The sequence below is a fragment of the Bufo bufo genome, chromosome 10, assembly GCF_905171765.1.
Source record: "Bufo bufo chromosome 10, aBufBuf1.1, whole genome shotgun sequence".
In the NCBI taxonomy this organism is placed as follows: Eukaryota; Metazoa; Chordata; class Amphibia; order Anura; family Bufonidae; genus Bufo; species Bufo bufo.
The window spans coordinates 139502050-139563675 of record NC_053398.1 but is presented as its reverse complement, the minus strand read 5'-3'; the positions used below and the strand labels follow the sequence as shown (position 1 = coordinate 139563675).

Genomic DNA, 61626 nt, shown 5'->3' with positions numbered 1-61626 from the left:
GTCTGTTTCTAAGGATATTTTGTACCACTCGTTTTCAGCTTTTCAGTCCCAGAATACAGTGCCCCCCCCTTCCTTCTCTTCAGTCCTTTGCACTTAATCTTTCCCATATTTTATCAGAATAAATATGGTCTTATTAATGGATAGACGTATATATTTGTACTGAACAGACGTCTCAAAAGTGCCAACGATGTTCCACAGGCTACACATATATATATATTTTTTTTACTTGTATTTTGAAGTCTTCTAAATTTAAAGGTGGTGATCCACAGGGAAAAAACAAAACTAAAATGGGATCCGAGACCATTTTTCTATATGTTGATGCTTTGACCATGTAGGTGCTATGTTTTTTGGCTTCCAAATTTTTTCTGGACACTGGTCACCGAACCCTCAAGCAAAAAAAATAAAATAAAAATGGGGCGGGGGTTAAACCCATTCCCTCTGAGCACGTCGAGTCTCAGCCGAGAGGGTTTGGCGCTGTGCGAGTGTAAACCCCCCTCCCACCCCAATTATTATTGCTTTTTTTTTTTTGTTTTTTTGTTCCAGCGAACTCCTGAACTGGAAATGTACAGTTTGTATTTTACTTCTGAAGCTTCTGTAAGTAAAATGACTTATTTGCTTTATTAAAGATACATTTAATAGTGTGACCTTATTGCTCGTCTGATTTGGTAGATGCGGCAGTTTTCCAAACCTTGTTAGGGCTCGTGCACACGACCGTATGTATTTTGAATATGGATGACGTCCGTGTACATTCCGTATTTTGCAGAACAGCCGGCCCCTCATAGAACAGTCCTATCCTTGTCCGTAATGTGGACAATAATAGGACCTATTCTATTTATTATTTTTTGCAGAATGGACATACGGACATGGTATGCACATGGAGTAACCATTTTTTTTGCGGACCCGTTTAAATGAATGGTTCCGCATATGATCCGCTAAAAAAAAAAAAAGTTTGTGTGCAGTAAGTGAAGAGTAGGCCGTCTGCATTGCTGATCACATGGAGCGGTGTACACTCTGCACTAGAATGTATAGAGTGGGAAGTAATCCTACGGACCGTGTCCACCTGTAGGATGGCACCCGCTGCCACTCAGCCCCATAGGAGTGAATGGGGCTGAGCTGCAATACCAAGCACAGCCACTAAACAAGGTACGGCGCTGTGTTTGAGCCCTGTCACGGCTGATCGGTGGAAGTGCTGGGACTCTGACCCCGCCAATGTGATAATGATGACCTACCCCGAGGATAGGTCATCATTATACATTCCTGGATAACTCCTTTTTTTTTAAGGAGGTTTCGCAAAGCATTTCCCAAAAAAACACCATTGTTTTTGTGGCAGGTTTTCATGCTTTTTATGAGCCAAAGTGGTTATAAAAAGGAAGGACTTCTTCTGGCTGGTTTTTACAAAGACCGCTGCGTGCAAAACCACCTGTCACCTCTCCAGACAAGTCTGCTTTAGTAACTGCTTGCATTCCTCAAATAACTGTGTTGTGCCGTTCCTCTATTATTCCTGCCAGAAGTTTAAGAATAGAGGTACTGGTGAGTGTTACCAGTTGGGGGATGTGTCCCTGCACCGTCTGCCACTGATTGGATAGTGTCAGACTCTGCAGGGACACACTCGCAACTAGTAATGCCCAGATGGACTTCTATTCATAAACTATATACTTAAAGGGTTTCCGTCATCAGAAATGACGTTATGTAGCTGACTGACATTAGTGATGGGCTAATAGTACATAACAGTGGGCTTTAGAAGTCTCTGCCTGCCACCGTTTTCTTAAAATAAACACTTCTAGGTGCTGCTATGAGGGCGTTGCTTCAGCACCTAGCGGCTCGGTCCACTCACCCTTTGGCACGCCCAGGTCCCGTTGATGGACTGGCGAGTTCTCCTCCTCGTCCAGTAAATCCTGCGCCTGCACCGTCCTGTTTACTATTTGGCGCAGGCTTCACTCACTGCGCCGAATACTTAGCGGGCCGGCTCCTGCGCAGCGAGTGAGGCCAGCAGCAGGAGCGCGTCCTTCACTCACTGCGCAGGTGCAGGATTTACTGGACGAAGAGGAGAACTCTCCAAAGGGTGAGTGGACTGAGCCTCTAGGTGCTGAAGCAACGCCCTCATAGCACCTAGAGGATCATTAGCATATTAATAAAACGGCGGCAGGCAGACACTTATAAAGCCCGCGGTTATGTACTATTAGCCCATCGCTAATGTCAGTCAGCTACATAATGTAATTTCTGATGACGGAAACCCATTAAAACTGGCAAAGTTGTTGTGAAATCTACTTTGAAGCAAGTTATGGTTTTTAAAGTATTTTATTAAAAAAAAAAAACATTTGGACACAAAACAGAATCTCACTGTAACGTCTAATTGGTACAATATTAGGTCCGCACTACAAAGCGGACTGGGCCGTGTGCAGAACATGCTGGGATGGGATCTAGCACCACCCAGTGAGTAAAGCTGGAACTGCGCTTCTGTATCCTGCTATGGAAGCAGCACATCCTTGGGTGCGATATCAATATCTTGACGTCAGCAAAGGTCGCATGTAGAGTCACGTGGTCTGTTTTTCAGGTTGTGAGGGGGTGGAATCTGCAATTGTAGCCAAGTAGATAAGATTTCGGTGGAGAATCTGCTGGTACCTGGGTAATGAAAGGAGAACATATTTATATATACTTTTTTTTTTTTTTATTACTTAGACTAGTGCAGCCTGCTTAAAGGGGTTGTGCAGGTTCAGAACCCAGACCTACCCATATTTTTTTCGCCCAGGCAGCCCCCCTGTTATTAGCATCGGAGCATTTCATGCTGAATCACGCAGGGCAAAAGCGATTTCAGTAGATCCGGTGACAGCCCGGGCTCTCCATAGGGCTGCCCAGCAGTGAGCCTGGTGATGTCGCTGGCCCATCAGAGCCAGTGATGGGTGGAAGCCTCCGCCAAGCAGTGTGTGTTATAAATTAAAAAAAAAGCCCTTGCCCTGCGCAGGAGCATGAAAAGCTCCTATGCTAACATCCAGGGGGCTGCCTGGGTGTGTTCAGGTCTGAACCCAGACAAACCCTTTAACTATGGCATGCAGTAAAAAAATAATAATAATCATTGAAGATCAAAAGTAGTGTTGAAAAAAAGTTTAAGCTGAAGTCACAGGAGATCGGTGTTCATTTATTTGTCTTCATATTTGGTACAGAGGTACCAGTTGATACCAAACCCAACTTCAAATTGCGAATTTTAAATTTGCTGAAGCCTAATAAAAAGGAACACTTGACCTTAGTTGACATAATGGGGCCCCTATGGGTCTGATAATGCATGGGCTGCTTTCCTGCCACGTGTGGACCACGCACGCTGTAGACACTGGAAACAACTATACAACAGTCCGGACCAGCAGCACTTTCACTAGATTATCAGCCCGCTATGTCCGACGGCGATTTCTTTTATGAGGTTGTCGGAATACAGCTGCCCGTATTAAGCAGTCATACAAATTTAGACCTCCATTCACTTAGTAATAATAAAGTGTGTCCGGTTTTTGTGCCAACTACCTTTTCTGACACCCCAGTCATCTGACCTTGACTATCCAGCGTGACCTTCTCTACATGTAGCCTGAAGCGCACACGTCCTTTGAAGTTCGGTAAGAGCTTGCTGGTTGGAGCGCAGACGGGGCGTCCGGCCCCCTGAGAGAGAGCGTGGAGCTGTCAGTGTTTCTCTTTCATTCACTGGATACGCGCTAATAGCAGTGCAACCGCCTGTCTAAGCTGTGCAAGTGCTTGCCTAACTGCAAAGGACGGGTGCGCTTTATCCAGGGGGGCTAAAAGTGGAGACAGTCATGTGATCGGCGGATGGGACGCCACATCACTGTATGCTGGATTGCCAGGGTCAGAAAAGGGAGTTGGAGCCCAAACTGGAGACAGTTCATTGTTAGTAAGTGGCTGGTGATCACTAAGAGAGCAGAAGATGAGCGCAGCACTTACTGTAAACTCTCCGCCGCCCTCCCCTTCTGCTGATATTCCACAATGCAGCGGATGAGCTGATCGTTCTCTTCCAGCAGCTGAAGAAAGAAGTTGGATGTAACTACAAGAGTCCAGGGTGGATGTACTGATGGCGTTCTACAAGCCAGATACCAATTAGATGGCTTCTTTCTTTTTTTTTTTTTTTTTTTTTGCATATTAATAAGGGGGAGGGGTCAACTTTTACTCTCTTGGGGACAATTTCAGCAAAAACACATAAAAAAAATTGGATTTTTGTACTTACCGTAAAATCAGTTTCTCATTCAATTCATTGGGGGACACAGCACCATGGGTATACACCCAGCTACCACTAGGAGGCAACACTAGATAGCAAAAAAGTTTGGCTCCGCGCAGGTGGGCTATACCCTCTCCACAGACACTAGGCTAATCAGTTTGTACCAATAGCAGTAGGAGAGAGAAACAAAGGCAAAGAACCAACATGTCCTTGACCGGGGAAGGAAATTAAAACAAAGGGTGGGATCTGTGTGCCCCCACCCCCAATGAATTGAACGAGAATCGGATTTTATGGTAAGTACAAAAATCCAATTTTCTCGTTAATGTCATTGGGGGGAGACAGCACCATGGGACGTCCCAAAGCGATCCCCGAGGGTGGGAAGGAATGCTCACGAGACAAGTTGGGCGCACAGGTGCGGGAGAACCATATGACCCAACAGGGCCAGGAGAGGCCATAGCATGAAATGGCAGATATAAAACTAAGGAAGGGAGCCGAGAGGCTCCAGGACCAGGAAAAGAGTCCAAGGAAAAAAATTGTAGGAGACCGCCATGGTGGGAAAAATAAGAAGCTAGGCTGAGTATAGGGAGCAGGGCTAGATGTCCTGCGCAAGAACCAAGAGATGAACAAGTGCGCACTAGAGAGCCAGAGGAAGGATCTGGAAGAACCAGGAGAGCAGCACAACCGCAAGGCGTCTGTTAGTAAAGAATTTTGTATAAAATGTGTAAATGGGACGGCTCACCCTAATAGAAGGATGGTTAGGTACTCCAACGGAAATGGATGCACCCAAATCAATATAAAAAAAAAAATCAAGGATTAATATATAAAATAGATGGGCACTCAGAGTCACATAGAAATCTAAAAGTACATTTTAATAAAAATCAATACATTAGGAAAACTGTTGAACAAAGACATTGAATAAATAGATTAAAAATGTTGAATGGAAACGACAAGGTTAGGAAATGTCCCAAAAAATAAAATCGCGTTAGGAACGTAACTGAGGGATTACAAGTGCCTCACAAATGATAACGTAGAAAGATATTATCAGATGATGAAAAACACTTAGTAGCCAAAGGTCGAATAACCAGAAAATGGATGGCTGATATTGTAATGTCTGTCGGTAAAGACCTAGCGCTCTGCATATAGGAGGAGGATCTATAGGAGGACAGACCCAAAAAGAAAATATAGACTACGAGGGAACCTGGCAGGGGAGAAAATGCCTGGGAAAAGGAGAGGAGCAGTCCGGAACCAAGGAAAGAACTTCCTGGAGACCAGCTAAAGGAAGACCCTGTGGACCACCCCTCGGCAAAAGGAAGGACCCGAGGACACAAAAGAGGAGCAGGACCTAGTTGAGACAACTCTAGGTCGATTACTGGACCTGGTGTCTGAGCGTACCCTGTCAGCAGAGGAAAAAAGGGTGGGGGGGGGGGGCCTCCTGTGGGAAAGCGACGCATGGGGAGGGGAAAAACGGGGCAAAAAAAGCATCTGGGACCCGGGTAAAGGCCAGAGAAAAATGCGGCCTAGTTAGAAGGAGAGGCCGAGGATGCGCATTAGAACCAGATGGTGAGGAGTGGGTGGCCAGGGAGGAGAAGGGAACCCAGAAGAGGGGAGAATAAAAGCACCCCATGAGAATGGAACAGAGAAAGTAAAAAGGGGGGGGCGGGGGAAACAAAAGACCACCCAAAAATTTGGTATCCCATCCCGTGACTAAGAAAGGGGGGCTAACCCAAAGGACCCCATGGGGCAGGGACTGCGGATGCAGTAAGGGGGGACTGGGTGACTGGCGAGGTACTCAAAGTACGCACCTGCAGGGGGTGCAACTAAAGTGGTTATCCATGATGGAGACCCGTCCTGCAGCAGGCAGAGACCTGGAAAAGGAATAAAATAATGTAAAAGAATAAAAATAAAAAAAGCAGCAAGATCTGCAAAAAAACAGCAGGTCAAATCTGCCTCCTACGGACACCAGACTAAAACTGATTAGCCTAGTGTCTGTGGAGAGGGTATAGCCCATCTAGTGTCGCCTCCTAGTGGTAGCTGGGCGTATACCCATGGTGCTGTGTCCCCCCAATGACATTAACGAGAAAAAACCTGTATGTGAATTCTATTGGAGGTTGGATGGTTTTCTGGATATTTTTAGTTTTTAAGCCACTCCATGTCCTGTGGGACTGCACTAAGACCCCAACTGCCACGGCTCTGGGGACGGTCAGGAAGGAAGCCCCTCTTGGTTGCTATACATATATGGTGGACATCACTAGGGGGTTAATGTCAGGGATGCCTAACCTGCGGCCCTCCAGCTGTTGTAAAACTACAACTCCCACCATGCTCTGCTGTAGGCTGTCCAGGCATGCTGGGAATTGTAGTTTTGAAACAGCTGGAGGGCCGCCGGTTGGGTATCCCTAATGTATACATTCCTGGATGACAATAAGGGTGACATCACAGCCCCTGCGATTCCTGATACCCGACCTTCCCACATTACTGAATGTCACATCTTTAGGAAAGTGGTCTACAACCTGGCTATCGGGGCATGATAGGAGTTGTCGTTATGGAACAGCTGGAGAGCCACAGCTTGGGGAACATAGCTTTAGGGGTTTATCAGACAGAAGAAGAAGAAATTAGGACTGGCTGAGAACGGTCTGGGAAAAAAACGACTACTCGCCTTTTCATAGCTCCCCCCATTTCCAGGGCTGCAGCTCGTCCCCACCAGACCAGATGTGGCATATACAGTAATTATATACAGTTGCAAGAAAAAGCATGTGAACCCTTTGGAATGATATGGATTTCTGCACAAATTGGTCATAAAATGTGATCTGATCTTCATCTAAGTCACAACAATAGACAATCACAGTCTGCTTCAACTAATAACACACAAAGAATTAAATGTTACCATGTTTTTATTGAACACACCATGTAAACATTCACAGTGCAGGTGGAAAAAGTATGTGAACCCTTGGATTTAATAACTGGTTGAACCTCCTTTGGCAGCAATAACTTCAACCAAACGTTTCCTGTAGTTGCAGATCAGACGTGCACAACGGTCAGGAGTAATTATTGACCATTCCTCTTTACAGAACTGTTTCAGTTCAGCAATATTCTTGGGATGTCTGGTGTGAATCGCTTTATTGAGGTCCTGCCACAGCATCTCAATCGGGTTGAGGTCAGGACTCTGACTGGGCCACTCCAGAAGGCGTATTTTCTTCTGTTTAAGCCATTCTGTTGTTGATTTACTTCTATGCTTTGGGTCGTTGTCCATCTTCTGTTGAGCTTCAGCTGGTGGACAGATGGCCTTAAGTTCTCCTGCAAAATGTCTTGATAAACTTGGGAATTCATTTTTCCTTCGATGATAGCAATCCGTCCAGGCCCTGACGCAGCAAAGCAGCCCCAAACCATGATGCCCCCACCACCATACTTCACAGTTGGGATGAGGTTTTGATGTTCGTGTGCTGTGCCTCTTTTTCTCCACACATAGTGTTGTGTGTTTCTTCCAAACAACTCCACTTTGGTTTCATCTGTCCACAGAATATTTTGCCAGTACTGCTGTGGAACATCCAGGTGCTCTTGTGCAAACTGTAAACGTGCAGCAATGTTTTTTTTGGACAGCAGTGGCTTCCTCTGTGGTATCCTCCCATGAAATCCATTCTTGTTTAGTGTTTTATGTATCGTAGATTCGCTAACAGGGATGTTAGCATATGCCAGAGACTTTTGTAAGTCTTTAGCTGACACTCTAGGAGAGGGCTCGACAAATCCCAGACACCAGGTCGCCATGGCGACTAGGAATTTTGTCCTGGCGCCTGGGTATTTGCCCCTGCTTGAAAATAGGCCCAGCACACCAGCAGCCGGGCGCAGCCACTGGAGGGTTAGGACCGCAAGCAAAATTAAACTTTTTTTTTGTTTTTAATCACTTGCGCCCAGGCTCGGACTGCCACCCTGCCCGGACCCCTCAGCTTTCGGCTCCATCGTGGTTTGGCCACTCTCTCTCGCCGTCTATCGGTCGCAGCGTGCTGAAGTCGCCGTGCGTCATCTCCAGGGCAGTTGAAAATGGCGAAGCCTTTACCGGAGCCCGGCCGATACTGATGTGATAACTGTCCGGCAGACATCAGAGCCCGTGTCCCGGTGAGAGAGCCTCGGCGGGGGAAGAGGAGTTAGTGCAGGGGAGGCAGAGCGGGAGCACAGGTAGCGGCGCTGCACTCGCTGACAAGTGGAGGAAAGACGATCAGCCCATCATCATTCCTCCTGCAGTATACAGCAGGGGACATGATCGGGCAGCGCAACGTCCCAGGACACCAAGTGCCGCCAGGTCCCTGCACGGCCGGCTCTGCGGCAGTAAATGATGCGCTCTGCACTTATCCGCCAGGCTCAAAGTTTGTAATGTCTGCCTGCTACGGCCATGAGCCCAGCGGGGAGCTGCATACCTGCTGCCGTCATTAGGCCGGAGCTCCTGCTAGCCACAACTGGTGGCCATTCCTGCAGTTACCATGCGGCCATTTCTTAGTTCTATCCCTTTCTAGGAAAGCTGGGTGACAGCTCCTAGGAGAGCTGTGTGGTATACAGGCTGTCTGTCACCCAGCCTTCCTGGTCTCCTGAGGAGAATATATCTCAGTATAGGAAGTTAGGAACATTTAGATACGTTATCATATGATTTACCCATTCAGGAGTCTTGGAAAGCCGGGTTGCAGCTCCTATGAGAACTAAGACTACTGAATGGCCAAATCATCTGATGACTTCTCTATATCTTCCCATACTGAGATATATTCTCCTCAGGAAAGCTGGGTGACAGGCTGTATACCACACAGGTCTCCTAGGAGCTGCCATAAGACTCCTGAATGGCTAAATCCTCTGATGACTTCTCTATATGTTCCCGTAGTGATATATGTTCTCCTCAGGACTAGGAGACCAGGGAAGCTTGGTGACCATCCATGAGAGAGCTGGAAGGCCCCTCAGTATTCGTAGGGTAATTCCAATGGAAATATTTTCCACAGAGGATTTCCTGTTGTGGATTTTTTATCAAACTCTACATGTAGCGTGTGGATTTGCTGTGGAATTCAGCCACGATCAGTTACACGTGGTGAAATCCTATATTACCACAGTGCGGATTTGAAATGTGCACAGTAGGTTCATTTCCGTGTGGATTTTATGAAGTGTGAGGATTTTTGGTAAAATCTTATCCATTTTGCTGGTATTTGCTGCAATACGCTGTGGATTTCATAGCTGCAGTTCTATGAGATGAATGAGCCCGGACCAAACATCCTGGGGAAGGGATCTCAGTTCTGTCAGCTGCAGCGACGTCGCGGCGCGGGGATTACACACACAGCGACGTCGCGGCGCGGGGATTACACACACAGAGACGTCGCGGCGCGGGGATTACACACACAGCGACGTCGCGGCGCGGGGATTACACACACAGCGACGTCGCGGCGCGGGGATTACACACACAGCGACGTCGCGGCGCGGGGATTACACACACAGCGACGTCGCGGCGCGGGGATTACACACACAGCGACGTCGCGGCGCGGGGATTATACACACAGCGACGGTGCACTGATAATAAACAATGCCCATGTTGTTTGGTTGTAGACTTCTTTATATGTTAATTCAAGAGGTGTTATTTTTGTCGCTGAAAATGAGGCTTTATAAGGTAAAAAATAAAAATAAAAAAAAAACACAGCTCCTAACTTTTTTAGCTGGCTCCTAGATTCCAAGGAAATTTGTCAAGCCCTGCTCTAGGATTCTTCTTCACCTCATTGAGCAGTCTGCGCTGTGCTCTTGCAGTCATCTTTACAGGACGGCCACTCCTAGGGAGAGTAGCAGCAGTGCTGAACTTTCTCCATTTATAGACAATTTGTCTTACCGTGGACTGATGAACAGCAAGGCTTTTGGAGATACTTTTATAACCCTTTCCAGCTTTATGCAAGTCAACAATTCTTAATCGTAGGTCTTCTGAGAGCTCTTTAGTGCGAGGCATCATTTACATCAGGCAATGCTTCTTGTGAAAAGCAAACCCAGAACTGGTGTGTGTTTTTTTTTATAGGGCAGCTGTAACCAACACCTCCAATCTCATCTCATTGATTGGACTCCAGTTGGCTGACACCTCACTGCAATTAGCTCTTGGAGATGTCATTAGTCTAGGGGTTCACATACTTTTTCCACCTGCACTGTGAATGTTTACATGGTGTGTTCAATAAAAACATGGTTACATTTAACTCTTTGTGTGTTATTAGTTTAAGCAGACTGTGATTGTCTATTGTTGTGACTTAGATGAAGATCAGATCACATTTTATGACCAATTTGTGCAGAAATCCATATCATTCCAAAGGGTTCACATACTTTTTCTTGCAACTGTATATACACAACACCACTGCTGGCCAATCCATGGCCTCCGCGATGACATGCGCTGAAATGCCACATGACCACCTCCAAAACGGAGGATCACGCTTACACACAGAGTGAGATTTCCGGACAGCACGCGCTCGTGTTAAACAGCCCTTAGGCCTCCTGCACACAACCGTATGGCTTTTTCAGTGTTTTGCGGTCCGTTTTTCACGGATCCGTTGTTCCATTCGGCATATACAGTATACAGTAATTACATAGATAAAATTGGGCTGGGCATAACATTTTCAATAGATGGTTCCGCAAAAAACGGAACGGAAACAGAAGACATACAGATGCATTTCCATATGTGTTCCGTTTTTTTTCGGACCCATTGACTTGAATGGAGCCACAGAACGTGATTTGCGGGCAATAATAGGACATGTTCTATCTTTGAACGGAAATACGGAAACGGAATGCATACGGAGTACATTCCGTTTTTTTTTGCGGAACCATTGAAATGAATGGTTCCGTATACAGAACGCAAAAAACGGCCAGTAAACGGAGAAAAAAAAAAACGGTTGTGTGCAGGAGGCCTTAGTCCACCAATTACGTGTACGTAGATGGGGCTTCACACTTCCGGTCTTCTGGGGATGACAAGGACAGTGCAGGAAACCAGAGGCTCCGACAAGGCGAGTAGTATTTATTTATTTTTTCATTCTCATCCACCCCTGATATTTGTTAGATCTCGTACGACCCCTTTAAAGGGGTTCTCCATGCTCTCCTATGTTGATGATCTATTCTCAGGACAAATATCAGATCGGCAGGGGTCTGACAACCGGTGTTCTATCAAAAAACCCTACCCCGTGAAAATACCATACCCCACGTGACTTCCGGTGAAGCGATCAGCTGGAGAAGGGGGTCGCCTCAGCGCACTACCACGGGCGCTACCATCAGCCAGGGATCACTTGAACAGCGAACCACCATCCGAACTCCCTACCCCTCAGTGCGCACACAAGGACTCACAGACACCGCGTGTGCGCCCTCAGGGGTAAGGTGATCTGATGGTTGTTTATCTTCTGAAATCTCCTTACCCTCACACTGCGCAGACACAGCACTTCAGATGCATTGCTGGCTGGCTTCGATTAGGTCGGTCTCTCACTGCTCCCAGCACTATCAGCCACCACCCGGATGGGAGCAGGGAGAGACCGACAGCCAGCAATGCATCTAAAGCGCTGTGTCCACGCGTGCGCAGTGTGAGGGTAAGGAGATTTCAGAAGATAAACAACCATGAAGCGCGGTGTCCGTGAGTCCACACGTGCGCACTGAGGGGTAGGGAGTTTTGATGGTGGTTCGCTGTGTGAGCAATCCCTGGCTGATAGTGCGCTTGCGCTGAGGCGCACACCCCCTTCTCCAGATGATCGCTTCACCGGAAGTCACATGGGGTATGGTATTTTCACAGGGTAGGGTTTTTTGATAGAACACCGGCACCCCCTGCCGATCACCTGTATGAGGAGACGGCGCGCGCGGTGTGCATGAGCAGTCTTTCTTCCTTTTCTTTGCCATAGACAGCAGCGGCGAACAGGAAAAGGGTAGGGAGACGGCACATGCGCACTGCTCGCCCCGTCTCCTCATGAGGCGATCGGTGTCTGACCTTCGCCTATCTGATATTAATGACCTATCCTGAGAATAGGTCATCAATATTAAAGAGCCCGGAGAACCCCTTTAGACAGCGACACAGTTCCCAACTATGTAGAACAGCCAATCAAATGTCTGGGAAAAATGGCACAAAACTGGTAACAATGTGTTACCCATAGCAACCAACCATTCGACTGGCCTCAACTAAAGCTGCATCCTGGATGGTTGCTATGGGCAATTGGCCCACGTTTCCATGAATCCCCCACTGACTTATCTTGTACCAATTTCAGCACATAGATATAGATATATATAGATATATATATATATATATATCCTATATACAGTCAATATTCCTGAGCCTCTCACCCGCTGCACGTTATCCTCCGGGATCTGCACTCGCCCGCGGAGCTTCTCCGGCATGAACACAAAAGACATCTTCCCGGACTTGTCAGCACTTCCGGCGCACGGTGAGAACGTCACTACGGCTGGCGTCATAGTGACGTCATCACAACTGGCCGCGGTAATCTTAAAAGGGCCCGCCTTAGTCACGTGACAACTGTATAACAGCGACGTATTGTCCAAGCAGTGTTTTATAGGGTCGCAGCTAAAGGCGCATCATCTCTACCCGGAACTGCACCTTCCAGGGGGACCCTGCGGGGGAGTCACCCACCCACCCCGGCCAGTGCTCTCTGCTGTCACACAGTAAAGATGCCCCTTGAAGGGGTATTCTGGTTATGTTATCAAGGGGTAACTATAAGATAGGTGGCGGTCCTACCACTGGGATCCCCTACAGTCACAGGAATGGGTAACCCATCCTCCCAAAATAAACAGAGCAGCAGCGTGGGCAGGAGTCCAACTCCATTCATTTCTACGGGCGTTCTGGATATAAGAGCGCTGTACTCACCCATCTCCAGAACTCCTATAGAACTAGAGTTGGGCTCCACAGGGGCCCCCGTTCTTCAGTGAGGGCCCCACCGATCTAATAGTCATCACCTATCCTGTGAATATCAGATGTAACGGGTACGTATGAGGCTACTTTCACACTAGCGGCAGGACGGATCCGACGGGCTGTTCACCCTGTCAGATCCGTCCTGCCGCCGCTCCGTCCCCATTGACTATAACAGGGGCGGCGCTCGGGCACAGCATGGCGAGAGGCCGCCGGACTAAGGCTAGGTCTACACGACGACATTTGTCGCACGACAGATAAGGCACAACTACACTGCCATTATAAAAATTGTCGCGCGGCAAATGTTGCAGTCTATGGTGTCGCACTGCGACAGTCTCAGAAAATCCATCTCGAATGGATTTTCTGCGACTGTAGCAGCATGTTGCAGTGCGACACCATAGACTGCCATTATGACAAATGTCGTCGTGTAGACCTAGCCTAAAATTACTGCATTTCCGACTTTTTAGTCCGGCGGCCTCTCACCGTGCTGCGCCAGAGCTCCGCCCCCACCCCCATTATAGTCAATGGGGACGGACCAGCGAAATAGCAGCAGGACGGATCCGGCAGGGTGAACAGCCCGTCAGATCCGTCCTGCCGCTAGTGTGAAAGTAGCCTTAGCCCAGTACACACAACCAATTTAGCAATGCTTAGATAGCTGAGGGTAACCCAGAAAGCTGGACACAGATTAGAAACTGCGGGTACCTTATAAATAATACATAACTTTTAGTAATTTGTTTCTAAAATATGCCCTAATAAATCAATATCCATATTACACTTGTGCAAAACCACATAAAACGCAGCGCCACTTAGTACTGGGGATCACAGGGTCTCTTACATCTACTCGACCCTGCCAGTGAAACTCGCACCATTTTGCAAGCAAGCTCAATTAGTTTTGTCTGCGATTGCGTTCAGTTTTTTCAGCGCGGGTGCAATGCGTGCTGATGCATTTTTCACGCGCGTGAAAAAAAAAAACTGAAGGTTTACAAACATCTATCAACCATCAGTGAAAAACGCACTGCATCCGCACTTGCTTCCGGATGCGATGCGTTTTTCACTGAAGTCCCATTCACTTCTACGGGGCCAGGGCTGCGTGAAAAACGCAGAATATAGAACGTGCTGCGATTTTCACGCAACGCAGAAGTGATGCGTGAAAAACAACGCTCATGTGCACAGACCCATTGAAATGAATGGGTCAGGATTCAGTGCGGGTGCTAGGCGTTCACGTCACGCATTGCACCCGCGCAGAAAGCTTTCTCGTGTGAAAGGGGCCTTAGGGTGAGCTACAATAATCCCGGGAGACTAGGGTTGGCAGGGTCGAGTAGATGTAAGAGACCCTGTGATCCCCAGTACTAAGTGGCGCTGCGTTTTATGTGGTTTTGCACAAGTGTAATATGGATATTGATTTATTAAGGAATATTTTAGAAACCAATTAATAAAAGTTATGTATTTAGAAGGTACCCGTAGTTTCTAATCTGTGTAGTGCTTACGTATAAGCCCCCCTTCCCCAGAAGTGAATTCCCACAATAAATGGAGCAGTGCAGCAAATCTGCATGTAACTCAGGCATCACGTACACGACTATTACTGCTACATCCGCATTTTTTGTTGCGAACCCATTGACATTACAGGGGTTATCCAGTAAGTTATATTGTGGACCTATCCCCTGGCTGGCTCATCGATATTAGATCAGCAGGGGATCTGGGTGTCAGACCTATGTCTACCTGGATAACCCCTTTAATGGGTCCATGGTCCACATTCTGCAGACAAGTTTATCTTTTTGCAGAACGGACATAGAAATCATCCGTGTGCTTTCCGCATCCGTATGTCCATTCCAAGAAAAAAAAAAAAAGCTATTGCAAAATGCGGACCACAGATCCATTAAACTAAAAAAAATAAATAATAATATTTGGATGCCACAGACTGTACCTGTATTTTGCAGGGAATGAGGCCTTACGCAAACTTTCTACACTAAAATGTCCCCAGTGGGTTCCAGTAAGAGATTAGGCACACACTGAGTTACCGGTGACAGATCCAGGACATAGGTGCGTATTTTCAAGCAGATTGAGTTAGGCCCCTTGCAGACGAGTGTTTGTCACGCTGCGAGTCCGCAGCACAGCTGATTTATGATGCTATGTAACCCTTAAGAGGTCTGGAATGCATTGAATAACACTGACAGCATTATGTCAGTGTCATCTAATACTTTCCAGAACTGTAAGGCCCCTTTCACAGGGGCGAGTATTCCGCGTGGATGCGATGCGCGAGTTGAACGCATTGCACCCGCACTGAATCATGACCCATTCATTTTTATGGGGCTGTGCACACGAGTGGTGATTTTCACGCATCACTTGTGCGTTGCGTGAAAATCGCAGCATGCTCCTCTTTGTGCGTTTTTCACGTAACGCAGGCCCCATAGAAATGAATGGGGTTGCGTGAAAATCGCAAGCAAGTGCGGATGCGGTGCGATTTTCATGCACGGTTGCTAGGAGACGATCGGGATGGGGACCCGATCATTATTATTTCCCCTTATAACATGGGTATAAGGGAAAATAATAGCATTCTGAATACAGAATGCATAGTGCAATAGCGCTGGAGGGGTTAAAAAAATAAACTCACCTTAATCCACTTGCTCGCGCAGCCAGCATCTCTTTTGTCTTCATTTTAGCTGTGTGCAGGAAAAGGACCTGTGGTGACGTCACTCCGGTCATCACATGGTCCGTCACATGATCTTTTACCATGGTGATGGATCATGTGACGGACCATGTGATGACCGGAGTGACGTCACCACAGGTCCTTTTCCTGCACACAGCAAAAAAGACAGAAGAATTGCCGGCTGCGCGATCAAGTGGATTAAGGAGAGTTTAAAAAAAAAATTTTAACCCCTCCAGCGCTATTGTACTATGCATTCTGTATTCAGAATGCTATTATTTTCCCTTATAACCATGTTATAAGGGAAAATTATACAATCTACAGAACACCGATCCCAAGCCCAAACTTCTGTGAAGAAGTTCGGGTACCAAACATGCGATTTTTCTCACGCGAGTGCAAAACGCATTACAATGTTTTGCACTCGCGCGAAAAAAATAAATAAAAAAAAAATCGCACATGTTCCCGTAACGCACCCGCACCTTTTCCCGCAACGCCCGTGTGAAAGAGGCCTACGGGTTACATAGCATCATAAATCAATATAATGCTTTGTGACCCCGGGGCAGTGCTGGGAGTTGAGGCCGGAGCAGCGCGACACCTGCTCGTCTGCAAGGGGCCTTAGGCTAGTTTCACACTAGCGCCAGTCAGATCCAGCAGGCTGTATCCGGCCCTATTATACAACGCCGGACCAGCGGAGAATCAGCCGGACAAACGCTTGTGTGAAACTAGCCTTGGGTGCAGAGTCCGTCACTGCTACAAAACAACTCCATTGTGGGAAACCCACATCATGTATGCTACGTAAGGACGTACCACAATAGTGTCTGGTAACTGGTCGCACACTTATCTGGAACAAAGGACACAAAACCTGGATTTTGTTTCATTGAACTTTAATTCTGCCTTAGAATAAAAACATTTGAATTGGCAGGAACTCCAAAAGAATTACAACGTTGTTCTTTTTACAAGTACAAAAAAAAAAAGAAAAAGAAAAATAATATACCCTGATCCTCTGTCCTCACTTCTGTAATATGCAATGTATAGCGCTTCACCCACAGTAGTTTTTGCATGGCATCAGGCCGCAGACATGATAGATTTCACGTCGCGTCACTGGGTCAGGATCGTCACGTTACAATGAGATTTGCAGCCAGCGATGCGCTTCAGTGACATCTAGTAGGGATAGCACCACGCGTGGCCCCGTCCTTGACCGACAGCCCCTCTATGCGCTGGGATCGGGCAAAGTGCAGTCAGATTCAGCGTCTTTGCAAATCCCTTATCTGGTTTACTTCGATCTTGATTTACAGATTGGCTCGTACTCCGCTCACACCCGATGCAACGATTTCCTGTAAGCATGCAAATCTTATTGCTCCCTCCGGCTGGCACACTGTCTGGTACGGGTCATGATTTATGGGAGGGATGTTGCTACGTCGGACCGAGAACAGTGGCCTGGTGTGAAGGTGGCGTTTCCCGCAACGCCGATCCTGCAGGAGAATTCTGAAGGCAGCCATGGATGTATTATCTACAGACGATGCAGTGTCTGGGATTAGAAAAAATTGATTTCCGATTCATAAACCATCACATTTCTCCATGTGTTGTGTCTGGCGGCGCACGCCACCAATTTATTTCGATGGAGCCGAGCTGCGATACCAGATACAACCTGTGGAGAGCGGTGGCACTGTTTTTTCATATCCTAGATAACCCCCTTTAACAGCAGCACCGCTCTAAGGGCAATCACTTTTAGACATGGACACGGCTGTATGCCAAAAGACAGGCTTTCTGGCCCAAGTCTGATGGGAGTAGTATATTTAGTCACAGACCATCTCGATTAGAGACCTCCTCGTCTTGTGTGGGCAGCCATACTCAGCCACTATTTGTTAGATGCAGACGGGTAACATCACCACAGAGAAAAGAAGGAAAAAAATAAAAATATGGCCAGACAGGAGAGCCTTTCCCAAAAGTAGCGCTTTTCGACAACTTCTAGCATGCTGGGAGTTGTAGTTCTATAGCCACTGGCCAGAAATCAATAAAGCGTGCATTACCAGCTCACAAGTACAAACAGTGGTCCTGTGGCTAAATATGGCTGCCTACACATACCAAGTATAAGAGCAAAGGAGTCCCTTAGCATAGAAGTCAGCAACCTCACGCACTCCAGTGGTTGTGAAACTACAACTCCCAGCATGCTACAGGAGTGTGCATGTTGAGAGTTGTAGCAGGAGGCTGCTCAATCCTGCTACAGCAAGTGCAATACGTTTGCCTTTGGTCTCATTTGAAAGTGCCAAATCTGAACCTTGTCCACGCGATGGGTTATACACACACACACACACGCCCGTCCTGTGGCCCTTTGGTATGACCCTCATATGTGCCATCTAGGAGCACATGAACAATGCCACCTGACGGCATCCACATTTCATGCTAAAAGGTGCAAGGTGACATGAACAAGTCCTGCATGTAGCAGACGGGTCCGCTGGTGGCAGGGTGAATGGGTTGTATCGTTCTACTCCATTCACATCCAGAGCTGTATTAAAAAAAAAAAAAAAACTGCATTCCTCTACACATTTGCACTGAGGCGGCAGGATCAGACATCTTGCTGCTGCCCCAGTGTTAGCACGGACCAGGATAGGCCTTGTTCAGTAGTCTGATGCAAGGGGGATTGGGTCAAACCTTCCATCTTGCAGGAGAGATGGGGGGAACATAACAGGATCTTAAAGGGATCAGCAAACGCCAGCTGTTCTGAAACTACAACTCCCAGAATCTTCCTTTTACTTCTATGGGAGTTGGAAAAACAGAAAAGTGTGCATGATGGGAGCTGTAGTGCCGAAGGTTGCCGATCCCTGGTCTGGAATAAAGAAAACATGGCTTCCTTCTAGAAATCGTGTCGCACCCAGTCCATGGGTTGGGCCTGTTGAAGTGAATTGGTTTAAACTGCAATACCACACACAACCTGAGGACAGGTGTGGCGCTGCTTTTTGAAGAAAGCGGCCTTGGTTTTTCTACTCCTGGACAATGCCTAGAACTAAGGCCGAGTTCACATCACCATTTATTTTTCTGTTTCCCTGATCCATCCGAACAGACCAGTAAGCGTCAGTTATGCAGATTTGGCGTTTCCATTTGAGATCAGTTACTTTAGACGGAAAAAAAATTAAAATAAATACTGCCTGCAGGACATTTTTTCCGTGTAAAATAACGGATCTCAGATGGAAATGGCTCAAACGGATTCGGAATGTGCATAACTAATACTCAGGATCCGTTTTTTCTTCTTTATTCTTCTGATGAACCAGAAAAACGGAAAATAATACGGTGATGTGAGCTCAGCCTAAGCCGTTAAAAGGCAGCATCTCCCTTCGTATAACATCCTGTGGTATTGTAAATGCAGCTCTGGATGTGACTAGAGAACAAAGAGAATTAACAAGTTGCTCAGCGGTATAAGGAAACACTACATGTAAATGGAGCGCTAAAGCAATTCCTTAAAGGGGTGTTCCCATCTCAAAGTGATTGTATGTTGCGAGGATATACTAGACATTTATGACTGGAGGGGGTCCAACCAATAAGTCCTGGGTTAACGCTGCGTCACTTTCCCTGCACATCGGCGCCATGCAGGAAACAGCAGCAACTCCCCCATTCACTTGAGAAGCGCGGCGCTTCTGTTCCCTCCGCAGCGAGTGTCCGGGGCGCCGCCGTGCACAGGAAAAACAGTGAAGGGGCTGCAGCACTGCACCTGGACGCTTTATGCTCAGGATCGGTTGGGGTACCGGTGGTCAGACCCCCCACCAAGCATAAAGGGATGACTGCTACCATTACCTGATATGATGGGAACAGCCCTTCAAGTTCTGGCTGAGAAAACCACATTGCAGACCGCGACGCGTGCCTTGGCCATCGGAATAAGTTACGGACGTGGGACGATGCTACTTTACAAATACTTCAGTTTTTTTGCCTAAACACAGTGAATTTTAACATTTTGTCTCAACCTTCAACAAAAAAAACTTTGCAGAGCAAAATGTCCATTTTCCCAGAAAAGAAATAAAAATAAAATCATAACAAAAAATCCCTATGACATCTTTGGATCCCTTTTTGCAGTATTCACAGACTGGGTGTTCCTGTGTATAACTTAAAACCCAATGACGATGGGTACAGTTTGGGGGGGGGGGGGGGGGTGACATGACGGCGGTTATCGCCCTCGGGTTTGGTCGTCACTGAGAGACTGAAGAGTTTCCGATCGGCTAAACCTTCACTCAAATCTAAAAAACGGGATTCCAAAGCAGAGGAAATCCTCAGCCTCCGACTACTACATCTTCACAAAAAGGGAAGCAAAAGCATTTACTACGATTAAAAGGGAACCCTGCTGCCTTGCAGAGGAGGAAGCCATGTTGTGCACAGAACCATCTTACAGTAGCCAGCGCTGACTTTATGAGCCGCGCAGAAGAGATTTAATCTTAAATTAATCTGTTTCCAGGTAGATCAATCTGTAGCTTCATTTAAAAGAGGTCGTGTGATAACTCCATGAAAGCTGGTGCCCAGTGTTCAGAAGGGTTGTCCAGGATTAGGAAAAACATGGCTGCTTTCTTCCAGCGCGTGCCTGGTACTACAGCTTCAATGGAGCCGAGCGCCAATACCACACACTAAACCCATGGGCAGATGTGACGTTTCTAGAAGAAAAGCCGCAGTCTTGTTCCCCAACCCTGAATGACCCCTTCAATGGTCCCTTATGCAAAAGCCAAAACGCCCAGTTGGGAGGGGGGGGGGGGGGGGGGTGTCACATTGACACAGAAGTTCATCAAGAGACCTCTGTGCATTGTCTATTAGGCTCCCCAAGTGCAACCATCAGAAGTTTAGACGCAGGTCTGGATGTGAATGGGGAAGCAACATAACAAAACCACCAAGAAGAGATGAAAAAGTGAAAAAGAAGGACAGAGGCGCGTGGTTCAAAGCGATGCAGAAAACCTAATTAAAGTGCCCGACACATGACTCCCGCCCCTGCACCATAAGCTAATTCTGTGCACAATGAGTTAAAAGTTCCAAAACTGGTAAAGTTTAACGTTGCGACACTTTCAAAATACGCATTTACTCTCTGCCTATAAAGAAGAAAAAAAAAAATAACTTTACATCTAATGGAAGCTTCAGGTAGAAGAAAGATGCGAGGTGGTCTCGTACAGACCATTAGACTCTGGGTACAAACTAGGATTTTGTTTTTACACCTATACAAAGCTCGGGGAGGGGGGGGGGGATCTCTTTGGCAGTGGGATAAACTCAATCTCACGACAATATAAAAAAAGTTTCCTTCGCCTAAGGAACTGAAGTAAGATTAGTCTCTTTGTCCAACTAAATGTGCTGCTATCTGGAGAAGGGGTGGAGGGGGTCACGCACCCTTTTACACAATATAAAAAAACAAAAAAATAGGACCCTTCAGGGCATCAGAGCTCAGAGATTGAACTATTCTCGCAGCAAGGAAACAGTACTTCGTAAAAATGCATCAGAATATTCATACCCAAATGACTTCAGTCTTCTACTGCAAAGAGATAATGCTGAACCAACTTAACGACTTTTTTTTCTCTGCCACCCGTCCTTTAGTGTTGCAGGGACCTCCGAATATAAAAATAATAAGGGGAAAAAAAAAAAAAAAAAAAAAAAAAAAAAAAAGGACAATTTCCGGCAGGGCCCCACTGCACTGAAGAAGCGCCGTAAAGCATCCGACCCCCACCTCCCCCAGTGCTGGTGACGAGATATACAGCAAGAAACGTCATTCTTCACCAAAGACTGAAAACAAGTTTTCCAGAGTGTGACCAAAAACTTAAAAAAAAAAAAACGCACACCCTCCGTTCTCGACTAGGCGGCCACCTTGTTGTCTTTCTGCAAAAGAAGAAAAATACTAATTAGGTTGTGGAATCCGTACATAGGTTTAATACATTGGCCCACATTTGCTGTCTAGACCGGCACCAGATTTATCACAGGGGCTCAGCTTGGATGATGAATGTGGTGCAGGGACGGACACTTTTCTCTCGCTCTACTAACTACTCCTTTTACACCAGAATTGTGGAACAAAATGGTGCATCTTAGGTCTGGCACCCTTTCCGGTGAAGCTGCATCCCTTTCCGATAAGCCTCGTCGCCCCTTTTTGAACAAGTCGAAAGTTGCGCCAGATTGCACCACATTTTAGGCACAGACACATTAGTGAATCTGAGCCATGGTCTATACACACACACCATCAAAAAGGGTCTTCAGATTTTAAACAGGGGGATGTCTGATAAGGCCAATCCTTTCCGTACACAGTTAGGGCATATGGACATCAGAGGGGACGCCCCATTTATGACCATGGGAGGCAGAGTGGAGAGCCGTTAAGCCATCAGACCAGGCACATTTGGCATTACACGGTCAGGTATTTAATACCACCACTCCTCTGTGGGTTTCTTTTTTATATGTTAAATTTTTTCAGATCTCGGACATGGATTACATTCTAGTCATTTTGGGCTAAAAGTCAGTTTTTCAATTCAATTGGTCTTCATAAAAAAAAATATATATATGTTTTCCCCCCATAAAGGGTTAACCTTTTGATTTGAGCCTTATCTGCCCTTATGTCTGACCTACTAACAGCTCTTAAAGGGAACCTGTCACCAGGATTTTGTGTATGGAGCTGAGGACATGGGTTGCTAGATGACCGCTAGCACATCTGTAATACCCAGTCCCCATAGCTCTGTGTGCTTTTATTGTGTAAAAAAAAACGATTTGATACATATGCAAATTAACCCGAGACGAGTCCTGTCCCTGAGATGAGTCCAGAGTGAAGGAACCCAGCACCGCCCCGCATCCTCAGAATCTCCTCCTTGCTCCCCAACGTCAGAAAGCTAGAGCGCCATAATCTCGCGATGCGTGAGCTAGCGCATGCGCAGTTCCTTCCTTGAGGCTAATGCCAGCACAGGGAAGGAACACTGATGACACTGCGCATGCGATAGCTCGCGCAGCGTGAGATTACGGCGCTCTAGCTTTCTGACGTCAGGGAGCAAGAAGAAGATTTTGAGGATGCGGGGCGGTGCTGGGCTCCTTCACGCTGGGCTCATCTCAGGGACACAGGACTCATCTCAGGTTAATTTGCATATGTATCAAATAGTTTTTTTTACACAAAAGCACACAGAGCTATGGGGACTGGATATTGCGGATGTGCTAGCGGCCATCTAGCAACCCATGTCCTCAGCTCTATACACAAAATCCTGGTGACAGGTTCCCTTAAGACACTTACTGGGGGAGATATATCAAGACTGGTGGATCCAGAAAGCAGAATCTTCTTAACAAATCAGGCGCATCTCCGCCCTGCCAGCTACAGGCTGGTGTAGACTTCAGCTATAACTGCCACCACTTTTTGGCGAAAGTTATGGTAAATGTGGCAGCTACGCAAGGCTATGCCCCCTTTTAATCAGTGCCGAAAGGCTAAAAAAGTTGAAAATTATGGTGCACACATACCGTGACCATAATGTGTGACTTTTTGACGCCACAATTGTGGCGTATATGTCTTGATAAATGTCCCTCAGTGTGTTCTAATCAGTAAGGCTACTTTCACACTGCCGTTTCTGGGTCCGTCTGTGAGATCAGTTTCAGGGCTCTCACAAGCGGCCCCAAACGGATCAGTTTAGCCCCAATGCATTCTGAATGGATAAGGATCCGTTCAGAATGCATCAGTTTGCCTCCGTTCCGCTCTGGAGGCTGCTTGCAGCGTTTTTGTGTCCGCATGGCCTTGCGGAGCCAAACGGATCCGTCCTGACTTACAATGTAAGTCAATGGGGACGGATCCATTTACATTGACACAATATGGTGCAATTGTAAACTGATCCGTCCCCCATTGACTTTCAGTGTAAGTCAGGACGGATCCGTTTGACTTACACTTAGACTGTTTTTTTACAGAGTTATGCAGACGGATCCGTTCTGAACGTATACCAGCGTTTGCATTTATAGGTGCGGATCCGTCTGTGCAGATACCTAAACGCAGGTGTGAAAGTAGCCTAAGAAAGAATTGAGCTATAATGAGCGTTTATAAGGTTGGGAGATCAAAGATAAGGAGCCGTCAGCCGAGAAACAGTATAAGCACAGAGCCTGGTACTAGAGAACCTCAGGACTCTACAGAAAATTTAAAAATGATCAATTGAAAAAAAAAATAAAAAATTAGTACAAAAAATGCCCCTGAAGGTTTCCATAGCCTTTAAAACATGTCAAGTCACTTACAGAAAGTATTTTTAGATTTAGGTACTTTCCATCTGTTTCCTCAAACCATCCAGAGGAAAATATGACAAGTTGTGATCTACAGACCATGACTTCTACACTCACAAAGCCTCGTGTGATTGGCAAGTACTAGATTCTGGCTCAGGTTACTGTTGTACAAAAGATTAAACCATTCCTCACCCTGTATTCATAGTCTGAAAATTCTCGTCCTCCACGTCCTCTGCTGAATCCACCACGATATCCTCGGGGAGCCCCAAAGTTGCTTCCTGGAGGGGGGCCTCTCCTTTCACCTCCACGGCCTCTGCCTCCACGGTAACCCATACCCCCTCCTACTCCACCGCCTCTACCTCGGTAACCCCCACGTCCTCTGTTTGAACGCAGAGGAAGTCCAAATGTCTCTGCGTTAAGCCTCCTTTCTTCTGCCCATGTTGATCTTCGGTCTCTAAAAAAAATAAAAAATAAAAACTCCTGTATTTTTGGTAGATTTTCCGCACATTTAAAATTGACAAAAGTGCACACAAAATTTTACTGCATATGAAACTTCATATATGCATAAGGGCGCATTCACACGACGATATCTTCAGCATTTTTTGCTGATCGGATGCGTACCCATTCATTTCAATGGGGCTGCAAATGATGCAGACAGCACACCGTGTCCACGACCCCGCAAAAAGAAATAGAACATGATCTATTCTTGTCCGTTTTGGGGCCCAAAATAGGCATTTGTTATATAGTGCGGGACCTGCGGAAGGGAAAAGGCCAGTTGCACACACACGACTCTGTTTTTTACGGATTTGAGAGTCGTGGACCGCAAAACGGATAAGGTCATGTGAAAATGCCCTTATTCTAAGCTGAAGAAAACCAACAACAGGACAAGGCAGTCATAGGAAAGGCAAACAACCCTCCGTTGCCCTCTCTGGAAGTCCATTAGCACAGAATTTGCTACCATAGGCCACTGCCAGAGAAACACCTAGCAGGCTACAGCCTTTCACATCAAAATCAGTTGCCAGCTGGATGGAGGTAGGACTCTCGTGCAGTGATAACATACAAGGAAACGATCAGTGCAATAGTCCTGTGAAATATTTTACTCCAAACTAAAGGTCACAACGCGCTTCGTACCGGTTATCATCACAGGAGATGTTGTCGAAGAAAGATTTGGTTTTGTCGTAGTAACAGCTCGTCGGCGCTTCCTCCTCCTCGGCGTTTCCTTCACTGTTCTGAGTGTCCACCCCAGAGTCTGCTTTATCTTCCCCATTCACTGGCTTCTCTGGTTTTTCTGTTTTTTCTGTTTTTTCTGGTTTGTCTGGTTTGTCGTCTGGAACAGCAGAAGCAGAATAATGAACATAAAGTCACTCGAATGATAGGTACAGACCTGATCACTTTTCTGACCAGTGGCAGAAATAGAACGGACAACATACCAAGATGGCAATATGAGGAGACCCTTCCTAATTAAGAGGTGAGGGACATTTTTATTCAATGTTCATTTGCTTCCTAAATGCAAAATGAAGCAACGTCCTGAACAGTTAGCATTCAAAAAAATACCCTGCATTTTGCTTCAGCCGAGTTTGCCCGAATCCTTCACCTAGCTGCTAAACATGACATGAACCCCTCGGAGTTCTGCTCCTGACTGACGAAGCTCTCTGCTCCCCCGTCCTTCTCTCGGTTGTAAAAGATAGCAGCAAGGATGGGGAGGATGTTGCACACAGCAGATTACAGTGTGGAAAGGAGGACAAAGGATCCAAGGATGACACCCAACGCAGCAGAGGCTGCAGACAGTGAGGAAAGCACACACTAGGTAGTTGGCGGGGGAGCAAAGGATGCGTACAAGTGTCCAGAAAAAGCAGAGCACACTCTACAAACTCAGTGTCTCCGTACGAAGGAGTAGAGAGCCCAAAACAGCTGTAGAAATGGGAAATCAGTACAGGGGTAAAGCTGTGCTGATATGTGACAGCTAGGGAAGGCAGCAGCAACCTGGACACACAGACCTCACATCCGGCATGTATTACTGGGAGGGACACATTCACATAAGAAAAGTATGAAATGAATATTGGAAGTCTGAAAATGAATTAAATAAGACTGCAGACAATATAGGTCAACTTTTTTTTACTCAAGGTAACCACTGAAACGTACAAGTAGTTTTGTCAAAGGTGTTTAACCCTCTAAAAGTTTTGGCTTAGCTCTGCTTGGGGTTTTGGAAAAGGATCTAACAGTTTAGCCTGAACAGAGCTTGGGCAGCAGGGCTGCTTTAAGCCTTCATATCTCGAGCTCTGTATTAGATAAAAAATATGGGTCTGGTTTTATTTAAGAGCCCAGAACTACATTAGGAGATATGTAGAATTTAAGTATGTAGTCACAGCAGCTGAAAGTGAAAGCAGGTTTCAGCTGCTTTCACTCCCAAACCAATTTCTAAAGGCTGTATCTCCCAAATGTAGAGGGGCTAATGTGCCTGAAACTTGTTTTAAAGCTTAGACTGGCAGCTTTCAAACAAGACCAGGCTCATATCTCTATCTTCTACAGAGCCAGAGATATTAAACTGGTTGTGCAGGAGTTTTTATATTAAGACCTCACAGGATAATTATCCCTTAAAGAATCTAATATATTAGCCCTAACACGCTTATGTTGTCAGAAAAAGAATGTTCTGGGCCTTGAAATGTAGAGACATATAAACAGGGGTTGTCCAGCCATTAATATTGTCAACCTATTGTCAGGATAGGTCATCAATCTCTGATTGGCAGGGGTCCGACTCCCGGCACCCCCGATCAACTGTTTGAAGAGGGTGCGGCGCTTCATGTGAGCGCCACTTCCTGTTCATCACCCTGAACTTCGTCTCAGCAGTGCAGTGCAACGATGAGTAAAGGCTCCATTCTAGTGAATGGAGTGAGCTCCTGCAGTTACACTACACTGCCGCTCCACAGGAGAAGAGGCGTAGTGTGAAGACCAGGAAGCAACGCCGCCTCCTCAACAAACAGCTGATCGCCGGTGGTGCCGGGTGTCAGACCCCGCCAATCTGATAATGATGACCTATCCTGAAAATTGGTCATCAATATTAACGGCTGGACAACCCCTTTAGATACTTAGTTTATAATGTTTGGACCCATGAAAGATCCTCTTTAAGGCTAAAATCGTGCAGCGGCTACATTTACTTCAGATCTACAATTTAAAAAGTTTAATTAAAAAGTTTCATTTTCATAAGGGTTTTTCTGTTTCATCAGATATATTCACAATTGCACCAGACAAGCTCACACTTACCCACCTTTTATTTTTAACTTATTGTGAAATTCCCTGTCGATTTCTTCTTTGTTGAACTGTGCATTAGCACTTTCAAAGTCAAAGTCTTTTTCAAACTTCATAGGGCCGTCTCTTCTTACACTATACCTTCCACGGCCCCCTCGGTGACCACCACGACCTCTCCTGGGCTGAGGTCCACCAAGAGCAGCTGGAAGGGAGAATTAAGAAATCCCAACACCATGGTGCAGATAAGTGTATACACATTACCTATAAGTGCCCGCTGATTCAGCATGTGCCTAAAGTTGAACGTAAAAGCCCCAAGTGTGTACGCTTCATCTAAATATTGGCTTCCTTATTACATGTAGACTTCTTAAAAAAAAAAAAAAAGAAAAAGATCCAATAAGTTGAGTATAAGGCTAGGCCAGGGATGGCCAACCTGCGGCTCTCCAGCTGCTGTAAAACTACAACTCCCACCATGCCCTGCTGTAGGCATTGTTGTAGTTTTGCTGGAGCGCCTCTGGTTGCCCATCCCTGGGCTAGACCTTTGTATTGCCATACTGAATACTGCTAAATGAATGAAGCTATATTATCTGCCATTCCTTCAAACCTACAACTACCATTAAAATAGGTATTCCCATCCTACAAAAGTGATGGCATGCTGCCAGAGTACATCACTTTATATGGGTGCATGGTGGCAGAGAGTGTTGGCACAATGTCCCACTAGGCTAGTCACTGAGAGACTTCCCTGACATCACAGATTCATAGAATGAAGGGGATACGTTACCATTCTATAGCTGAACCCCCTTCTAAGATTTCCCAGCACTGCAAGCTGCTGGCTGTGCAGGGACCTGCAGCCAGCCCAATTCACTTGTGAAGGGCATGCAGGACCACCTCAGTGCTGTGGGCCCTGCACTCTTCACAATCAATAGCTCCCAATGACGTCCAAGCTTTCTCACCTTGTCTCTTGTTGGGGTCGTGTCTGTCGTTCCTGAGCAGGTCTGTGTCAGGCCTTGAGGATTTGTGTGCATCAGCTGCAAAACGGAAAGGACATGAAGATCCAAGTACAACGGAGATGGCTGATCTCAGCAATCAATAGTCTCTTTTCTTACCTTTTCTTTGCTCTGAATTATCCAATGTCTTTTGGCTTAGGGATGGCAAAGCTCTAGAACTTAAAGGACTTCTTCTACCCACCGCCCCTGGTGCCTGGGCAATGGATGCAGTTTGGACACCTTGTTCTAGTGTTGGGCTCTTCCGCAAAGAATCTACCAAAGGGGTTGTTCGCCCTAGAGGAAGGTGGAGTTGTTATTCGGGATGTACAGTTTACCATAATTCAGGGGGGGGGGGGGGGGATGTACTACTGTGCTGCCCATAATTATTCATACCCCTGGCAAATTTTTACTTAGTTACTTTTATTCAACCAGCAAGTAATTTTTTGACGGGAAATGACATAGGTGTCTCCCAAAAGATAATAAGACGATGTACAAGAGGCATTATTGTGGGGGAAAAAAAAAACATTTCTCAGCTTTTATTTACATTTGAGCAAAAAGTGTCCAGTCCAAAATGATTCATACCCTTCTCAATAATCAATAGAAAAGCCTTCATTGGCTATTACAGCAATCAAACGCTTCCTATAATCGCGGACCAGCTTTTTGCAGGTCTCCACAGGTATTTTTGCCCATTCATCTTTAGCAATGAGCTCCAAATCTTCCAGGTTGGAGGGTCTTCTTGCCATCACCCTGATCTTTAGCTCCCTCCACAGATTCTCAATTGGATCCAAGTCTGGACTCTGGCTGGGCCACTCCAAAACGTTAATGTTGTTGTCTGCTAACCGTTTCTTCACCACTTTTGCTGTGTGTTTCGGGTCATTGTCATGTTGAAATGTCCACTGGTGTCCAAGGCCACGTTTCTCTGCAGACTGCCTGATGTGGTCGGTGAGAATCCTCATGTATTGCTCTTTTTTCATGGTGCCGTTTACTGTGATTAGGTTCCCTGGTCCATTGGCTGAAAAACACCCCAAAGCATTAGGTTCCCACCACCATGTTTGACAGTGGGGATGGTGTTCTTTGGGTTGAAGGCTTCTCCTTTTTTACGCCAAATGAAGGAAACCTAATTGTGACCAAACAATTAAATTTTTGTTTCATTTGACCATAACACAGAAGACCAGACGTCGTCTTCTTTGTCCAGATGAGCTTTTGCAAAGGCCAAGCGAGCTTTTGTGTGCCTTATCTGGAGAAGTGGCGTCCTCCTTGGTCTGCAGTGTCCGTTGGATTGTCTGCCTTGAGACATTGCCACCAGCAGAGCCCAGATTCCCCAGGATGGCCTTGGTGGTGATCCTTGGATTCTTTTTCACCTCTCTAACTATCCTCTTGGCCAGCACAGGTGTCACTTTTGGCTTTCGACCGCATCCTCTGAGATTTACCTCAGTGCGGAACATCTTATATTTTTTGCTCAAATGAAAATAGAAGCTGAGAAATGTTTTTTTTTTCCACAATAATGCCTCTTGTACATCGTCCTATTATCTTTTGGGAGACACCTATGTCATTTCCCGTCAAAAAATTACTTGCTGGTTGAATAAAAGTAACTAAGTAAAAATTTGCCAGGGGTATGAATAATTATGGGCAGCACTGTGTATCTCCTTATGGGGAGCGCCTTAAGAGCAGAGCTCCTCGAATTCTGGGAAGAGGGCATGCAAACGAGTTCTTAGCAAGCTCTGCCTCTAATGCCACAGTTGCATGCCCTATTCCCGATTACCATAAGAAACACAAAAGAACCTGTGCATTTTCCAAAAATTAAAAACACAAAATTAAACCAAACAGCTCATCATTCTGACTACAGCCTAGAAGTACGCACCATTACGGCAAAGGAATGCGAGAGAAGAGTCTCCCACAGCAGGAAGCATCGCTCGCTCTGCAGAACCTGGCACGTCCGTGCATAACAAGGATGGCAATGATTTCACACTCTAGATGAGCAGCTTATCGCATGGGGGTTCAGCAGAAGAGCATACAAGTAAAGGGACAAGCTGTATGCGTTACCTTGAGAGGACTGCATTTTTCTCGTTTCTTGATTAAATGAAGAGCCGTCACTGCTAGCCAGGGGTAGAGAAGCACCGGTTGTACCGCCAGCACCTACGGAGCTCAAAGAGTTTCCTGTTTCAGAAAAAAAAAAAAAAAAGGAACCTAAGAAAATTTATCCTCAGGATAGGCCATCAGTATCTGATTAGTGGGGGGCCCCCAACACCCTGCCGATCAGTTCTTCTGCACTAACTTTCCAGTGACGTGAATGGGGGCAGCTTCACGGTAAGCTCCATTCATTACAGAAATGGACTGAGAAGTGCAACGATGGAGCCGTTGTTACTGTAGAACAGCTGATCGGTGGGGGTGCTGGGTGTCGGACCCTAGCCCATCAGATATTGGGTAGGCTATCACCTGTCTGCAGTCCTATCGCTGCTCGATTCCCAGCAACTTTCAGTCCCCACAAGGATTCAGCAGTGATGTACTGTTCAAGCTGTGGCCTGTGACTGGTCACGCGACCAAGCAGCCTCACAGCCCTGTGGGGAACAAAAGCGGTTGAAAATGGAGCAGCAGCAAAACCATGGACAGGCGAGTGGGCATTTTAATGCAGGGGTGGGCGACCTGCAGCAGTCCAGCTGTTGTGAAACTATAACTCCCAACATGCATGCTTGCTTCAGTTGTCACATTGTAACAGGTATCAGATCGCCATTATCTAAGTTTAAACACATTGCATCTTCTGCTGATTCAGAGTTTCTTCCTGTAATATACTCCAGAGCTGTATTCATTCTGCTGGTGCAGTCACTGTGTACATACATTACATTACTTATCCTGTAGTGATCCTGAGTTACATCCTGTATTATACTCCAGAGCTGCACTCACTATTCTGCTGGGGGAGTCACTGTGTACATACATTACTTATCCTGTACTGATCCTGAGTTACATCCTGTATTATACTCCAGAGCTGCACTCACTATTCTGCTGGTGGAGTCAAAGCATTACCCATTTACACATGGTAGCTGGACAAAGCTTGTTCTGGGGATGGGTTGCATTTTGGGAAGTACACATACAGTAATGTGATGTGGGGAAAACGTACTACTCCCTGTATTACAGGAACTTTATTAACCTAAGCAATTTTAGACAAGCCTGTTGTCTGTTTCCAATAGCAACTAAGAGGCCTGTGAATGCAGCCTGGAAGTATCATCAGAAGTGACCAGAGCTTTCAGATTCCGGTCATTGATATCACATTGGTCGGGGTCTATCTAGAGAACAGATCATCAATATCTAAAAGTTGGACGATCCTGTCAACATTCTACAAAATGACAACTAGCCACTATCCAGCATTACCTTATTGAAGTCTGTAGTTTGATTCCAACGCTGTGCGATGTGCCGAAATTCATAAAAAAAGACGGCTAAATGCATAGGGAATTGCGGGGAAACGGCGCAGGCACAAGAATACGTTCAAGCATCCGGCATTGAGGGAATGGGAAATTCTATAAAGCACTAAAGGAGCAGGAAAGGGGGCGCACCGAGCGCGATTCGAAGCTAGAAAGCCACAGCTCCCTTGACTTCAAGACCAAAATTAACATAACGCGGGCAGTTGAATATAAGTCTTTTTTATGACTTGGCACATCAACAACAACTTTGGAATCAGAGCGGTTTAATATGCGTTTTCCGGGTGAAAGGTTCCGTTTAAACAGAACGGGATGTGCAAAGTTCTAAAGTGTCCTCCAAGGCACAGTATAGGGCAGTGCTGGCCAACCTACGGCCCTCCAGCTGTTGTAAAACTACAAGTCTCACCATGCCCTGCTGTAGGCTGATGTCCGTAGGCTGTCTGGGCATGCTGGGAGTTGTAGTGTTGCAACAGCTTGAGAGCCACAGGTTGGCCAGCCCTGGTATAGGGCAGTGATGGTGAACCTTTAAGAGACCGAGTGCCCAAACTGCCACCCAAACCCACTTACCGCAAAATGCCAACACGGCAATTTACCCTGAATACTACAGTCCAGTAGAATATATTTTCCCATGCATTTAGCTATAATTTCCTGCCATTCATCAGCGCACTGACTGTAGGCAGGATAAGGCCACTTTTTGCGTTCCGTACACGGAACCAGTCATTTCTATGGATCCGCAAAAAAAACAGAAGGTACTCCGTATGCCTTCTGTTTCCGTTCAAAGATAAAACATGTCCTATTATTGTCCGCATAACGGACAAGGATAGTACTGTTCTATTAGGGACTGGCTGTTCTGTTCCGCAAAAAACGGAATGCACACAAACGGACGTAAAATAGTGAAAAAGCCATAGTCGTGTGCAAGAGGCCTAAGTCGAAGGCATATTGGTACAGCATAGACTTTTTCCAGGGTGCAGGTGCCCACAGAGAGGGCTCTGAGAGCCACCACTGGCACCCGTGCCATAGGTTCGCCATCACTGCTATAGGGCATAACAATCTGATCAGTGGCAAGGGCCCGACCACTGGGACTCCCAATGATATTGAGAATGGGGCCCGTGTGCCTTGCGGCTCCATTCATATTTATGCCAGAAGCAGTCCCATACAGAATGAACGGAGAGGCAGCTGTCATGCGCCACCTGCCTGTCCGTTCGGAGGAACAGGACACCCGTTCTCGTGATCGGTGGGGGTCCCAGGGATCGGACCCTCACCGATCAGATAGTTATCCCCTATCCTGTGCACAACTCCTTTCTTAAGGGGAAGGAGCCTTCCAGTCTAAATAAGCTTACCGACTCCAACCGATCCAAACTGCTGGGCCACCAGAGGATTGGCGTTAAACTGGTTATATGCCGGCATCCTGCTGAACGGGGCGTAGGAGTTCACACCGCTCAACGACGCTGAAGTACTGGATCCTAGAGAGGACTGCAGAGAAACAAATCATCTTTAGGGTCGTCTGATGCTGGAAACGTGGGACTTAAAGGGGTTCTTCGAACTATTCTGAAAATCTTGCTGGGTGCTGACCTGTGGCGGCAGGAGCCCTCCACCGCACGGCGGCATGACAGCAGTATAAGCACCGAGCTTCCCTCCACAGGTCAGACCAAGCAAGATTTTCAAGATAGAACCCCCTTTAACATAAAAAATAAGGACTTAACCCCTTCCCAACCGCCTCATGTAAATTTACGTCGGCGGTTGGGTATTTAAAAATGGCGCCCACATTTTAAAACAGCAGGCAATGTGGACTCATGTATGCGATCGACGATAATGTCGAACGCATACATTAAAACCCCTCAGGCGCCATGGTCAAATGTGACGACAGCATCTGGGAGGTTAAAAGACTGGGAGCACGCACCTCCGGCCATGTCTCGGCTCCCTCCATCCTCCCCGGGGGAAGCTGGGAACGTGGCCGTGGTCACATTGAATGTAGTGTGCGGCAGCCTCGGTCCCCCTGAGCGATAAGAGGCTGGCGCACATTAGTTCCTGTGGCAGGGCTAGATAGGAACAGAGGACTTCATGGGTCAAAACTTTCTAAGAAAAGCCTTAGTTGCCCATAGCAACCAATCAGAGCTCACCTTTCATTTCCTTAAGTGTTCTAAGGTGAGCTCTGATTGGTTGCTATGAGCAAGAAGGTTTTCCTGTTAGTTTAGGTAAACGTGGCCCATAGTGTATGAGAGAAGCAATCTGATGACTGCGCGTTATAGTTCCCTATGGGTACTATTAAAAAGTGTAAAAAAATAAAATAAAATGGTGATGCAAAGAAAAAAGTTCTATGTTTTTTGCAGTATTAAAACGCAAAAAAACAAACAAACCAACATAAATAAAATAAAAAAACACACAGATGTATCGTAATCACACAGACCTGGAGAATGAGAGTCAGGGTACTTTCACACTAGCGTTTTTCTTTTCCGGCATTGAGTTCCGTCCTAGGGGCTCAATACCGGAAAAGAACTGATCAGTTTTATCCTAATGCATTCTGAATGGAGAGCGATCCGTTCAGGACGCATCAGTTCAGTCCCTCTTACATTTTTTGGACTGAGAGAACACCGCAGCATGCCGCAGTTTTATCTCTGACCAAAAATACTGATCACTTGCCGGATCCGGCATTTTTTTTCCATTGGAATGTATTAGTGCCGGATCCAGCATTAAAACTGCCGCATTGACGGATCCAGTCTTCCGGTCTGCGCATGCGCAGACCTTTAAAAATGTAAAAAAAATAAAAAATATAAATAAAAAAATACCAGATCCGGTTTTTCGTTCCGGGTGACACCGGAGAGACTGATCCAGTATTGCAATGCATTTGTGAGACGGATCCAGCAACGCAAGTGTGAAAGCAGGACCCTAACAGGTCAGTTTTACCACAAAGGAAACACATGAAACTGTGGTGGAATTGTGTTTTTTTATCATTCCAAATTTTTCCCCCGCTTCCGTCTACATTCCCGTAAGTTATACACGTGTATAACCGCAAGAGGTGCCATTAGAAAATACAACTTGTCCAACAAAAACACAACAACAAGCCCTCAAACTGAAAAATAAAAAAAAGTTATGGCTTTTGGAAAGCAGGGAGTGAAAAATGAACAAGCAGAAAATCGCCCAGTCTTCAAGGGGTTAACCTTGGTGCTACGTCTCCTTTGTAATGGGGTTGTCTGCTATATGACGCCCCATTTTAGGCACCCTATTAAGGGAGCGTCAGTCAGACGGGGGCCCCGCGAGCCTCTTGCTCTGAAGGTCCTAGACACTTCTCCCAAGAATAAAAAGGATGGGGCAGCTGAAAGCCAACATGCCCGACCTGGATCTCCCCCACCAGCTGCCCCGGCGGGTTCGCTGTGTGGCCGGCCTGACATCCGCGGGCAGAGGCCGTACCTGGACTATTGCAGGGTCTTGAGGCAAGGAGCACTGAGGTTTGGGGGGTTCACACACAGTGAGGTCCTTGATGTCGCTCCCCCGGAATATGATATATTCAAACACTTCATCTCGAGGAGGAACCGGCCGCTCGGTGGGTCGATCTTCTGTTCCAAAGGACCGCACTGCCGAGAAGGAAGAGAAAGAAAAAGAAAAATCCATGAGACACCGCCATGACGGATTGTGGGGCGCTGCACACGTCCACGCCGGCTGGCCATGGAGAATACGCGGCTGTCGCTTTAAATCTGTGCACCATCCTATTACTGCTCTCCATGAGTAAACTACTGCGCTGTAGTGTAAAGCATGGTGGAGAGGGGCAGCAGCAATCTAAGCCTGTGAGGAAATAGGAGGTGGGTTTCAGACTACCACCAACTGCTATTATGGGGGCACTGTACCGGAAGGGGGGCGTACACTGTACCGCGGGGGTGGGAAAAGGGAGCACTGTACCAGAAAGGGGGAGGCTTACACTGTACCGTGGGGGGGAGGGGGCACTGTACCGGATAAGGGGGGGGGGGTGTACACTGTACCGGAGGGGTGGGGAAAGGGGGCACTGTACCAGAAAGGGGGGGCTTACACTGTACCACGGGGGTGGGCAAAGGGAGCACTGTACCAGGGGGGAGAGGGGTCTCTGTACACTGTACCAGATAAGGGGGGACTGTACCAGAAGGGGGGCGTACACTGTACCACGGGGGTGGGGAAAGAGGGCACTGTACCGGATAAGGGGGGACTGTACCAGATATGGGGGGCGTACACTGTACCGCAGGGGAAGGGGTCTCTGTACACTGTACCGCGGGGGTGGGGAAAGGGGGCACTGTACATTGTACCAGAAGGGGGCCGTACACTGTACCGCGGGGGTGGGGTCGTCCATACACTGTGTATATGAGGGAGCCCGGTACACTATGTATACGGGGGTCGGGTACATGACGGGCCCCCCACGTCCGGCCTCCTCAGCCCCGGTTCCCGCCCTCGCCCTCCCCGCGGGAGGCGCAGTCGGAGCCCGGTACCTTTGGCCAAGGCCACGGTGGAGTTCTCGGTGTCGATGGTGTACAGGATGCCCTCATACCGGATCTCCGCCTTGGAGATGAGGCTGATCTTGCTGCCGATGTACGGCGTCCCGCCGCTCATGGTGACTCTCCCGCCGGATGGATGCGGATTGTTGGCGCCCGGGGGGGTTGAAGATTCTTCCGCTTATTCCTTCCTGCGTTCTCCGGACAAGGGCCTAAACTAACATGGCGGCCGCCGCTAGGGACGCTGGGAGCTGCCGCGCTGACTTCTCGCGAGAGCCGGCTGGTTGGCGGGCGTGAAACCGCGGACTGCCTGCCAGCCAGCCTTAAAGTGACAGTGCCGTAAATGACTCGCAAAGCAGAGTGACAGTGTGGAAGAGCGAGCTACCGTGTGAGCGGTGACAAGAGGCACCAGATACTTATTCTTACGGTGACATAGCAGCCGTTTGCTTATCATATCCTTTTTTAAAACATAGCTCTCTCTGCATCCCAAAAGAAGGTTGTCAGAAAACTTAAATTTCCAGGCTTCTTCGTGTTAATCCTTCATGTTTATCCAGAAATTTAACCCTGCAGTTTCCATATTGCTTCATAACAAACAAACAAAAACAAAACAAAAAAAAAAAAGCCCTTCGGGACAATCCAGGCACCAGAGGAGGTTATCAGTAGTCAGATCTGCCTGGAAAACCGGAGAGAAGTGAACATATTTTAATTTCGCTTACTTTTCTGTTTAATTTTGCAGTAAAGAAAAATAAAATCCAGTGGATCCCTTGGAAACCGTCAACAGGCTGCCGTCGGTGGATCTTACGGTGAAGAATTGAAAAAGAACGCTGATCAAAATTAGGCCTCTTGCACACGACCGTATGGATTTTTCAGTATTTTGTGGTCCGCAAAAAACAGATCCGCAAAAAATACGGATGACGTCCATGTGCATTCTATTTTTAGCGGAACGGAACAGCCGGGCCCTAGTAGAATAGTCCTATCCTTGTCCGTTATGCAGACAATAATAGGACATGTTCTATCTTTGAACGGAAATACGGAAACGGAAGGCATACGGAGTACCTTCCGTTTTTTTTGCGGATCCATTAAAATGAATGGTTCCGTACACGGACCGTATACGCAATGCAAAAAACTGAACGGAAAAAAAAAACGTTCGTGTGCATAAGGCCTTCGAGAACGCTTTCAGATACCTGCAAGTTCTTGGTGTTAGGACTCTTTCACACTCTTTCCGTTTACGCTCCGTTTTTTGTGTTCCATATACGGAACTATTCATTTCAATGGTTTTGCAAAAAAGCTGAATGTACTCTGTATGCTTTCCGTTTTTCCGTTCCCTTCAAAGATAGAACATGTCCTATTATTGCCTGCAAATCATGTTCCATGGCTCCATTCAAGTCAATGGGTCCGCAAAAAAAAAAAAAAAAACGGAACACATACGGAAATGCATCCAAATGTCTTCTGTATCTGTTCCGTTTTTGCGGAACCATCTATTGAAAATGTTATGCCCAGCCCAATTTTTTCTATGTAATTACTGTATATGGCATACGGAAAAATAGAACAGAAACAGAAACAAAATACGGAACAACGGATCTGTAAAAAACGGACCGCAAAACACTGAAAAAGCCATACACTCGTATGAAAGAGGCCTTAATCTGGCAACTGGTGCTAATTTCCTTAATGATCTGACAAATCCTATTTAACTGGAAGCCTAAGGACTCGTTCACACGATTGTATGGCTTTTTCAGTGTTTTGCGGGCCGTTTTTAACGGATCCGTTTTTTTGTCTCAATAGTGTTTCCGGTTCCATTTTTCCATATGGCATATACAGTATACAGTAATTACATTGAAAAAATTGGGATGGGCATAACATTTTCAATAGATTGTTCCGCAAAAACGGAATGGATACGGAAGACATACAGAGTACATTCCCTATGTGTTCCGTTTTTTGTTTTTTTTTCGGACCTATTGACTTGAATGGAGCCACGGAACGTGATTTGCGGGCAATAATAGGACATGTTCTATCTTTGAACAGAAATACGGAAACGGAATGCATGCGGAGTACATTCCTTTTTTTTTTTTTTTGCGGAACCATTGAAATGAATGGTTCCGTATACGGAACTCAAAAAACGTTCGTGTGAACGAGCCCTAACTTTCCAGTTTTCACTGACTTTGCAAACATGGTGTGCCGTTCCAAAGTGACTGAAACCCTCTGGCAGCAGGTTGTCCAGATGAAGGCCAAAGGGGTGACCCTATCCGCCATAGCAAGAGAAGTTAGTCGTTCCAAGTCTGAGATTTTTTGAATAATGCATCTTTACAACATCACAAACAGTGATGGTCAGTTCGCAGTGTTCGCCAGCGAACACATGCGGGCTGCCATCTTTAGTAAGGTAGACTCACAAGTCCGGCGATGCACAGGTAAGCCCTTACCTGTGCCTCTGCCGGGAGCCGGTCTGAAATCAAATGCAGTCACCGGGAGCAGGCAGTTCCGAGGACAGCCCAATGAAAGCCCCCGGCGGCTGTTCTCGGGACTGCCTGCTCCCGGTGACCGCATTTGATTTCAGACCGGCTCCCGGTAGAGGCCCAGGTAAGGGCTTACCTGTGCATCGCCGGACAGGTGAGTCTACCTTACTAAAGATGGCAGCCCGCATGTGTTCGCTGGCGAACTGACCATCACTGATCACAAACTCATTCAAGTCCCCCAAGAAGGCTGGTTGCCCTCGAAAGACAAATGCAAGAGAGGACGGGATAATGCGGAGAATCTCCATGGGTCATCGTCTCAACACTGCAGCTGGGATTGCTCGCGGGTTCAGCACTGACCGGGGTAAGGATCTGTCCCGCCATACAGGGTCTCCACGCTTAAGAGCATTCGGACTGAAAGCCCACCCTGCAGGGACCAAACCTCTCATTAGCAGAAAGAATCAAAAGGCTAGGCTCACCTTAGCTGAGGAGCATCTTGTGTGGACAGAGGAGAAGTGGACAGGGGAGAAGTGGGCAGGGGAGAAGTGGACAAAGGAGAAGTGGACAGGGGAGAAGTGGACAGGGGAGAAGTGGACAGGGGAGAAGTGGACAGGGGAGAAGTGGACAGGGGAGAAGTGGACAGGGGAGAAGTGGACAAAGGAGAAGTGGACAGGGGAGAAGTGGACAGGGGAGAAGTGGACAGGGGAGAAGTGGACAGGGGAGAAGTGGACAGAGGAGAAGTGGACAGGGGAGAAGTGGACAGGGGAGAAGTGGACAAAGGAGAAGTGGACAGGGGAGAAGTGGACAGGGGAGAAGTGGACAGGGGAGAAGTGGACAGAGGAGAAGTGGACAGAGGAGAAGTGGACAGAGGAGAAGTGGACAAAGGAGAAGTGCTCCAGAGCTCATTGTAGTGATGAAAGCAAGTTTAATGTATTTGGGTCTGATGGGAAACATTATGTTCGTCGACAAACTGGGGAAAGACTGAACCCAAAGTGTGTAAAGAAGTCAGTGAAAGGTGGAGGAGGAAGCGCCATGGTTTGGCCTCATGCACACGACCGTTGTGTGTTTTGCGGATCCGCAAAACACGGATGGCGTCCGTGTGCGTTCCACCATTGGCGGAATGGCACAGACAGCCATTGATATAACTGCCTATTCTTGTCCGCAAAACTGACAAGAATAGGACAGGTTATATTTTTTTTACGGACCAACGGATGCGGACAGCACACACAGTGCTGTCCGCATCTTTTGCGCCCCCATTGAAGTGAATGGGTCCGCATCCGAGCCGCAAAAACTGCGGACCAAAACAACGGCTGTGTGCATGAGGCCTTTGGGGAATGTTTTCTGCAGCAGGAGTTGAACCTCTCATACAGCTACATGGCAGAGTGAATGCAAGGGTGGATCAGAACCTTCTGCAACAACACCTGGTTCCTTCCTTGGGTTCATCACTCAATCAGCCAGGACAATGCCCCCTGTCACACAGCAAAACGGGTAAAGAAGTTCCTAGAAACCATGAAATGGCCGCCCCGAGTCCTGATCTAAACCCAATAGCAAAACTCGGGAAAATCCTTGGTGACAACGTTATGATCAAGAAACCCACAACAGTCACAGAACTGGAAGAAGCGTGGAGCAAAATCCCACCGGAGCCGTGTGAGAGACGAGTGATGTCCGGTGGCCGCAGATGTGCCGAAGTCATTCAAAGCCAAGGGCCTGTGCACGTCTGGTGACTGGTGTAACCTGCAGACAATGTAGTCAGAATCTCTCTCTGTGCTGCAGTCATTGCTCTTCTCTAATTATCATCATCAGGTTTTTTGAAAAATAAAGGTTTTATGTTGATATACTTTGGTTATTTTGGAAAACACTGTTCTAATGGCAGGGTGCACCCCTTACAAAAAATCCTTCAAATGATGATCAATGTAGATTAACTTATTTCTGAAAAAATCAAGTGTTCGTAAATTGTTCTCTAATTTTGATCGCCAGTGTAATATATATATATATATAGTTAGAATTATTATAATTTATTTTTATGATTTTTACTTTTCAAAGTTTGTTTCTTTTGTCTACAAACTAATCTCAATAAAATTACAATAAAATAATAAAGATGAGCTTGCTGCATTTCAGCTACAAAACATCTCAAGTCAGATAGGAATAATGCAATACTTGTAATTACTTGTAATTCCCACATCTGTCCACTAGAGGTCCACCACACATCTATTATGTGGTATAAGTGACATACGTATAGTATACGTGTACATGACCACAGCTACGGAAAATGCATATGTCATCAATCAAAGGGATATTAAAATAGACAGAAGTCCTGCTTCTTACATGCCATTTAGTAGAAACAAGCCCATGGTCGCCTGCCCGGGAGCAATTTCCATACAGAATTAGTGGATCCGCAATACACTGGCACCATTCCGTGTGCATTCCGCATCACGGATGCAGACCCATTCACTTTAATGGGTCCGGAGATGCGGAACGGAACCCTACGGAAGCACTATGGAGTGCTTCCGTGGGATTTCATCCCGTACTTCCGTTCCACAAAAAGATAGAACATGTCCTATCTTTTTGCGGAACGGGCGGATCGCGGACCCATTAAAGTGAATGGGTCCGCGATCTGCTGCAGCTGCCCCACGGTCGGTGTTCGTGCATTGCGGGCCGCAGCACGGCCACGGGGCGCAGAAGGCCTTAAAGGAATATACTCCGCAAAAAAAGTGGTCTGCAACTGCAGTTTATAACCCTAAAATCATACTCTCTCCCAATTCATGCTAACCAGGGGTCCGGAAGGCTGAGATCTGGGGATCCCTATGGTGGGATTCTGCTTTAAAGGGGTTCCGCCTTCGTAGACAATCGCTAGGATATGCCCCCATTTTCTGATCAGTGCGGGTCCCACCTCTAGGACCTGCACCTACACGGAGAATGGAGCAGTAAATGTAATGGGGGGGGGGGGGGCACTGATCATGCACAGCCTCCCTCCATTCATTCCTATGGGGCCCACTGAATATAGCCAAGCATTGGCCCCCATAGAAATGAATGGGAACAGGGGCCGCGCATGTGCGGTGCGCTCCTATTCACTTGTATGGGAGCAGCGTTTGGTGGTGACCGGACCCCGGGAAACCTTGAAAACATTTCACTAGTTGTCCGACTAGCTTTCTGAATTAGAATGACTTGTACAAGGAATCTCCGGCATAAAATAAGTATTTCATGCCGGAGATTCCCTGTACAAGTCATTGTAATTGAGAAAGTCAGTCCAGTTGCTCTGACTTATTACTACTGATAACCCTTTAAAGCGTTATTTACATAAGGCTCAACTATCCCTTTAATTGTAGTCGTTCTTGAATGTTTGCGTGTTTTAGTCCAGTCCAGTATTGACACCGTTACTTTAATATCTTCTCCAGGAGTCTTCAAGATAGGTCATCAATACCTGATTGGTGGGGGTCTGAGTCTGACACCCGACACCCTGCTGATCAGCTTTTTGAGGAAGTCATGATGCTCTGGTGAGAGCTGCATCTTCCTCTCAGCTCACCAACCACAGCGCTGTCCATTGTACAGTGGCTGTACTTGGTATTGCAGCTTAGGCCCATTCTCTTGAATAGGGCTGTGCTGCGCCTAGGCCATGTGACCGATGAACGTGATGTCAGTGGCCTAGGAAAAGGCTCAAGGAGCGCTGCGGTCTCTTGCTACAGCTGATCAGTAGAAGTCTGGAAGTTGTAACCCCCCACCCTTCCCACACGATCTGATATTGATTACCTATCCTGAAGATAGGCCATTAATATAAAAATCCCGGAGAACCCCTTTAACGGGGCTCCGCTAAACCAAAGGTGGTCCGTTGCCTGTAAAGCAAGCTGCTGAGGCACACTTGTGTGAATACCGTCCGTACTTCTGTAGATTATCAGCATCCCGCTGAAGGATACAGTCACCTGGCAGATAACAGAGAGCAATAGATTTGATTTAAAGGGGTTGTCCCACAAAAAATATTCTTCAGTTTTCAAACCCGCACCTGGATCTGAATTCTTTTGTAATTGCATGTAATTAAAAATTTAGCATAGCCGCTGAGTTATTCAATAAAAGGTATCTGTATAGCGCCACCTGCAGTTTTTTTGTTTTGTTTATTTCTTTGTCCCGCTCACTGAGAAGGCCGCACATGCTCAGTTTCTTCCTTCAACTGTCTCCTGAGCTATGATAGGGAGAGCTGAGACACGCCCCCTGAGCTGTGATAGGGAGAGCTGAGACACGCCTCCTGAGCTGTGATAGGGAGAGCTGAGACACGCCTCCTGAGCTGTGATAGGGAGAGCTGAGACACGCCTCCTGAGCTGTGATAGGGAGAGCATAGACACGCCCCTCCCAGCTGCAGCAGAATGACACGCCCCCTTAGCTGCAGCAGACTCCCCTTGAGCTTTCAGCTCAATATAAATCCAGCAGAGCAATGAATGGGGAGATCTCTGGATCCATGTGAGGTACAGGGCTGGTTCTAGCTTTGTTAGAAAGCGGTTTTCATGTGCTATATGATGTCAGATTTTTTACATTAGTCATAGGAGAACCACTTTAACCAAAAGCACATGGATGTGAGATTAACTTTCCTGCCTCTTGATGCTGTCATTCATCTGCATTCAACACCTCGGACCCAAAAAGACCCAAAGTGAATACTCCTGAAGCAGCATCTCCCTCCCCTCCCCTCCTCACCAATGCATCAAGACGCACTGTCCTGCGGCTGGTAGGACGGCAGCGCTTACAGAGCGGTTGCGTCATGACAAATATTGTGTTTTGCCGCTGCGAACGATTGCTTTTAGCGGCGTCTTCTATAGATCTTAATATTCATCCTGATAACTGATCAAAGCCGAACGATGCTTTTACGCTAAAACAAGCGGCTGTTTAGCATGCTGCGCGCGGAGCAGGCGGCGAGATGCGAATTGTCTGCGAGCAAGAGTATAATTGACAGAGGTTCTCGTCTCTCAGAACCACAATGTATCTGCAGCCTGTCAGACAGGGAGGGCCTGTCACTTAAACTGCCTCTTGTATCTTCTCCTGCGCTGCGGGGCACGCGCTGCGTCCCTCCCAGGCATGATTAAAGCCAGAAAAGCTCCATCCTCCATAATTTAATTCATCCCAGTCATCTAGATTTAGACAAATTGATATTGGCCCAAGACCATAGCGATGTAAGTAAACTCTTCTCCCAGGGATGACGGGAGACGCGGGAACGTTCTCTCTCTCTCTCTCGCCGTTTATTAACTTCTTTTTTTCGTGAGATGTTCATCTTCAGAGATTCATTGCCGAGTGAACAGATATTCGACTATTGGGAGAGGGCGGAGCGTTTAGGATTTGGCCTCAGGGCGATGGATAAAGTCGCAACAACAAAACAATGGAAACGATCATTAGGATATTTTTTTAAAACGTTTTTTCTTTCCGTCAGAGACACATGACCTTATCCGTTTTGCGGTCCATGTGCCGTACGCATTTTACTTGCCAACCTATGGTTTTCAATGGGTCCGTGGTCTGCATTTTAAGGACATAGTCTACCTTTCTGCGGATCAGACGTACAGAAAGCGCATGGTTGATCCGCAAAAAGACTGAATATGTTCTATAATTGTCTTCATAATGCAGACCACGGACCCATAGAAGTCAATGGGTCTGCAAAAAATGCAGATGCAATATGATGGCCTCCATATTTTGCAGAACGCAAAACGGATAAGGTTGTGTGCATAGGGCCTTATATGGAGAGGCTATTGCTATACAGCAGGCATCCTCAAACTGCGGCCTTCCAGCTGTTGCAAAACTACAACTCCCAGCATGCCCGAACAGCGTACAGGTATCAGCCTACAGCAGGGAATTGTGGGAGTTGTAGTTTTACAACAGCTGGAGGGCCGCAGTTTGAGGATGCCTGCTATACAGCATTATAATTAAAGGGGTCGTCCACTTCTTTTATATTGATGGCCTATCCTATCAGTTTTCTGGGAGTCCGATACCCCGCACCTCTGCCAGTCTGCTGAGCTCTGGCTCTGAAAATACACAGCTCCATCCATTGTGTAGTGTACTTGCAGTACCCTGGAACAGCGTACCTGCAAAAAGGGCTATTGTTATTATGTTAACTATTCTAATCTAATGTTCTGATTTACTGCATTGATGGTTGTGTATGGATGGGTCAGGGTTAACAGTCCTGACTCTGCCCCTTCTAGGATACTAGGAGATGGACTTAGGTCTGCCCCTAGTTTAGTGAATTTGAGAAAGAGAGAGAGAAACTGTATGTGCTCACTCCCGAAGATAGGTCATCAATGAAAAAGTACTGGGTAACCCCTTTAAGGAGGGAGGGGTGTGCCAATCAGAGCTTTAGGCTGGAGCTACACGGTGACTTTGGATGGGACTAGCTGTGTAGCAGTGCAGCCGCACAAGACAATCATAGTGAATGGGTGGCACGACTCGCACAAGTTTTCTTGGCTACTACTCTTTTTTGGCAATTCTGGGGTCAAGCCAACCTGGAATTCATTCTGGGACCCTATTGGCTTCCATTGTGTTGCATTGCTGAACTGCTACAAAGCGATCTCTGGCTGTGCGACACTTATTGCTTTATATATATGGCTATATATGTCATGTCTGATCAGCGCGGGTCTGACACTGAGAACCCATGCTGATCAGCTGTTCTAAATAAGCTCCAATACTGGACGTAGGCATTTTTTTCCGCTGTGGAATTGCCGGTGGAAAATATACAGTAGCAGCAAAGTGGATGAAATTTTAACACCTCATCCGTAAGCTTGCAGAACCCATGTATATTTAGGTCAATTTATGTGGCCGATTTAACCGTTCTCTTAGGGTACATTCAGCTGGTGTGGTTTGATCATCCTTTTTTATTTATTTATTTTTTACAAAAATCACTGCGTGAAAACCCAAGTTTGCAGCTTTCCTCACCTGACTGTGTTTTCTTACTATGATCTCCTCTGAAGCCCTAGTAAGTCCCGTTCACATGGCATGGATTTTTTTATGGTGGAAATTCGCAGCGCGCAGATTAGCCGCTTTGTAATTCAGTGAAGCTAAACCAGGGGTTTTCTTTGCTGATCCTGCGGCCATAATGAACATGATGTAGATTTTAAAACCGGCATTGCATTTGTTACTCTGCGCTGACTTCCTCCGGAGCATGTAAATACCTCATTGATTGGCATTACCAGCAGAAGTCCAGCAGATTTGCTCAGGATTTAGGTGCAGAATCTGCACCTTAAAGGCTATGTACATCTTTGGGGCCAATTTTTTATTTATTATTATTTTTATTGCATTGAACTCATTTTCAATTGGTCTTTGTTAAAAATGCTGAGCCCCTTTCTCTGTACAGCCTTGAGATTCTCTAGTAACATATGTAACGCCCCAGAGTGGCATTACCACTTCTGCACCTCACTACCATCTCTATTTATGTAACTGTTCAAGTGTGATTCACACGGAGTACCTTCCGTTTTTTTTTGCGGGCCCATTAAAAATAATGGTTCCGTATACGGTCCACAAAAAAAACAACAGAACGGACACGGAAAGAAAATACGTTTGTGTGCATGAACCCTAAAGAGGAAACTGAGTTTCAAAACCAGCCTGTGAACACAGCAGAGCCAGAGAGCAACAGATGTAGCAGAGAGAAGTTTGCCTGCCACAGTTTTAATGCCAAAGCCTGCTGGAAACCAAGAAAAAGCCTGTAAATCATTTGGAGAAAAGTTTATTCAAGTAAAGCTGTTATCAACTTCATCACAAGGTCTGGACTCAATTTATTCTTCATCCCCTACTACTACTACTACCCCCTTTTTCTGCTTTCGGAAGGCCATGCCTGGGGTTTCAGCGTATCCAGGTAGGAGCACCGTAACACATGCAACACCATTAAGGTAACATTTAGGCCACCCTACACCACTCTGGCGTTCCTACACCTGGGTACCATCTACTATCATATCACTAAAAGGGGCCCTGTGCCCTTGTTGCTGCACTGCAACTGGCGTCACAACAAACATGTACTTTAAGGGACCCCAATTAGTGCGTCCGACGACTGTACATGCTCTGAATTTCCACTCTGTTCTGTCAGGCAGCTCAGCTGACGGCTCCTTTTCTCTGAACTCTGACCTTATAAACACTCAGCTCAGTTCTATCTTACTGATAAGAATGTGGCTTAAATAAGTGATTATGACCTTTTTTTGAATCAGATCTTTTTTATTTATTTGACAAAGATATCACATATTATTTGATAAATACATGCCATATGTAACATATGCATAATAAATCATGACATTCTTCAAGATAAATCATCATGACTTATACTGCAATACATTATCACAATCTTTTAATAAAAAGACATGTATAAATTCCTAGAAACCCACCTCTCCTCCTAGCAACTATCCCCCTCCCCCCAACCCCTATTCACTCCGGCGACAAATCGCCCCCTTGTGCTTTACAGCATAATCGCACTGTTTGACATCCAGTCGCCCCATAGTTTGTCAAACTTTTAAGAAAAATAGCTTTTTCATTTATCAACATATTATGAACATTGGTCCTAAACTCCCCCAATGTCAGAGGGCCCGTGTCACGGATGAAGTTAGCATATAGCTGGAACATATAAATAAACGAGCGACTGGCTTGATCCCAAACTAAGGAGCTTATAGGTGAGCCCTATAAAACCCTAAGAGCTCTCCCTGACTGCTATGCACATGCAAGGGTCTGTATGGTAGACGATTGCATGCCCGCGTACCTAATACTGTGTGACACCTGAAAACCCTATAATAGTGAGGGGACGCGACCACCGGCTCCCTGCACTTAATACGGACGGAGTCAGGGTCACCTAGAATCAAGCCAGCAAGGAAACACAATAAAGTAAAAGACTTATCTGTACAAACAGCAGAAGCAGCCTCCAGCAGTGAACACATCATCCAGGAAGTAGTATAAACCGAAAAGTGAGGCAGTATGGGAGGGATTATAAAGGAAGACGATTAGTCAAAATAAGTGACACCTGGCAGAAGGAAAGGAGATGAGAAAGTGAAACCAAAACAAAGAACATCATACAAGAGGTAGAGAAAAACGTCTGCCAGATCTTCTCACAGAACTGGCGGTGACAGCCCGCTTGTATCCAATGCAAGACTATCAGTTTTCTAGCCACGTACAGCAGTCTTCCCACTGCCACTTTCCTGCAAACGTCTGTCCCTAGCTCAGATACATATTTTGGGGTCTCTATCTATTCTTACTGACATTTTGTTTTGTATTATCTCTAAAATACCTTCCCAGTATCCATCTATACCCTAACATTTCCACAACATATGAGACAAATCCGCTGGCTCAAAAGAACACCTTGGGCATTTTGCATCAGTTCTGACTCCAATCCTCAGAAATATTGGTGTTTTATACACCTTGTGTATAATAAAGAGTTGAAATAAAATTAACAGCAGCCTTGATTATCGATGCTTGGGTACATTTATTGGTGTTAATTTCACATGCAACAGTATTAACGTTTCGGCAAACAAATGCCTTCGTCAGATACTAACGTTTCGGCAAACAAATGCCTTCGTCAGATACTAACGTTTCGGCAAACAAATGCCTTCGTCAGATACTAACGTTTCGGCAAACAAATGCCTTCGTCAGATACTAACGTTTCGGCAAACAAATGCCTTCGTCAGATACTAACGTTTCGGCAAACAAATGCCTTCGTCAGATACTATGCCGCAGGGAGAAAGAAGGAACAAAGTGAACAGACGCAGATGAGGTATGCATGTACTGTGCATGCTTAGCCGGAAGTGGCGCCGCTTCCGGCTAAGCATGCACAGTACATGCATACCTCATCTGTATCTGTTCACTTTGTTCCTTCTTTCTCCCTGCGGCATAGTATCTGACGAAGGCATTTGTTTGCCGAAACGTTAGTATCTGACAAAGGCATTTGTTTGCCGAAACGTTATTAATACTGTCGCATGTGAAATTAACACCAATAAATGTACCCAAGCATCGATAATCAAGGCTGCTGTTAATTTTATTGCATCTATTGGAGTGGAACCCTACAGTCAGCCTCTATACAGAGTGCGCTGAATACAGATTTAATAATAAAGAGTTGAGACAACTTTCCCTGTTCACTCAGTGAGGACAGCGGAATCGCCTCCAAAATGTCCTCCCACTGATCTTGAGAGATCTCTTCCACATCATTTTCCCACTTTTTCATCCAGGCCAACGGATAAGAATCCAGGAACTTTTCCAATAGTAGGGTATACAGCCTAGAAATTAACCCTCTCCCCCTCCCCCCCCCCCCCCCCCCCCTGAGAGAATCAATTTTTGGACTTCCTCTAATTTAGAGATGTTGGTACCTTTTTTAATCGTAGTGTCATACGCATGACGAATTTGGAGGTATTGGTAGAAGCGCGTACGCGGGATCTGATATCTTTCCTGCAAATCCGTAAAGGATCTAAATATACCGTTGTGTAATAGATCTCTTATTCTAAGGATCCCTTTATTCTCCCAAATCTGAGTACCTGACAGAGGAATAAATTCAGGGAGAGGGAGCCGTATATTATTCCAAATCGGAGAAACCTCACTAACTCCCCCAATTCCCCTTAACTTTTTAATCTTGTCCCATACTTTGGAAATAAGCCCTATCAAAGGTGAATTTAGCTCCAAGTTTTGTAACCCTGCCCCCTCCAAAAACCACATTAAGTCCCTCTTACCTATTTGGTGCAGTAAAATCTGGCTAGACATATCCGCCACCCTATAATTCAACCATCCCTTAAGATGCTGACGCTGTGCTGCAAGATAATAAATCCATGGGTTTGGTACCGCCAATCCCCCCTTTGTTTTAGGGTGCTGCAATGTCTCCAATTTGATTATGGGTTGACCTCCTCTCCATATTAGATCTCTAAATATCACATTCATTTTATCAAATCTGTCCATAGGCAACCAGACCGAGGCATTGTGAAGTATGTACAACAACTGCGGCATCATTATCATCTTGAGGAGGTTTACTCTGCCCACTACAGAAAGAAATAGTTAGCACCATGCCTTGACCTTCAATCTGAATCTCGACAGCAGAGGAGACAGGTTAAGCTCCTAAAATTCTGTACTCCAGGGCGAAATATGAGTTCCTAAATATTAAATTTTCCCCAATATGGAATATTATTAGCACGGACCGTGGCAGACACCTCCTGACCATCAATAGGCATCAGCGCCGACTTCTGCCAATTTATAGTGAGTCCAGACTTGTCTATAAGTAGAATAGTGGTGGCTAAGAAGGCCGTCGTATCCCCCAAGAACAAAAGAGTATCATTCATATACAGCGCATTTTTATTATGTATCCGACCATATTAAAAACCCTTTATATCTGGCGATTTACGCACTGCTGCTGCTAACAGTTTTATGGCTTTAGCAAATAGCAGCGGCGAAAGTGGGCAGCCCTGCCTAGTTCCTCTAGCCAACTGAATGTAGTTGGACATCCCCCCATTAGCCCTTATTCTTGCCTTCGGGTTGGAGTATAAAACCTGCACCCACCTAATAATCCGAGGCCCAAATCCTATACATTTCAGCGTTCCCCAGAGATATCCCCACTCTACACTGTCAAAGGCCTTGGCAGCATCAAGTGACAGAATAGCTCTATCCCCACAATTATCAGCCGGAATTTGCAGACTAGTATATACTCTGTGAATGTTAATTGCCGTGGACTTCTGAGGCATGAAACCTGTTTGGTCAGAATGGACTACACTGAGAACCACCCTAGCCAAACGTTTTACCAAGACCTTTGCCAGTAGTTTAACGTCCGCCGTTAGAAGGGATATAGGTCTATATGAGTCAGGCATCCTCTTATCCTTTCCTTCCTTAGGTATTACCACTATAAGAGCCTCCTGCATTGACGCCGGTAAGGAACCCACCTCTAACGAGTAGTGGAAAACTTTCAATAATTCCGGTAATAACACTCCTTGGAAGTGCTTATATACTTCCATTGGAAGACCATCCGAACCTAGGGCTTTATCATTGACCATGTCTTTCAGGGCCTCTTCCAATTCCTCCAGCACCAAGGGTTCCTCTAAGCTCTCCCCATCTCCCTCCGATAATGGTGACAAACCTGCTTCCTCAAGGAATTGTAATAACTCTTCCTCCGAACTAGAGGTCTTAGTAGAATATAGAGAAGAGTAGAATGCCTCAAGTATATCTAGTATATCCCTGGTGTCGGTACATATTCTCCCCTGAGTGTCCATCAATTCGGTTATATAGGTTGTCCCTTGCTGGGCCCTCGAGACAACCGATAACATGTGTCCCACTTTTTCTCCTTCTGCAAACAATTTTTGTTTATAAAATAAACTCTTCCTATCTGCTGCCTGTAGTAGATGACATCTCAACTGTTCCTGTGTCGCTCTCAATACTCTACTAGTAACCAGGGAAGGTGCTACACCATAGGTTCTCTCCGCCTCCACTACTGCCTTATGAGCCCTGACATCCGCTTCCTTAGACCTGTTTTTATGTAGACTTATAGCTTTAATCAATGAACCCCTCAGGTAAGCTTTCATTGCCTCCCAAACAGTATGCGGAGACGCCGTACCTGTGTTAAACCTAAAATATTCCTTAATGGATTCCGTTATACCTGACAGGTCACCCAAAATTTGCAGCCACATTGCATTGTACTTTCACAATTTCGGCCCCGGTCTGGCCCCCCCGAACCCCATCTCCACCATCATTAGGGAGTGATCCGATAATGCTCTAGGCATGTATGCAGAGGAGTGTATATACGGCAGCATGACATCATCCACTAGCGCCAGATCTATTTGAGACAGGGTTTGATATGTCGAGGAGCAACAAGAGTATTTACGTTCTGTAGGGTTGCGCACCCTCCATATATCAAACTGTCCTACCTGTTTCATGATATTACGTAACACTGAGCTTCCCTGAGAGCCCCCCGACCCCTCCACTCTACATCTATCCAGCCGATCATCTGGTGTGCAATTATAATCTCCATTGAAGACCCATGGTAACCCTGGGTAATCCGCCAAAAAGGTGAGTATCGTTCTCAAAGGTGTCGATGCAAACGGCAGGGGAATATATATTGCCACCAGTATCAATTGAATACCCTAAATTTTACATAGTATACATATAAACCTTCCTTCCTCATCCAAGAATTCTTTAATACATTCAAACCTAATATCTTTATACACTAGTATACTTACTCCCCTGGAATGTGAAGAGAATACAGTATAAGCCGCATAGCCCACCCGTGACTTACTTAACCACTGTAATGTATTCTTAGTTAAATGCGTCTCCTGCAAACAAAATATAGCTGGCTGAAATCTTGCTAGGTAATTAAAAATGCTATGACGCGGGGGCGTGGCTTCGACATGGCGGCGTGAGGAGCGTTCCCTGAGAGCTCCGTGACTGCCCGCAACAGACTGGGCAAAGGGAGCACTTCGCTAACTCCATTCCGGGCCATGACCAGGGGCAAGAGGTCCAGGAGCCAGCCTGCCGTCCCCTCAGGTCAGACGATCGGCCGGTTCCTCCGCTCTGGACCCGCTTACCCGCCTGCCGCAGAGTCGCCTAAGATGGCGGACGTTCTGCCGGAGCTGTGGCCTACTGCACAGCTGGCGCACAGTGATCGCACCCCTGGAAACGTCACCCCGGGAGGACATCTCACCTCAGGCCCAGCTGCACACTACCAGGGGGCCCAGGCTCTAAGGCAGGGACCCACTCCAGCACGCAGCCATCTATAATGGCAGGACTTTGCCCCCCAGCCGTGCAGGTACCGCTTTCCCTACAAGCAGTGCCCGATACACCATCACTCAGCCAAAGTATGCCAGCCATCTTCTCCCCCATACCGCAACCATCAGGGGGCAGACTGTGCGATCCACCACCTCCACCTACTCTGGACCGCACATTATCAGAACTATGGGGGATGGTGAGAGCTCTACCCACCAGAGCTGATTTGGAGACCCAAGTGGCCCGCATAGAAGCTAATCAAGCCCAGGCCGTGCAGGCCACAGTGCAAGCTATTGCTGAGCGGGTTTCGACCCTTGAACAGCAATTTGCGACATCCTCGTCTAAACTGGCCTCTCTCTTAGATGTATTGTCCTCGCATACTTCTTATATGAAGGACTTCTCACTCCACCTAGACGACGTGGAAAACAGGGGTCGCCGTAACAATCTCAAAGTTCGGAACTTGCCTGAATCAGTCACTGGCGACCGCTTGTACAACACAGTGGTGTCGATCTTTAATACCATCCTGGACCGACCCCTACACAGTGAGATTGAACTGGACAGGGTCCATAGGGCCATGGGCCCGTGATCTCGGGAACTCAAATAGACCACGCAATGTCATTTGCCGGGTCCATTTTTACAGAATAAAAGAGGACATTCTACGCAAAGCTTGGGAGAAAAAAGAAATACTCTTTGAGGGTTCTTCGGTACTGGTCCTCCCTGATGTCTCCCGACTGACCCTATACATGAGACGGCTCGTCCGGCCACTTTTGGAGGCCGTTAAGCAGGCAGGCGCAACATATCGCTGGGGCCACCCGTTCCACATCATTGTGAGAAAATTGGGCGGCCAATCCCTCTCTGTTAGATCTCCAGAGGACTTACCAGAGGCCTTTGCATTTCTGGGCATCCCGCCCATCTCAGTTCCGGATTGGACTGTCCTTCCCATGCTCCAAGCTCGGACCTTTTCTGGGGACCCTTCTGGAAGACCTCAACACCACCTGCCACCACGCACGACGAGTGATCACCTTCATGATACCTGGAACCGCCGCCGACATCTTTCACCGGTGAGCGCCTCTCGCACTCCACCCCGTTGATGGTCCTGAATTGTCAGCCAATTGGTCTCTGTCAAAATGGAGTCCAGCAACGTACCCAGTTGGACCCGTCTCTGGGTTGCCATTGGTTACCTAAATGTCCCTTTCCGTCTGGATGCCTCGTTGCTCGGTTCTGACCGTCCTGGCTCTCCTGCCAGTAGCGAGGCTGACGGTTGTGTACCTCTATGATGATCCGTTTGCTTCCTCTCATTTCTTTTCTACCTGTCTGGAACATGGGCAACTCACGGTTGCTCCTTTTTATGTTTCTTTGTTGCACTTCCGCTGTCAGTTGTTTCACTTCCCCCACTAGGGTACCGTGTATTCGGCCACTTCTGGCTGATTTTCCGGAGTGGACAATACACAGTTTATTAGCGATATTGCTACCAACCAGATTTCTCTAATTCCCAGTTTCCTATAACCTTCCCTTCCCCCCTCTCTCCTTTCCACCTCCTTTCATCCAACTCCAACCTACTGTCTATCTCTTTGCTTCCTAACAGGTCTTAAAACTACAATTTGCTTATTGTGAACATGTCTGACATACTGTTGGTTTCTCTTAACGTACAGGGACTGAACATCTCTAAAAACTATCCTCCCTCCTCAGACTCCTATGGAAGAAGCGTGCACACATGGCGTTCATCCAGGAAACGCACTTTCGCTCAGACGCTATTCAATCGCTTACCAACCGCCGGTTTCCATATGTGTATCACAGTACCTCCCCTGACTCTAAGACGAAGGGAGTCTCTATCTTGATCTCCGGAGCCATCCCCTGGGAATTGGCTGAGGTCCGTACTGGTGGAGCAGGACGTTACCTCTTCGTGAAAGGTACTTTAGCGGGTAGAAAGATCACACTAGCCTCACTTTACGCACCCAACTCGGGACAGACGACATTTTTGGATGAGACTCTCACAGATCTGGAAGGGTTTACATGCCGCAGACATTACTATGAACACGGGAATAAACCGGGTAGGACTTTGGCTCGGGCACTACGCAAATCGAGATTAAGCTCCCCCTACCCCTTTCTGATTGATAACTCAGGCAACCGGGTTACTTTGCCTTCGAAATAAGCCGAAACTTTCAGGCAATATTACCACTCACTTTACAACATTGACTCTTTCCGCACTGATTCAGAGGGCCACACGGCCGCCATACAAACTTATCTCTCCACCTCTGGCATGCCTCGCCTCCCTCCCGGCACTGGATTCACCATTAACTGAATCCGAATTAGCTCTAGCCATCAAAGACTCACGCAGAGGCGCCCCCGGCCCTGACGGCTTGCCCTTGTCGTACTATATGACGTTCAATGACCTACTAGCTCCACAACTCCTAACTGCCTTTAACAGTTTTGACTGTCTACGGAACCTCCCACCAGACACCCTCAGGGCACATATCTCAGTTCTACCCAAAGAAGGGAAAGACCTGTCGCAATGCCAGAGCTACCGTCCGATCTCATTAATTAACGTTGATCTTAAATTATTCTCCAAGATTTTGGCTACCCGCATGATCCCCTATTCACAACACCTCATACATTTGGACCAGATGGGGTTCATGCCCATGAGAGAAGCCAGAGATAATACCACTAGAGCTATCAACTTGATATACCACGCAGTGTCAACTAAACTTCCCATGCTTTTACTTTCAACAGACGCTAACAAAGCATTTGACAGGGTGAACTGACGTTTTATGTTCGAAACATTGAAATATATAGGCCTAGGAGAGACCATGATGACACGAATACACAACTTATACTCAAATCCCTCTGCCTCGGTTAAAGTGAATGGTCAGTTTTCTACCAGCTTTCCCATTACCAATGGGACCAGGCAGGGGTGTCCCCTTTCCCCTCTAATATTCATTCTATGCCTGGAACCATTACTGGGACATATTAGAGCAAATCCTCATATCTCGGGCGTACGCCTCAGGGGAACCCACCACAAAGTTGCCGCCTACGCGGACGACCTGCTCTTCTTTCTCTCAAACCCTAGAATTTCGATTCTGAGCCCATTACAAGTTCTGAAAACTTATGCCCACTTGTCGAATTATAAAATCAACCTCCAGAAATCTGAAGCTCTCAATGTCACACTCCCTACCACCACAGTTGGCGACCTATCGGCAGGGCCGGACTGGACTGCCGGGATACCGGGAAATTTTCCGTTAGGCCGGCAGGCCTGAGTGCTGCAAGGCCGCGGCCCTGGTGACAAGTGGGGGCGGCCGGCGGCAGGGCACAGCAGGAGATGAGCGCTTCCATTGTGGAAGCGCTCATCTCCATAGTCATCTGTATCGCCGTCTTTAGGACGGTGATACAGATGAATATGCTACGGCAGGGGAGGGAGAGGTGTGTCCCCTCCTGTTCCTCTGATAGGCTGCCAGCACTAGGCCGGCAGCCTATCAGAGTCCGGTGCAGGCGGCACGATGACGTCATCGCGCCGGCTGAGCCATATAGCGAGGGACACAGGCCGGAAGAGGCCTGCATCGCATCGCTGGAGGTAAGTATAAGTGTTTATTTTTATTTTTTATATAGGTACAATACTGGAACATAATGGGGGGGGGGCTACTGGAACATGATAAGGGGTGGCTACTGGCACATAAGGATGACTACTGGCACATAAGGGGGGCTACTGGCACATGATGGGGCGGCTACTGGCACATAATAAGGGGGCTACTGGCAAATAAGGGGGGCTGCTGGCACATGGGGGGCTATTGCCACATGATAAGGGGGCTACTGGCACATAAGGGGGGCTACTGGCACATGATAAGGGGCGGCTACTGGCACATAAGGGGGCTACTGGAACATGATAAGGGAGGCTACTGGCACATGATAAGGGGGGTTACTGGCACATAAGGGGGGCTGCTGGCACATGGGGGGGCTTTTGGCACATGATAAGGGGCGGCTACTGGCACATAAGGACGACTACTGGCACATAAGGGGGGCTACTGGCACATGATGGGGGGCTACTGGAACATAAAGATGATTACTGGCCCATAAGGGGGCTACTGGCACATTATGGGGGCTGCTGACACGTGGGGGGGTTATTGGCACATGATATGGGGGCTCCTGGCACATAAGGGGGGCTACTGGCACATAAGGGGGGCTGCTGGCACATGGGGGGGGCTATTGGCACATGATAAGGGGGCTACTGGCACATAAGGGGCTACTGGCACATAAAGGGGGCTACTGGCACATGATAAAGGGCGGCTACTGGCACATAAGGGGGCTACTGGCACATAAGGGGGGCTACTGGCACATGAGGGCGGCTACTGGCACATAAGGGGGACTAATGGCACATAAGGGGGACTACTGGCACATAAGGGGGACTACTGGCAGATAATAAGGGGGGCTACTGGCACATGATGGGGGGGGGACTCTGCTACTGGTGCAGTACGCCAGTCCTGCAGGGTGAGCGAATGTGAGGTCACAGGGGTAGTTAACAAACCGAGGGTTGCTCTTGGTACTCACAGTTTTTATTTACCCTGGGCAGGCGTACAGCAGTGATGGAGAGGTTGGCACATGGATCCGCTGGGGCACTCTCTGTGTATAGGGACCAGGCCAGGTGGTAGGTGAGGTGCCCTGGGTGTTGTAGGTTTAGTGTGCCTGTGGCAAGATCCCTTAAAGTTCGTGACGCCAGTGCCGGTAACGGTGGCACACCGATTAGTTGTAGGAATAATTGAGGTAAACAAAGTTGCAGTGAACCAGAACTTCTTTTTACTGAACAGTCCAACTATATACAGTCTTCAGTTAGTTCCATATGTATAATGTTGAATACAGGCAGGCTTAATGCAAATGGCAGGCAAAGTCTTTGCAAGATACACAGGCACACTGGCTTCTGACTACACTCCCTCTCTCTGGTCTGGACCTGACTATATATACTAGGGGGTTCCCTAGCTCCCTCTACTGCCTAGGAGGAGGAACTACACCCCTAACAGGCCTGGTACACAGGAAATAACATAAAATTATACATTACAATGCAATATAAAATACCATAACTATGTTCCACAGAAGGTGGAGAACAACGTGACCCAATTGACCCTTGAGTAGTGCCCACCCTTACGTAGTGGGACACTACATACCCCGCTACTTTGAGGTTACCCGACCTCGGCGCAACATAGGGGGCCCGCCCAGCTGGACACTGTGACCTGAAAGACAAAAATGCAAAGCAGGCATATACAACAAACACTACATTTGCAAAGAAAATATCAGGCAGCTCCGCTGCCAAAGGAACAAGTGCGGTGAAAAGGGGCGTCATTCTCTTCACAGGATAATACAGGGAACAGGGGCGCTGACCTGGTTCAGCGTATCAGGAATAACCAGGATAGTCCATAATAATAAAATATGATAGTCCCATAAAACAGCATCTCAGAGGCCCACATGCATTGTGGTCATCTCTGGGCACAGTTAAGATTGCACAAAAAAGTCAGAGCACAGAACTCTACATTTCAGGGATACTTTCCCCTGGCAAGTCCTGGTAGATAAAAGTGGTGCTGTAATATCCCTATTCAACCTGAAATGGGGTTAAAAAGGGTAAGGTGCAAAACAACAGGCACATACTTAGAATGGCACTTAAAGGGAACCTGTCACCGGGATTTCTTGCATAATGCTGAGGACATGGGTTGCTAGATGGCCGCTTGCACATCCGCAATACCCAGTCCCCATAGCTCTGTGTGCTTTTATTGTGTAAAAAAACCGATTTTATACATATGCAAATTAACCTGAGATGAGTCCTGTACGTGAGATGAGTCAGGGACAGAAATCATCTCAGGTTAATTTGCATATGTATCAAATCAGGTTTTTTTACACAATAAAAGCACACAGAGCTATGGGGACTGGGTATTGCGGATGTGCTAGCGGCCATCTAGCAACCCATGTCCTCAGCTCTGTACCCAAAATCCCGGTGACAGGTTCCCTTTAAAGCAGGCAGGATGTCCTGAAAAACAAACATGGCATAAGAGCTATTAGTATTCTCAGTGGCTTTTCAACTACCACTGGGCCGTAGGTAACTGGCAACAGCTCGTTTGGCCAAAACATAAGACTCCTGTCCTGAAACAGTTAAATTTACTGGAAGGGTCCCTCAGCAATCATGGCCTAGCAGGCCTACTTACAGGTATGTATCCAGTTCGTACTGACCGTCAGACGTGGTGCATCCTGGTTCTGCTCTGAGTCTTGGCCTGTGTGGATTAATACTTGGCTGGGCCCACAAAATGGTATTAGCAGGCAACTGTAGAATAAATTAGCCTGTCACTGATATAGGCTCCGCAAGCCTGGGGGTTAACGCTGCAGGAGGCTCCATGGGTCGCTGGCTTTATTTGACGGACCCGACTCCTGGTGTAACAGAGTTTCTCGGGCACGGTGATGGTAGTTGCTGAGCTAGTGACAACGGGATCTTTCACTGCAGGCCCAGGGACATCAGAGTTCTTGGGTGGATCGCTATTGTCCGGTGGTATGGGTGCCACTCTGGACGCAGCAAGTTGGCGCAGGCCATGAAGATGGATCTTTAGCCTGGCGATCTGGTCCTCCAGTCTCTCAGGTGATGCTCCGCTGCAGGGATCCGGTACTGTCGCAGCAGGTTCAGGTGCGGAGTTACAACTCTTCCTACGCCGCAGGGCATCAAGGGTCTCATGGAATTTCTGCATATTTTCCATCTCCGCTTGTGTCTTCTCCCTGCGGGGCAACTCAGGTGAGGGATAGGGACTCATCCATTTCTCTAGCACAGTAGGCTGCCAGAAGATATTGGGGCCGATGAAGGAACCCCTCTCCTGGTACGTATTGCGAGCAGGCTCTACAGGACTCTCTTGCTCGCATTCTGGACTGGTGGGCTCTTCAGGCTCTTCCCAATCCTCTGGTCCCGACTTGGGATGGGTTATGGCCATGGCATACGGACCCCTCAGGCCCTCGGCGGGGGTAAACTCCACCTCTTCTCCTTCGCGGAGGTTATGCAAATGTTCGGGTAGGTAACTTCGTTTTACAGACCTCCAATTCACAAAAAAGTCTCGGCCTGTGGAGAAGTCCTTGATGAACCCGAAACCCTGGCTTTTATCAAACTCCACCACCACTCCCATCCTTCTCTCCAGGTGGGGCTGAGTTTTCGAGTGGCGCTCGTATACAGTCTTCGCAAGCTCCTCGAAATAGATTTTTTTCTCAGTGGTTTTTCGTATTGCCGCGGCGCATATGTTGGCCATCAGCAAAAGCCATTGCGCACTAGGCTGGGCAAATCCACCCTGCGAGCCAGGGCTCGGGCTGCGACCGCTGTGGGAAGCAAGGTGGCCTCTCCGGTCCCGGAGTATAGGCGGGTGGTGCTTCTCCCTCCTCGATCATTGCAGGCTCTGCAGTCCTGACGGTAGGTGAAGCCCTTCGGTTAGAGTAATCCTCTCTCTCCAACATGCTCGATCCTTCTCTGGTGGATGACAGGGCAGCTCTCTGTACTTCACACAAGACCTCCCACTTCTCCGGGAGGCCGCCCCCTAGGTACTCCAACATGGGGGAGGCGGAGTCCATCTTGGCAGACATGCAAATTAGATGATAAGGCGGTGGCGCGAACATACAGTCCTTCCCGCTCTTTCAGCAGAAGGTGCCAAATTCTTTCCGCCAACAAAATACAGCGATGGCGCAGCAATAATTCCAGTCAGCTTAAGCGGCCATCTTTAAGCATAAGGCTGTCAATTCCCTGACAGCAAGTGGTGACTCAAAAAGCAGCAAACAGTCCACAATATACAGTTTTTTCACACCGCGATTGTCCACAGTTCTTTGGCCCAACAATTTTCAAATAAACAGATAGGGCATTTATCACTTAATAGGCAATTATGGCACACAGTTAAGATTCCACTATGGCATCTAATGTACTTTTTAGTAGTTAATGATTGTATATAATTAGTTAGATTATAATCAAATATCCACATGACAGGTTCCCTTTAAGAGCTTAGTCGTATGTGTCATATTCTTGAATTGAAACATCTTCCTGTCCCCTCATCTTTACAGGCCAGAATTGCACTAACCCCACAAAAAAGGTCTCCCCTATAACCCTGCCGTAGTGAACCCCCTCCCTCCCCCCCTTCCCAATTCCCAACCTGAAAATATAGATTCTAATCCTGAAAGCGTAACAACTAAACATCCCTCTCCGAGGGCACTTCCAGGCAAAACTGCCCACCATTTTAACTAGCATTCTCAGCTCTGCGGTTCCTGTTATATGCGAGCTTCACTAACTGTGTTCAGCTCTCACTTCTGCTTCATAAGAACTGGAAACATACTTAAAGAACAAAAAGTCCGAAACGTGGACCTAACCCTTTTTGAGATGTCCTCCTGTATTTTTGTGACTTAAATCCTGAAGGAACATTTCTGACAGTAGAAAAATTTGATAACTTGCGGCCTCTTCAGGGCTTCCTGCCGAACGACGTAGGTGCTTCCTCTCCAGTCCCTACTGCTCAGGTGTCCTTGTTCTGTTCTTTCAGCTGACTTTCATGACGATCCAGCCAGTTTGCCGCCTCTTCTGGATCCTCAAAGAATCTGGCTAGTCCCATGGCCATCCACTCTCAGCTTGGCCAAAAACAACATAGAGTATTGGACCTGCAAGTTTCTAAGTCTACTTTTAACATCCAGGGAACTCATCCGTCTCTTCTGGACTTCAGCGGAGTAATCCGGAAAGATGGAAATCCTTACTCCATTTATGGCCAGATCATCATGCTCCCGAGAATGTCTTATTATGGTATCTCTATCTTTATCTTTAAAGTGCAGTATTTTAGCAATGATGGGCCTCGGTGGTCTACCATGAGGTAGAGGTCTTGTGGGCACCCGGTGGGCTCTTTCCACAGCACATAACGGGGGCAGTCCTTTATCCTGAAATTTTTGATGTATCCACTTTTCTATATATTCTGTGGCATTCTCCCCTTCTGTTTTTTCGGGTACCCCGACGATTCTTATATTGTTGCGGTGATATCTTTTTTTCAAAGTCATCCGCCTTGGCGAATAGGGCAGCCATATCCCTCGCAGTTGATTTAGCCACCATTTTGAGAAGCCGCACATCATCCTCTATTGCTGACACTCTTTTTTCCACTTCTGAAGTTCTCTCAGTGATTTTGTGCATATCATTTCTTATTAGGGAAATGTCTTCCCTCAGACTGCCCATCTGAAGGTGAAGGGCTTTAAGGGTTGTGTTGCAGCTAGCTACTGCCTTCATAATATCTTTAAGAGTCGGCTCTTGTTTACTGGGGTTAGGAGAGTCAGCTTTCCCCTGTGTCTGCCCTTTTTGCTCAGGGAACTGGTGTACTTTGTTAGCTTCTTCCTCCTCATCCGAGGAACGATCCTCATCTTCAGAAGAGGACACGGTCTCAGCTGCTTTACTTTGTGACCAGTCCCTTACCTTCTCCGACTCTCTGGTGAATCTGCTAAGGCGCGCTGCTGCGCTCCGGCTCACTCCCTCAAGCTGCTTCTCCTC

At 47.0% G+C, this 61626-nt stretch overlaps 2 protein-coding genes and 1 long non-coding RNA gene across 3 annotated transcripts; 1 reads left to right on the top strand and 2 right to left on the bottom strand.

The window, feature by feature from the left end:
- Positions 1 to 2307: 2307 nt before the first annotated feature.
- SS18L2 (SS18 like 2) lies at positions 2308 to 12632 on the bottom strand. Its single transcript, XM_040409433.1, has 3 exons — positions 12515 to 12632; positions 3940 to 4016; positions 2308 to 2622 (listed from the first exon to the last, which is right to left on the bottom strand). The coding sequence occupies exons 1-3, from the start codon at positions 12581 to 12583 to the stop codon at positions 2535 to 2537; spliced, it is 234 nt and encodes a 77-aa protein (XP_040265367.1). The 5' UTR covers positions 12584 to 12632; the 3' UTR covers positions 2308 to 2534.
- A 4735-nt stretch (positions 12633 to 17367) lies between these two features.
- LOC120980369 lies at positions 17368 to 26293 on the top strand. The gene is made up of 3 exons (XR_005774513.1): positions 17368 to 18540; positions 21601 to 21603; positions 26282 to 26293. It is a non-coding gene; the product is annotated as an uncharacterized LOC120980369 (long non-coding RNA).
- Positions 20499 to 36256, bottom strand: LSM14A (LSM14A mRNA processing body assembly factor). The gene is made up of 10 exons (XM_040409434.1): positions 36013 to 36256; positions 34970 to 35133; positions 32902 to 33034; positions 30192 to 30305; positions 28269 to 28442; positions 28116 to 28190; positions 27185 to 27367; positions 25051 to 25225; positions 24112 to 24373; positions 20499 to 21573 (listed from the first exon to the last, which is right to left on the bottom strand). Exons 1-10 carry the CDS (start codon positions 36131 to 36133, stop codon positions 21550 to 21552), a joined length of 1425 nt encoding a protein of 474 aa, XP_040265368.1. The 5' UTR covers positions 36134 to 36256; the 3' UTR covers positions 20499 to 21549.
- Between the last annotated feature and the right edge of the window lie 25370 nt (positions 36257 to 61626).

Excerpts from the sequence above, each read along its gene's own strand:
- LSM14A (XM_040409434.1), bottom strand. The coding sequence starts at position 36,133 with ATGAGCGGCGGGACGCCGTACATCGGCAGCAAGATCAGCCTCATCTCC. Across the intron at positions 33,035-34,969 it reads AAGACCCTGCAATAGTCCAG|TCCTCTCTAGGATCCAGTAC; the intron begins GTACGGCCTCTG and ends GTTTCTCTGCAG. Across the intron at positions 27,368-28,115 it reads CGACCCCAACAAGAGACAAG|CTGCTCTTGGTGGACCTCAG; the intron begins GTGAGAAAGCTT and ends TCTCCCTTCCAG.
- SS18L2 (XM_040409433.1), bottom strand. The coding sequence starts at position 12,583 with ATGTCTTTTGTGTTCATGCCGGAGAAGCTCCGCGGGCGAGTGCAGATC. Across the intron at positions 4,017-12,514 it reads CGGAGGATAACGTGCAGCGG|CTGCTGGAAGAGAACGATCA; the intron begins GTGAGAGGCTCA and ends TTCTTTCTTCAG. Across the intron at positions 2,623-3,939 it reads AGGGCGGCGGAGAGTTTACA|GTACCAGCAGATTCTCCACC; the intron begins GTAAGTGCTGCG and ends TTCATTACCCAG.